Source organism: Jaculus jaculus, chromosome 2 (assembly GCF_020740685.1).
Source record: "Jaculus jaculus isolate mJacJac1 chromosome 2, mJacJac1.mat.Y.cur, whole genome shotgun sequence".
In the NCBI taxonomy this organism is placed as follows: domain Eukaryota; kingdom Metazoa; phylum Chordata; class Mammalia; order Rodentia; family Dipodidae; genus Jaculus; species Jaculus jaculus.
In genome coordinates this window covers 86277396-86349484 of record NC_059103.1, presented here as the reverse complement: position 1 = coordinate 86349484, position 72089 = coordinate 86277396, and positions in this window count along the sequence as shown.

Genomic DNA, 72089 nt, shown 5'->3' with positions numbered 1-72089 from the left:
TCCCCTTTGAAGTGACTTTGACTTTTTGTGTCAGTTGGTACATGCTATCAGTTGTAATTGGGAAGGATTATTTTTCTTTCATAGCTTCTTGAACATATCAGAGACCTTTTTCTCACTATTAGGATGGGAATTCCTTGCTAAATTGGGAATTTTCATCCTTATTATCACTGGATGCACAATATGTCTATCTATATTGAAAGTAAATATTTCCCCTGATATTTGGACCATTGAAGGGAAAATTAGTCAAGCTAAGACAGCCAAACCTGTACAGATTCATTTCAAAAACTCTCCTGTTTACCACATCAGACAATACCCACTAAGAACAGAGATCTGCAAAGGCCTACTCCCAATAATAGACAATCTTAAAGTCCCTTAGGTGGTATACAATAGCCCATGTAGAACTCCCATACAGTGAATCCAAAAACCCAATAGAGTACAGACTTTCATACAAGGCCTCCATATTATTAATAAGCCTGTGATCCCCATTTGCCCCCAAAAGGTCAACGCATGTATGTTGTCAGCCCAGATACCAGAAGCTGCTGGTACACAGTTCTTGATATAAAAGATGCCTTCTAAGGTTTTTTTTTTTTTTTTTTTTTTTTTTTGGAAGCAAAATCATAGTATCTATTTGCTTTGAAGAAAGCCCCCTAAGATCAATCTACCAAGTTGATCTAAACTTCAGTACCATAAGAGTTCAGGAACAGCCCCCATTTATTTGTCAAGGTCTATCACAGGACTTTGCTCAATTTGTCTAAGAGTCCAAGGTTTTGCACTATATCCCTCCCTGTGACCCAACTGTACAGTGCTCAGAGAATGAACTGAGGTCTTTCTTAACATCCTTGCTGATAGGGAATGTGAAGTTTCAAGCTCTAAACTCAACACTCCAAGCTCCTCTGTCAAGTATTTAGGTCTAGTCTTTGCTGAGGGAACTAGGAAGCCAGCAGAGAAAATAGTAGAACTTATTCTGCCCTCCCCTTTAATAAAAACCTCAGACATCTCAGAGGGTTCTTGCTGACTATGGATAGCTGTTTATGGAGAAATTTACAGACCCTTATGCCACCTCTTAAAGGAAACCCAATACTGAAGTAGGTTCATCACTGACCAGCCCACACCAGCATGGGTGATGATTTAGAAAACTATAACCTGGTGGCTCCCTGCACAATTTTTAGGCAATTCTGCCACTCTGAGTGTCTTCTCTTTCCAGAAATTTCATACTGCTTATATAAACTTCGAGAAGGGCCTTGTGACTCTTAGGACTTTCTGAGCTTCCTGGATCTTGAAAATTTCATGTGTTTCTTCTTTTTTTCCAAGAGGAAATATTTCCCTTTGGTGGAAATAGCTATACAACATAGGTAAAATTTCACCTACTCAAAACTTCCCCTCCTGAATATTTTGTGAAAAAACCATCAGAGGTCTGATGAGAGGTTCAATGGTTAAATGTGCTTGTTTAAGCTGGCCTGAGGCTACAGTCTTCAGTACCCATCTAAAGTCAGACATAGAAAGCGATGCATGCGGGCTGGAGAGATGGCTTAGCGGTTAAGCGCTTGCCTGTGAAGCCTAAGGACCCCAGTTTGAGGCTCGGTTCCCCAGGTCCCATGTTAGCCAGATGCACAAGGGGGCGCACGCGTCTGGAGTTCGTTTGCAGAGGCTGGAAGCCCTGGCGCGCCCATACTCTCTCTCCCTCTATCTGTCTTTCTCTCTGTGTCTATCACTCTCAAATAAATAAATAAATAAAAAAATTAAAAAAAAAAGAAAGTGATGCGTTTCTTTCTTTCTTTCTTTCTTTCTTTCTTTCTTTCTTTCTTTCTTTCTTTCTTTCTTTCTTTCTTTCTTTCTTTCTTTCTTTCTTGTATTCCTCTCTAGAATAAATTAAAAAGAATTTTAAAAACCACTTATCAAGATATACAGCACAACTAATTTCTTTAAAAAAATTTTTTTTTGTTGTTTATTTATTTGAGAGCAACAGAGAGAGAAAGAGTGAGAGAGAGAAAGAGAGAGAATGGGCGCGCCAGGGCTTCCAGCCACTGCAAACGAACTCCAGACGCGTGCGCCCCCTTGTGCATCTGGCTAACGTGGGTCCTGGGGAACTGAGCCTCGAACCGGGGTTCTTAGGCTTCACAGGCAAGCGCTTAACTGCTAAGCCATCTCTCCAGCCCAAAACTAAATTTCTTAATAAGAATCTATTACCAGATAGCTATGTGTTTCATGTTGTAAATAATGTGTATTTAACACCATTATTAAATCCTTTGAATATTGTCATCCTTCAATTTTCTTCAATGGTTATCATACCCCTAAAATAAATCTAAATGGAGTATCAGCCACATGTGAACTGGCCATCAAAGAGCAGGAAATAATCACCAGTTCCCACATGCTAAATGCTGAGCTTCCAACCCATGATCTTCAGAATTTTTCCTAACATATTTGTCAAGTGTATCTTCTCTTAACCTACCTTGAGAATATTGCAAATTCATGAACAATAATAGTACTCAATTTTCCTCTCCTCATTTACAATTAAATAAATTATGTAGTTCATGTAATATTTTTGATGCTAATATAATGGTTAATATTCATTGTCAGCTAAAAGACAAACCTCTAGCAAGTCTGTGAGGAAATATCTAGATTAGGTCAATATGTAGAAAAACCCACACCAACTGTGGACAGCACCATTCCATGGGCTTTAGTCCTGGACAGAGTAAAAAGGAGAAAATTATCTGAGCCCCAGTACTCACACATCTCTCCCTCTCTCTCTCTATCTCACTGTTTTCTGAATGCAAATATAATACTACCAGCTACTTCAATCTCTTATTGTCATCCTATCCTAGCCATGGATGACTCAACACAAAGTTTAAACCAAAATGAACCTTTCCTTAAAGTTGTCTTTGACAGGTGTTTTTTTACATTAAGGAGAAAATAATTCAGTTATTAGTATATATAAAATAAAATGATATATGTCTAGATATACATATATAAATTTATGTCAAATTCAAAGAAACATTATCATATACATAATAATTAACAATTCTTGCCACATTTTCTTTCTCAGTTTTCTATAACTGTCTTAAAGTAGATTTTCTACATTTTTACAAGAAGTCTTTAATAGGATAAATTTTCCAGGAATACTAAAGTACTTAAACTCAAAGGATATTATAATATTAAAATAGCACCATATATTTACCTCATATTAGCATTTATATTTGAGGGAATCTATTAACTACAATGTCAGAATATTGATCTTTAAACCCTCCAAAGCTCCATAAGAAATTTTGTTATATAGAGAAACTTTTTCTTGGTAATATTTTTTTTTCTATAACCTAGCAGCTTCTAAGAAGAATATAGAATCTCAGAACAGTGATTCTGTTTACATATCAGGAAGGATAACTGAATAACTGGTGTTTTAACATGTGACATAGAAATGTGTCTTTTACCCATAAATTCTTCATTTTGACATTGGAAACTGAAAAGAATAATAAAACAGATAGCTTTTAATAGTCTAAGAAATATTTAAAATTCAGAAAAAACTCCTACATACTTAAGTCTCATGTGGTTTATTTCCTTAAAACATCCATGGGCTGATGTTTACAATTATGCAAATATATTAATACTATTCTGGAGAAATGATTTTTGACATGTTTACTGGCAATCTTTGTTTTCTAGACTCTGCTTGTTTAACAGAACTTGTATATTCCTCACCAGCCTTTGCTCTTTTGTAAAGTGCCTTTTGGCATTGCCTGTTTTGATGATAAGAGAAGACAAAGACTTTTTCTACACACGGCATGGTAAAAAGCATAATTTTCATGTGTACTTTAGTTACCTTCACCTTTCATTCTCTGAAAAGTGGTACAAAGCAAGCCTTGCTAAATGTGGCACACACCATTGTTTTAAAACACAGCTTAAGAAATGAAAGCCCCAATAACTGTAACCATTTCACTTAAAAGAGATTTTATTTTTGTGCTAGGACAAAACATAGGTTTATAGCTTTCTAGCTGTTTATCACACCAAAAGATGTGAAAAGATGGTATGTAACAAAATCTGGTATTAGACTTACAGAGATATGAGAATGACATTAAAAGATACATTCCTCCACTCTTATGAGGTGACATAGCTAGTGATTTGAATGGCATCATAGGTAAAAAGTCAGTAAATGCAAAAACCTATGTTCAAATCTTGGTGACTTAGGTAAACAGAAACAGATTGTAGGCAGAAAAAATTTTCAGACTTTACATACCATACGGAAGTGAATCTTATTAAGATTTTGGTTATATATGGTATTTAATTTTTTTTTGCTCATTTTTATTCATTTATTTATTTGAGAGCTACAGACCGAAAGTGGAAGAGAGAGAGAGAGAATGGGCGCGCCAGGGCGTCCAGCCACTGCAAACAAACTCCAGACGCATGCACCCCCTTGTGCATCTGGCTAATGTGGGTCCTGGGGAACCGAGCCTCGAACAGGGGTCCTTAGGCTACACAGGCAAGTGCTTAACTGCTAAGCCATCTCTCCAGTCCCGTATATGGTATTTTAAATTCTGCGTTTCTAGCATGCTCCCAGATGATGTCTACCAATGATGTACACCTAAGTGGTAATAATGTAGAGCCATTTGTAATGTCTACTTAATAAATAGTTACATAGCATGCATCATTGTTGCAGGAGAGAGTTCTGTAGAATTAGAAGTCCTACAACAACAGCTCTCAAGTTTTGGGTACTTATCCATGTTGGGAAAGAATTAAGAATGCAGACTTAGAGGAGAGGTAATTATGAAATTAATCTGAGGAAGAGTTAAAATAGGAGGAGAGCAAAGCAGGAAGTGCTTAAGTCAAAATAATTCTCCCTGTTCCCAGCCTAGGCAGGAAAAGGAAGCAAACATCCAAATGATCCCCCTCACAGGGAAAGAGAGAAGAGGCTAAGGGGGTTAAGGACAAAGAAGGCTAAGAGGTTCACTAACATGGCTCAGGTCAAATAATATGCATTAGACATCCAATTAGAAAAAGTGTCATCACCAGACTCACTTGTGTAAACCTGAGTGGTTGATAGGCCCAGGAGGATAAGTTCGGAAGGGCCAGTGCATAGGTGTGAAGCCCAGAGAAAGTTGAGAAAGAAACAGGAAGCTAATGCTGAGGCTGTCATTTACAGCTATCTTGGATGACACTGAATCAGACACAGTTCTACTCTTTCCAGGCAAGGTGACCCTGTATTTCCATGGACCAGTCCCTGTTCCATAGTAGTAAGAAAGCTAACTTGCTCCTAATCCATATCAGCACTGTAGCAATAACAGCACTGAAAATTATGCTGCTGTAATTTAGCATATATGCTAGCAATTAGTTGGTTTCCAGATACCTTTCATCACTGGGAAAAACATCTGACCAGAAGCATCTTATGGGTGGAAAAGGCTTATTTGAAGTGTACAGAATCTGGGGAAACACCATCAATGATGGAGGAGGCTGGTTCTCTTCCACAGATAATTAACACAGAGACACCACAAAAATCAGCCTGAAAACAGTGCTGAAACTGGTCATGAATACATCTTTAGGGCTAGGCTACAAGATCTTTCCCTAGTAACACCTCCTCTAGCAGGCTTCTGGTGATTAAGTAGGTGGTTTAAACTTAGTCAAAATTCCTGAGTCACTGGGAGACATATATTCACATTCAAACCACTACATTCTGCCCTAGGCCACATAGACCAACGACGATCTCACAATGCAAATTTATTAAGTCCAACTTCAGAGGTCCCTAGCGTCTTTATCAACTTTAGCATTGTTCCAAACTGTCATCTCAGCTGCAAGACTGTCCCATAACTGTGAGCCCTGCAAGATAAAAATACACATTAAAAAATCCCAACACATAAATCACAGAGTCAACATTTTCTTTGCAAAAAGGCATGAGAAATAAAATTTAGGCCAACACAAAATCAATAACTAATAGGCAAATATCAAACTTCTGCAATTCAAGTCCAACATCACAGTAAACAGTGACAAAAATCTCTGTATTCTAATTCGGCTCTGCTAGGTAGTCTGAACAGTCTGGGAAAAATTTCCTCCTCAGCAAGCATCTCTCCATGGCAGCTGTTCAACAGTCCTGGTGCATCCTTTTGGGTCTGCAGTGCAAAATATGGTTCATCTTCACAGCTTCACACGACTGCCTTATTTGACTTCCACAAAGGGATTTCATCCCTGCTTCACACTGCACATCTCAGCAGATCCTAGAAAGAGTTCATTTTCATACATTGCAGTGCATTTCAGTGAGAAAGTTTTGTAAAATGAGCACTCCCATGATTCCAGACCCACTTTAATAATAGCATGAATTTGTACATATGATCGGGTGGAACTCTCATGATTTAATTATCTGGTAAAGTTCAAATTCTTTGTAGTGTCTGGTGGCAATTGCATTTCACCATTAGGGTTATAAGAGTATTCAAGACACTGGAGCATGTCAGCATACAAACTCTCCATCAAGTATAATGAGAGAATGAGATGCTCTACAATATAATGCAATACAACTGAGGAAGTCTTTAGCACAATAGAAGGCAATGGATACTAACAGGCCAAGACTTTCCATGAGGAGGTAAAATATGAATTATTTCAACAGGATGGAATGACTTCTATGATTTTAGTTAGATACCACATTAGAGTCTTGTAATTTTTCTTACCTTATTAGATTAAAGGCTATTTCTTTATTTGGAAGGAACAGAGGATTGTTAATGTTTGAGAAAACATGAAACAGTTACTTTGGAGAGTAAAAAAGGAAACATATGAAGGAAATGTGTAGTCAGTCCTACAGAGAAATGGTTATGGCCTGAAATTTCCTGTCAATTTAAGGTAAACCTGGTCTGCATGTCACCCGGACTTTTGTTTCTTTGTTTCTATAGACATTTTTGCTTTCTTAAATGCATGCACAAGAATAAGGACACTGAATCTTCGCCAGCTATATATCTGATAGAGGATTAATATCTAGGATATACAAAGAACTCAAAAAGTTAAATAATAAGGAATCAAACAAGCCAATCAAAAAATGGGCTTTGGAGCTAAATAGAACATTCTCAAAGGAAGAAATACGAATGGCATATAAACATCTAAAAAAATGTTCTATGTCACTAGTCATCAGGGAAATGCAGATTAAAACTACATTGAGATTCCATCTCACTCCTGTCAGATTGGCCACCATCATGAAAACAAATGATCATAAATGTTGGCAGGAAGGTGGAAAAAGAGGAACCCTTCTACACAGCTGGTGGGAATGCAATCTGGTCCAGCCATTGTGGAAATCAGTGTGGAGGTTCCTAAAACAGCTAAAGATTGATCTACCATATGACCCAGCTATAGCACTCCTAGGCATATACCCGAAGAACTCATCTCATTTCCTTAGAAGTACATGCTCAACCATGTTTATTGCTGCTCAATTTATAATAGCTGGGAAATGGAACCAGCCTAGTTGTCCCTCAACTGATGAATGGATCATGAAGATGTGGCACATTTATACAATGGAGTTCTACTCAGCGGTAAAGAAAGGTGAAGTTATGAAATTTGCAGAAAAATGGATGGGTCTGGAAAGGAATATACTAAGTGAGGTAACCCAGACCCAGAAAACCAAGTACCACATGTTCTCCCTCATATGTGGATCCTAGCTACAGATGATTGAGCTTCTGCATGAGAAGGAAAATACTTACTAGCAGAGGCCAGTAAGTTAAAAAGGAGATATAAAGGGAAGAGAAAGGAAGGGAGGAGGGTACTTTATAGGTTGGTATTGTATATATGTAAGTACAATGATTGAGATGGGGAGGTAATATGATGGAGAATGAAATTTCAAAGGGGAAAGTGTGGGGGGAGGGTATTACCATGGGATATTTTGTTATAATCATGGAAAATGTTAATAAAAATTAAATTAAAAAAATAAAGAATAAGGACACTGCATGAGAGGAAAGCAGAGGAATGTACTAACTTACTCACAACATTCACTTTTTAAAATGAATCACCAGCCACACTCCATAAAGACCAAAAATTAGAACTTCATGGATTTGGAGTGTTAAAATAAAATGAGTTTGCTTAGTCAGGAATATTTTTACTTTTTTTTTTGGATGGTTGGGGGGGGGATTTCAGCTTTTAAATTTAAACACTGGATTTATCCTAGGAAGATTTGCTGCTACTTTTTTCATGACTTCTGCTAAGATTTACGACAAGCAAAAAAGTCTATTTTCTCTTTCATGATTTAGTTTCCTTCATGGAGTTTCAATGAAGAATCATCACAGTATGCAAAGAATCTAGGAAGACTATGAATTGTTTCCATTAGTATTTGGTGAATTTCCACTCAAGCATGAGAGATCCAACGTTTTAAGGGTAAATTCAATAAGCACAATCTGTAAAATATACCTATAGAAGAACAGTCAAGTGCTTCCTATGTTGTCTTTCACGTTCCACTTGGCAGGACACCCATTGCAAAATCTATATGTCCACTTTAATGACATCACCTTTCTCACTCAAAGAAAACAGTGCTTTATATGGGACAGGAGTCCTATAACCTCAAAGTAAAAGGCAACCACATCTGACTCTCATGAAGTTTGTTTATTGGATTCGTGTCAATGTTAGATATTGATTGGGAAGGTCTGTAAGTTTTGAGTGATGGATGTGCTTAGATAAGAGGAAAGACAAATTAATTAACTTGTCAAAGCTCTCTTCTCTGACAGCAAGAATGCAATAGACTCTTGCATAATTAGTTATTGATTCCCAGTAGTTCTAAACATCTGTTTCTTTGCTTATCTTGATGTTCCCATTCGTGATGATTTCAGAGGAACTTGTGAATTAGAAATGGTTTTCACAACAGAAGTAAAAGGAGGCTGAAGTTCATTCATAACATTAAACAATTCATCTTACTCTTGAAAGTGCAATGGTGCCATAAGGAAGACATGCATGAATCACATCACCATTCTTCATGTTGTCAACTAGATGTCTTTGAAGATTAAAATTGGAAGTAGTTATATTTTATTATTGTAATGACATTTAGCAAACTGTATAAACCAAAAATTCTATATGATATGGTAGCATTTTCATTATACCAAATCTTTCCTTTATGATATATTTTAATAATTTTAAAGGCAATACCAAGTAAATGTATACATAAAACAATGAAAATTTATATATATATGTATATATATATGTATGTATATATTTATAAAGTTTGAAAATTTTAAATATTTAACATATTCTATTTCTATAACACTTTCATTGAAAATACTGCAAATCGGGCTGGGGAGATGGCTTAGTGGTTAAACGCTTGCCTGTGAAGCCTAAGGACCCCGGTTCGAGGCTCAATTCCCCAGCACCCATGTTAGCCAGATGCACAAGGGGGCACACGCATCTGGAGTTCATTTGCAGTGGCTGGAAAAAAGCCCTGGAGCACCCATTCTCTCTCTCTCTCTCTCTCTCTCTCTCTCTCTCTCTCTCTCTCTCTCTCCCTCTCTCTCTACCTCTTTCTCTGTCTGTCACTCTCAAATAAATAAATAATAAACCAAAAATTTAAAAACAAACTTTTTAAAAAAAAATACTGCAAATGACAGAATTCACTCTATAAAATCTAGTTTGAAGAAACAGAAAATGTAAGTGAAGAAATGAGATTATCTTTAAAAAGTAAGATATTACAATTTTATGAAAATTGATCATTAATGCCATGAAAATATTCATGCATTAACATGTAGGTGTTTCTTTTAGAACCAGCAAATGACAGGAGTCAAACTTACTTCCATTTTTGAGAGGGTTGGTGAGGTCAAGACTCTTTCAGAAGTGTTCTTGAGTCCTCTGGCCCTAAAGCTATTTACAGAATTAACTCACATTCCAGTGTGGAGTTTGTAAAAAACCTCAAAGACTATGTTGCATTCAATAAAACCCCCAAAATAACATAACACACTCTTTACTAAAGTCAGCAGCTGTTACAAATTGTGTAAATATTTATATTCTAGGATGAAGATTACTTTGGGGAAAAAAGAATGGAAGGTAAATATAACCAGAAGAATAGAGTGCAAGGTTGTAGTAAGGAACCCTGAAATAATAGGCATAAGCAAAGGCATGTCAAGAATCCTAATATTGGCATCCACAATTTAAGTTTTTTTTTTTAATTTAATTTATTAGTTTTCTTTTCAGCAAATACAGGCAGTTTGGTACAATTGTTTAGGTTCATCTATCATCTACCCCCTCCCATTGGACCCTCCTTGTTGATGTAAATGGGTCATGCATTGTGGAGTTAGCCCCCAGTTATTGGTATGATAAATGTCTCTGCAAATCATGATCCAACATGTGACTCTGACATTCTTTCCGCCCCCTCTTCCGCAAAATTTCCCTGAGCCATGTTGGGTTCATTTTTGGTCTGCTTCAGTGCTGAGGTGTTGGGGGCCTCTGAGGTTCTGGCTCTCTGATTTGGTAGGAGTTGATTTTTCTCTGTGTTGTTCTCCTTCCCCTTTGTGCTGGTATCTGGTTCACAGGAAAACATCACCCTTGCTTGTTTTGCCAATTGTCCTTAGTTTCAGTTGGGCCCCTTTTGTGGTATGATGGGGCAGCTCTCTCCTTAGGATCTACATCTATCTGAAAAAGAGAAGCAGATTCTCCAACGGAGAGTAAGTTAGCACCCGGAAAATTGAGATAACACTTACTTTTTTGATAGAGAGTTTAATAGGTGTAGGCCCTCTTCTACCCTATGAAATTAAGAAGTAAAAAGTGGAGAAACATCCCTTGTTCCTGGATTGGAAGAATCAATATCGTGAAAATGGCAATCTTACCTAAAGCAATCTACACATTTAATGCAATCCCTATCAAAATTCAAAAGGCTTTCTTCATGGAAATAGAAAAAACAATCCAAAAATTCATTTGGAATCATTAAAAACCTCGAATATAATACTGAGCAACAAAAAAGAGGCTGGTGGTATCACCATACCTGATTTTAACCTATACTACAGAGCCATAGTAACAAAAACAGCATGGTACTGGCACAAAAACAGACATGTAGATCAGTGGAACAGAATAGAGGACCCAGATGTAAGCCCAAGTAGCTATAGCCACCTGATATTCGATAAAAATGCCAAAAATACTCATTGGAGAAGAGACAGCCTCTTCAGCAAATGGTGTTTTGAAAACTGGATATATATCTGCAGAAGGATGAAAATAGATTCTTCTCTCTCGCCATGCACAAGAATTAAGTCCAAATGGATTAAAGACCTTAACATCAGACCGGAAACTTTGAAACTGCTAGAGGAAAAAGTAGGGGAAACCCTTCAACATATTGGTCTTGGCAAAGACTTTCTGAATACAACCCCAATTGCTCAGGCAATAAAACCACAGATTAACCACTGGGACCTAATGAAATTACAAAGATTTTGCGCTGCAAAGGACACAGTGAAAAAGCAAAGAGGCAACCTACAGAATGGGAAAAAATTTTCGCCAGCTATATATCTGATAGAGGATTAATATCTAGGATATACAAAGAACTCAAAAAGTTAAATACTAAGGAATCAAACAAGCCAATCAAAAAATGGGCTATGGAGCTAAATAGAGAGTTCTCAAAGGAAGAAATACGAATGGCATATAAGTATCTAAAAACTGTTCTACGTCACTAGTCATCAGGGAAATGCAGATTAAAACTACATTGAGATTCCATCTCACTCCTGTCAGATTGGCCACCATCATGAAAACAAATGATCATAAATGTTGGCGGGGATGTGGAAAAAAAGGAACCCTTCTGCACTGCTGGTGGGAATGCAATCTGGTCCAGCCATTGTGGAAAACAGTGTGGAGGTTCCTAAAACAGCTAAAGATTGATCTACCATATGACCCAGCTATAGCACTCCTAGGCATATATCCAAAGGACTCATCTCATTTCCTTAGAAGTACATGCTCAACCATGTTTATTGCTGCTCAATTTATAATAGCTGGGAAATGGAACCAGTCTAGATGTCCCTCAACAGATGAGTGGATAATGAAGATGTGGCACATTTATACAATGGAGTTCTACTCAGCGGTAAAGAAAAATGAAGTTATGAAATTTGCAGAAAAATGGATGGACCTGGAAAGTATTATACTAAGTGAGGTAACCCAGGCCCAGAAAGCCAAGCGCCACATGTTCTCTCTCATATGTGGATCCTAGCTACAGATGACTGGGCTTCTGCATGAGAATGAAAATACTTAGTTGCAGAGGCCAGTAAGTTGAAAAGGAGACATAAAGGGTGGAGAAAGGAAGGGAGGAGGATACTTAATAGGTTGATATTGTATATATGTAATTACAATGATTGTAATGGGGAGGTAATATGATGGAGAATGGAATTTCAAATGGGAAAGTGTGGGGGTGGGGAGGGAGGGAGTTACCATGGGATATATTTTATAATCATGGAAAATGTTAATAAAAATTAAAAAAAAATAAACTAAAAAATTTTTTAAAAAAATTAAAAAAAATAGAGGTGAGAGAAAGGGTAAATCTACTACCTGTAAAAAATTGAATTTGAGTGTTGGGGAGATGGCTTAGTTGTTAAAGCTCTTGCCTTCAAAGTCTGGGGTCCCATGTTCAATTCTACATATCCCACATAAGCCAGACTCACAAAGTGATGCAAGCATAAAAAGTCATACATGTGCACAAGGTGGCACACATGTCTGCAATTTTGATTGCAGTGGTTGGAGGTCTTTGCACACCAATTCTCTCTCTTGCTCTCACAGTTTTCTTACTCCCTCTAAAAATAATAAATAAGTAAAGCCAGTCTGTTGGCCTTGCCTAAAAAGATGAATTTGAGAAATTAAGTAATTTTTTGGGGTGTTGCTGTGTGTGGCAGGATCTCACATTTTTCACTATTGTTTCCAACAGGCTAGCTCATCTGCAGTAAGCATTTTGAGATTTTACACACACACACTCACACACACACACCCCTAGTTTCTTACATGGTTTCTGGAGAATCTGATTTCAGGCATTCAATATTTGCATATCAAGTATATTATCAATTTTATCCCCATCCCACTATCTAATATGTTTCTGAGGTTCTTATGTTGACAAATCTTCTGATTTAACCCAGTGAGCTTAGCTTGAGAAAAGGAGAGGAAAATGAACAAACAAACTTTAGAAGCACCATCCTTACAAGTATTCAGAGGACATATTAGAATTAGAACAAGTCTGAATAAAGAAAAAACTTTAACTATGCAAACTGCAAAAGAGATGAGTAACTCCACAATGGCCAAGCAATTTATATTGGTCTAGTTTGTACTATGATCTTTAGAAATGGCCAAATTTATGTTGGTTGATTTGTGTACATGGTTGAAGGCATGAAAAATCATGACAAATTGTGAATAGATGTGTCTATAAAAATGTATAATTCATTAAATCTAATTTAAAACCTAAGAGCAAACAATCACTGATGGAAAACGATGATCAACTCTTCAAGTTTTGTCCAATGCCACAGGCTCCTTCAGCACACTTATGAGTGTGACTGTTGGTTTCACAAGCAAAACAAAGACGAAAGATTCATTTCATAGTTATTGCATATGAATAAAATAATTTACAAAATCGAAAACACATAAGAACCAAGATAAAAAAACAATAAAATATTGTCATAATAATTGAAATACTTAAATAGAAATGCCATTTTCATTATGGGATACAACATGCATGTTTATAAAAATGAATATGTGGTATGTCTATACTTCATTTTCTTTTCTTATAGTATTATTAAGGATAAATCAAAGTTAGAGTAAATGTAGATAAGCTCCTTTTCAAAAATACATAGCAAGCAGGAGCATGGCTATTGTGCAGTTATTCACTTTGAATTGAAGCATTCTTTGTTAGAGGGAAGAAAGAGGATGATAAATCTTGGAAAGTAAACAAAACTTACCAGTTTCTAGAAACAAAAGAAACCTTGAGGTTCAAAAATCTTAAATTTATTAAGTTCATAGCACCTGCACCAAGACTATAGAAACAATAACCATCTCAGGGAGAATTGACTATGGTTAGCCAAATGGTTTGTAAGAGGTGCAGGATGCTCCTTCATCCTTTCAGGTTTCCTGAGTCACCACCCATGCTAGCATGGGCTGCTTGGTTGTGCATCTGTCTTTCAGTAACCAAATGTTGGTGCCTATACTCTTGGAAGTAACTCCTGTAAACTCACTGGTTCTGTTAGCTACACTTGGATGGACTCAACTCTTTGCTCTATTGTTGATGCCTTATCTAGGTTGAATAGAAGATTGCTCAGGTCATTCCAAGAAAAGTCACATAATAACAGCCAAGAAAGGACAAGTCTTCAGGTTCCATCCTTGGCTGACGCAGGAAGAAGCAAGAGAAGAACATTCAAATTAGACAGCCAACAAGGCTCAGGGAACATTGTAGAAGAGGGAACAGAAAGATTGCAAGATCAAGGGTCATTGCCTCCCCCTCAATGACTGACTGTAGCTTTCATTAGTCATAAACCACAACCTCAGGGTGAATACCAGTAGTCCCCCTGAGGAGGGTCCTCAGTGGAATGGGGGCAGGGAGGAGGGGACTGGGACAAACACATGATTTGTCCATACAACAAAGTTTCTAATAAATAAATAAATAAATTTATTTTTAAGTGGACACTTATTGGGCTAAAATAAAGTGTGGTTATATAACCAAGGCCCATACTGAAGAAAACAAGTGGTAAAAACATATATTAAGAAATTTTAAAGCCGGGCGAGGTGGCGCACGCCTTTAATCCCAGCACTCGGGAGGCAGAGGTAGGAGGATCGCCGTGAGTTCGAGGCCACCCTGAGACTACATAGTGAATTCCAGGTCAGCCTGAGCCAGAGTGAGACCCTGCCTTGAAAAACCAAAAAAAAAAAGAAATTTTAGCCAGGTGTGGTGTGCATGCCTTTAATCCCAGCACTTGAGAGGCAGAGGTAGGAGGATCACTGTGAGTTCAAGGCCACCCAATGAGTCCGTAATGAATTCTAGGTCAGCCTGTGCTAGAATGAAACCCTACCTTGAAAAACCGAAAGAAAAAAAAAATTAGCCTGTCCAACTCTTGTACTAACAGGTGTTTTTATCCTATTTGTTAAGCATAGCAAACATTGTTAATTCATATTCTGGCATTTTAGCAAGCCTTTTTAGGATAACTAACTTCATGTTTGTTTGTTTTGAGATATGGTCTTGCTCTATCCCAGGCTGACCTGGAGTTCACTTATGGTGATAATTTTACTTCTGCCTCCCAAGTGCTTGGATTAAAGGCATGTGTCACTATGCCCAGCTAGGTTAATTAACTTCTAACAGTTTTAACTTTGATGGTTATCATACATGAATTAAAGTATCTATGAATGTATATGAATATTGTGTATATCCACACTCACATATCTAGTATATAGTTCACCCAAACATGACAACATGTTTCTTCCTTGAATTTGACTCTATATAACTTTATTTATTTCAACTACCTATTGACTTTTTGAATGAAAAGCTACTGTAGGAATTATTTTTAAGAAAGTTACTTTGTTTTATCTTAAAGCTATTTCTCTTTGACTGATTAAATAAATGACCTAGAGAACAATTTATTATTGGTTTATGGTAAAGATCACCTTTTTTTTTTTTTTTTTTTTTTGGTGTTTTGAAGGAGGGTCTTATACTAGTCCAGACTGACCTGGAACTCACTGTACAGTTTCAGGGTGGCCTCAAACTCATGGAGATCCATCTACCTCTGCCTCCCAAGTGCTAGGAGACCACATTTTTAAAAATTTTTATTCATTGTACTTTCATTGCAAATGACAACTACTTGTATTAAAATTTCTGAACATGTCAACTTTAATTGTTAGGATTTCTAAACTCATTTATTAAATGAATCAACAAATATTATCAATATTTATTTATTGACAATATTTAAATATCAAAAAACATAGAAGTGGGCTGGAAAGATTGCTTAGTGGTTAAGACACTTGTCTGCAAAGCTGAAATACCCAGGGCTGATTCCTCAGGACCCACATAAACCAGATGCACAAGATGGTGCATGTGTCTGGAATTCATTTGCGGTGGCTGAAGGCCCTGATGCACCCATTCAGTCTCTCTCTCTCTATCATTCATCTCTTCCTCTGTCTCTGTCCCTCTCTCTCTCTCAAATAAATATTTTTTTTTAATTTAAAAAAGATAGCAGTAAATATGGTATCCTTAGATGCCTAGTATCTTGCATCTTTTATTGTAAAGTAATATACAAGGAGAAGAGTGGAAAGAAAATGTATTAATTATCAGGTTGTTGCAATGCTGTCATGGAAGGAAGCATAGTATGAAATGATATAAGAAAAGGTAAATCAGGCTGGAGTGATGTTTCGGTGTTTATGTACACTTTCTGCACAAGCATGGGGGCCTGAGGAGGATGGAAACTGCCAGAGTTTGGAATACAGAATCAACACCAACAGCTGGATATGGCCACACAAGCCTGTTATCTTCCTTCCACACAGGGGTGCAAAGACTAGGACTAGCCTGTGCCCACGAAGAGAAAGCATCAGCAGTCCCTGGACTCAGCATGAATCTCTGATTCACATGAGAATGGGGAGAAGAGCAATGGAGCAGGACAGCTGATGTTCTATTCAGGTGAGAGCCTCCTGACATAGGTTAGCACATGGGGCACAGCAAGGGTACACATATGTCCATATACCCAATTCCACACACCTTCCCACACACATACTGGAAACACACACACTACATTAGGTACACACAAGCAAGAAAAGGAAAGTCAGTAGACTTAATACAGAGTAGAAGTAAAGTTGAAATAAATTATGCAAGGTGTGGGGTTAGCAGCAGAGAGTAGAGTGCTGGTCCTGCCATGGTTCCTTTGCATGGACCAACAGCAACTGCACGATTCAACCCTTAAAGACAATTTTGTGTGAGCTTGCTGGAGCGGGCTTCCAGAAGAGTTGAGAGCATCTAATACTCAAGGAAAGCAATAGAAGAATGCACAGATATTACTAAACTCTTCTAATTGCTTTTAGGCCTCAAAGGTATAGTACCCAAGCCTACAACAAAGGATGGCATGTGAACCACCACTTATTCTTGTGGCAGTAAACCTGTATAATAAGTGAAAGAAACATTTCAATTTACAGTACATGGTAAGGATTTCTCAGTGTTTGTCTGATGATTACATATGAGAATCTTCTGTCAAGTAAAAAAAAAAAAAAGATATAAGAATTAAGTATATCATCAGAGTTTATTTTTTTCTTCTATTCAACCAATCCCATCCAGCATCCATGTTCCTAGAAGAATTTATTTAAAAAAAATGTCAGCAGTACAGAGCACAGAGAAGTTTAATATAATTAAGTCAGATAGCGATAGCAGCTGTGGTTAGAAATAATTGATATTATGTCCTTTACATTAAATATGGGGAAATGCTTTTTAAACAAACACACAATTAACTGAAATAGCAATGTTAGTTTTTTTTTTTTCCCCTTTTCAATGTATAATTTCTCACCTATGTTAAAATAAGAATGATGGGAAAATTTGAAGCTGTATCTGTAAAGCCTATTACCTGATGTTGCTTTAAGCAAATGTTACTATTTCCTTGAAAGTGCTTCTCAGCACCTGACAACAATCAGCTCCCAAGTGGCACTGTACCTCTAGAGACGGCCTCCATGCTCTTTTGTCACTAATTGTATTGGCAGTTGGTAATTCATGCTTCAAGACAATTCACCACACTCCTGAATATTTATTGAATCACTTCTTGTAGTGTTGACCTTACACCTTGTGGAAACAAGAATGATAATGAAATCCCATGGGTCCTGACAAGTGCCTTGAGTATTTGGCTTTGCTGTCAACATTATACTTAAGCATGTATTTAAAAAGGAACACCAGCCTCTGAAGTATAAATTGTATGTTATTTGACTTAAGAGGCAAGGTGATTCAGATACAAAAAATGCATTAAATTTTGGATTTAAGCAGGAATACATTTTCACATGAAAAGTAACTTTTTAAGTCAAAACATCAAAATGTGTTGCTAATATTAGCTACCTTGTTGAAATGCATGTAATTCAAAGGATATATACAATTCTAAGGTCAATTTTAATAAATATATTTTACAGAGAATCTTAATCTGTCATAAATAATACGTGAATGTGCATATACTTAAAAATATTTATTTATTCATTTTCAGAGAGAGGGAGAGAAAAAAACGAATGGGCATACCAGGGCCTCTAGCCACTGTAAACAAACTCCAGGTGCATGCACCACTTTGTTCAATGGCACTGGGTAATCTAACACGGGCAATTAGACTTTGCAGGGATACACCTTAACAGCTGAGACATCTCTCCATCCTGTTTATACATTTTTTTAAGTCATGGTGTCACTCTAGCCAAGATGTCCTGGTCCAGGCTGGCTATAAACTCATAGAGACCCTCTTCATCAGTCTTCTAAATGCTGAGATTGTGTGAGCCACTGTAGCCAGTTCTGATGTTTCTACATTTTCAAAATGTTTTGAAGGTGCTATTTCAACATTTAACAAAATATATTTTAGGGCTGGAGAGATGGATTAGTGGTTAAGGCACTTGCCTGCAAAACCAAAACACCCAGGTCCGATTCCCTATTACCCACATAAAGCCAGATGCACAAGGTAGCCCATGCAGTTGGAGTTCATTTGCAGTGGCTACAGGCCCTTACGTTCTTCTCTATAGGCCTCTCTCTCTCTCTCTCTCATAAATAAATAATAAAAATTTAAAAATATGTATATATGTATATTTTTAATGTTTACAGTACAGATTATACATATGCAAAGGGGAAATTCAATTCTAAATGTTAATGGAGGACAGATTTGTAAGCTACAGGAATGCACATATTGATGTGGTCATTTTTTTGAAATGAAAGTGTCATACAATAATGTATTTTTGGTTTAACAGTCCATTCTGTCCATTTTCACTTCAACTACTTTTTGGTCATTATATACAATAGTTATAATTTCCTTAAGCTTACAATATGTAACCTTCCTTTTTGTTTGAGTTTGAAATTCACAGTGTACTCCTGTTAGCCATAGCCACTGTATGTTACAATAGCTCACTGGACTTCTTAGCCTTGTCTGACTGTAACTTAGTACCTCTTGATCAAACACTCCGCTTTGCCACTTGATCCTGGTCTCCCTCTCTCTGATAAGCACAATACTACACAGAACTTTCAGAAGGAAGATACGAATGGGAGTGTAAGTTCCCCTCCTTTGATTTTCTATTTCAATTTTTCTGGGGCAACAACACAGCAAATTTATAGAGCCTCTTTTTTAATTAATTAATTTCTTTATTTATTTATTTGAAAGAGAGAGATGAAGAGGCCGAGAGAAAGAGAAAATGGGTGTGCCAGGGCCTCTGGCTACTGCAAAAGAACTCCAGACATATGTGCCCCTATGCATCTGACTTATGTGGGAAATCAAAGCAGGATCCTTAGGCTTCACAGGCAAATGCCTTAACCGCTAAGCCATAGCCTCTTTTTTTTTTTGTTTTTTTGTTTTTTGTTTTTTGGTTAAATACAGGTCCATTTCTCCAGATATTATCACATTATAACTTTTCCACATCATTTCTTACATGCTCACTTTCTCAGGCATTTTAAAGAGAACACAGTCTCCACTTCTGAGGCTTACATTGTGCTTGTCTCTTCCTAAATATTTTGGGTTATTTTGAGATTGAGTCTTGTGGTGGACAGCTTCAGGTTGCTGAGATGAACTTTCAGCCCAGACACAGTAATGGAGGAAGGGAATTTACTGAAGATCGAGGAGAAGTTTCATAATGGCAGAAGAAGCTGGCCTGCTTCCACAGATCCAATTAGAGAGAAGAAGCCACAAGCCAAAGATCAAGCACACTTCAGGAACTCCAGGCAGAAATCAGGCACTTTGCATATCTTTAGTCTGAAATTCCAAATTCACCACCATATCTTAGCATCCTAAGATCTCTTCTCAGTCCCTGCTACTCCAGGGACCCTCCCTCATGGTGTTATGGTATCCATTGTGGGCCATTAAGGCCTTAGGTATTCCCTGTGGAGTAAAAGGGGGGCTGTGTCTCAGGGTATTGAGGTCCACTCTGTGGCTTTTGCAATCTTTCCACACCCTCTTCCACAATTTGCCATACCCCATTTCCATGCACCATAGTAGGTCTATTGGGAGTCTGGCTTACTGTGAGTTCTCTGTAGCCTCTGGATTTTGGCTGTAACGAGTTGTCTGTCACCATCAGCATCACTGGAACTTGTTTTCAGGCTAGCATTAAGAGCAGTATCCATGTCACAGCTTCATCTGTAAGTTTTCCTGGGTCTTGGCAGATGTGCTAGAGATGGAACATCTCATGGTGGCTAGTCAGCTCTGTCTTATTATCTTATCGATCGATCTTAGCTTTCCTCCATTTTCTCTGCCTTCTGTTATAAACAAAACAAAACAAAACAACAGCAACAACAAAACAAAAACAGCAGATTTTCCAACCAAGAGTAAGAGAAGTTTAGCTTAAAGCTGGGTATGCAAAGTTATTTGAGAGATTTTCTTTTGGCATGCAAACCCTACTACAGAGTCAAGCCCCTACTACAGTGAGACATTGGGGTTTCTTTCTGAGGTCCGAGTCTCTAACCATGGATTATGACCTGGGTTCCAACTCCAAGATCTCTCCCACTGAGCAACATTCATGTCCAATCACAGAATGTTTAATTACCCACAGAGGCTGTTACCCAGTATTCTACAAATGGACACTTCTTCCCTGGCTGGTTGATTTTACAGTCTGCAGGGTACCCTGCTTGTTCATGCTGCTGGTGTTTGTCATCTTCCAGCAGCTCCCTTAGGACTTTCCAGCACCTCTGCATGTTAGCCAGGGAGAAGCTAGTTTCCCTTTCTGTTACAACATGGTATTCTGATATCCTGTGACTGCAGCCTGTGGTGTCTTCAGCAATTGGATCGTATATTTTAGCTCTGGCAGGTAATCAAGTGTTTTGGCATTTTTTTTTTTTCTCCATCCTACTAAAGCTTTCCTATTCAAAGTTGGCAGGATTGACTGCTGTTGTAACAGCCTACTGATGGTTATCTCCTGGTACACTCTTAAAAATCCATACTGTTTCTATATACAAAACAAATCTGAACATCATTCATTTCACTTTGTCATTGGCCTATGAAGCCAGAACCAGCTTTCACTCAACCATTGATTGATTGGCCTTTTCTGTTCTCTTTAAACTTATTTTTCAGTGGCTTCTAGACCAGGTGTCATGATCTGGTTGCCTGCATAGTGAATCCAAATTTTAGACTTATTTCTTGCATAAAATGTATTTAGTTAGTTAGTTATTTGCACATGTGGGTGAGGGGGTTCAACATGGCCCTTGCCACTACTAATGAATGCTCATTAGCCTTTAGGTGGGTAACTGGGTAATTGAACTCAGGCCAGCAGACTTTGCAAGCAAATGCCTTATCAACTGATCTAACTCCCAAGTATCCCCTTTTGACTCTTTTGACGGGATGCCGACTGAGGTAGGGTTTCTTTCTAGCCCATGATGACCTAGAATTCACTATGCAGTTTCAGGGTAGCCTTGAGCTCATGGCAATCTTTCTACCTCTGCCTCCCAAGTGGAGTACTGGGATTTAAGGCATGAGCCATGAAGTTTGGCTTGCCTTTTAAAAAAATATTTTATTCATCTATGTATGTAGTTAGGTAGTTTGTTAGTTCAGACAAAGAGGGGAAGGAAGATTGAGAGAGAGAGAGAGAGAGAGAGAGAGAGAGAGAGAGAGAGAGAGAGAGAGAGAGAGGGAGAGAGGGAGCATGCGCTGGGTGTACAAGGTGGTGAAAGCATCTGGAGTTCCTTTACAGTGGCTATAGGCTGCATTGTGCCTATTCTGTCTCTTTATTTCTCTCTCACACTGTTTTTTTTTATCTCTTTCAAATAAATAACATAATAGCTAGATGTGGTGATGCACAGCTTTAATCTTAGTACTCGGGAGGCAGAGGAAAGAGGATCGTTGTGAGTTCAGGGCCAGCATGGGACTACATAGTAAATTCTAGGTCAGTCTGGGTTACCTCAAAAAAAAAAAAACAAAAAAAAAAAACTTAAAACTGTTACATATACATTTTGCAGCTGGATTTTTGTCTTTGATCAGACTAATTTCATTGAGCTTTTAATTTAGGGGTACTTAGAACCTGAGTGGGATGTTTTTCCACTGCTTGAGTTTCTGTAGAATGCCATATGTGTTCACTGAGATCTTCCCAGGGCAAGATGGAGTTAGAAAGATGCTACAGATGCACAAACTCCTGGAAATTTGCTACTTTATATGCCTTTTTGTTGGCTGCCTATCTTCTTTTTTTAAAAAATTCTATACTTCAGTGACTATACTTAGTAACATACACTCACTGAAATCTAGCAAGATTTCTTGAGTTTTTTTTCTCTCTTAACTCCCTCCTCTGAAGTTTATTCCCAGGGCATTTTATGTGTCATATCCCACAAACTCCTCTCTCTCATTGTTTTAATTCCACAAAACTATTGTGCTGTGCCTCAGCTCCAATCTGTGCATTATGTTTGGGAAGTCAAAGTGATCATAAGGTGATCTTAGATATTTCTGTTCTTGTAGGAATTATATTATTCCTCTACCTTTTGTCCTTTTCTGTAAAAGGTTGTTCAGTATATTTTGTCAATTTCTATGTACTCACTGTGGGAGTGTAAGCCTGTTCTAGCCATTCATGCCTTACTGCATAGAAGTCTTCCCTTGAAACATAGTAGTTATCTCTTCCACAGGGGAAGAACTAGAAGCATTGTGAAAATATTTATCTTCAAATGTTCTTTGTGAAATTAAATCACAATATACTGAAAATGCTGTCAAAATATATTATTATTACTTGTTAAATAAGGATGTATTGAATAAGAAGGTTAACCATCTGTTATAGTATCAGTTATAGTGATAGGTAAAAAGTGGTGATAGTATCAGTTATAGTGATAGGTAAAAAGTGGTGATTAGATCGCTTCTCGGCCTTTAAGAAAAAAGTGGTGATCAGAACTACAGTAGTAGTAGCAGGCACCTTTTTTTTTTTTTTTTACATCCATCACCACAATCCTGAAATTTCCAAGGAAAATGGAGACACATGGTATTTTTAAAAATATTTTATTTCTTTCTTTGTTTATTTGAGAGAGGGAAAGAGGGAGAGAAAGAATGGGCGTGCCAGGGCTTCCAGCCACTGCACACAATCTCCAGATGCATGCGCCATCTTGTGCATCTGGCTTACATGGATCCTGGAGAACTGAACTGAGGTCCTCTGGTTTTTCAGGCAAGTGCCTTAACCGCTAAGCCATCTCTCCAGCCTCACATGGTATTTTTTGATGTAATCTTACTTGCCTTTTCCTGGCTAACAGGTATTATTTCTATGAGCCCTCACATTTTTTCATTCAATTTTCATAACCAGCCAGAGCATTTTGCAAATCCTCTCTGTCATATCCTTTTTTTCTCTGGAGGAAGATCTGTTTTGCCCCAGTGGCTAGATGTTTTCTCACTTCCAACCACCATACCCACTTGTGCTCCAGCCTCTGGAGCTGCTTTTGCAGCTGAGACCCATCACAGCTGCTCTAGGAATCTTGAACTGTTTCTTTTCCAGGTACCCACACATGCTTCTTTAAAGGGTGTTCTGGGTCCAGGAAAGTTCCTGAACACCAAGCCCTACGTTCATTTCTAATTTAAAGAAAATAATTGAATAAAAAAGACAGCGAAGGATAATTATTAAATTATTTTAACATATTTTCAGTTAGAAAGTCTGTCCAGACAGGGTAACTATTCTAAAGGACCCTGAATGTGTATTGTTAGAGTGCAGGAAGATAGTCCTGGAAGGAAATGTTGAGGAGAAAGAATAAAAGGAAGAAATTAATGAGAATTGGGCACACAGCAAACTGATGGCCTTTGGGATTTTGTGTGTGTGTGTGTGTGTGTGTGTGTGTGTGTGTGTGTGTGTACTTCCAGACCTTGGCGAGCATTTGAGGGAACCTAGGCAGATGGAGCTGGATTGTCTCCGAACCATTTGAGCATGAGCTGGCTGAGATTCTCTCCCAGAAGTGTTCACTGAATGGTGTAGCAGTATGTGATGATCTGGTCTGAATCTGTTACTGTATGGCTTCTAAAACAGATGAGATATTAGCAGAATTATCAGGAATATATATACAACATTTAACCTTGAAAATAGTGAATATACAATATTTTGTATAATAAATCATTTAGAGTGTACCTTTTAAAATTTTTCCTGGGGGTAGCCAGGGCCAAAGGTTGGTACAGTAAAACCATTGAGTGAATGATATATTTTTTTAACATTTTTTTAATTATTCATTTGAGAATGACAGATAGAGAGAAAGAGGGGGGGGGGAGAGAGAGAGAGAGAGAGAGAGAGAGAGAGGGAATGGGCGCACCAGGGATTCCAGCCACTGTTAATGAACTCCAGACGCATGTGCCCCCTTGTGCATCTGGCTAACATGGGTCCTGGGGAATCAAGCCTTGAACCGGGGTCCTTAGGCTTGATAGGCAAGCGCTTAACCGCTAAGCCATCTCTCCAGCTGAGTTTGGCTTCAAGTTAGAAGGGACTTACCATTGTTTCCAGTACAAGGAAGTTTTATGATTATTATTATTAAGTGACCTTTGATCAGAGACATCCATTTATGGTTTAGATTTGAAAATAACCATTTTGAAATCTATTGTTGTTTTTCCTTATTGTAGAATTAGAACTTTAGAAAGTGGGACAACATGCCTTAAAGCCTTTTTTTTTTTTTTTTTTCTTTTTTGGAATGCTCTTGCTGTGTTGCTTTATAGCCAATTCATATAATATTTGAGGTATCTCTTTATCTTTGGTTAGAAATTACTCTCTGAGTGCTGAAGATCAAGGAGGTTCTCTGAATGGTTAAGACCAAGGAGGTAGCCAAAATTTAATCAAGGATTGATTATGTAGGTCACTAATGGCTCTCCAAAGGAGACTCGTGGGACCCAGAAGGGCCCCTGTAGCTTTCTGACATTAGTGTTATTGCTTAGGATGACTTAGGGCAGTATTGGCCAATTAGTTTTTTCTTCTTTGGGAAACCAGGAGGACTGGTTTCTCCTTAGTTGTGACTCTAATGTTTTAGACTGTACACTTAATTTTTGTGTTTGGGTCTCCATATCTGCCATGATCAGGAACACATGTCACTTACCAGAGGGGCCAGTGTAGAAATATCCCATCATCTCAAGTGGCCTCATAACCTGGAAGCAGGGGCCATAATACTGGCCTTTTTGGCTCTTGTGATTCTAATTGGCTTTGGTTTTAATAGGGGTTATTAGAATAACTAGAAAGGAAGTTACATCAACCTTGAAGTGTGTAAAACATATCCACTTAAAGAATGACACAAATGTTTTAATTTGCCTAACTTCTTAGTTGTCTTGTGATGGCATAGACTATATATGAAGCATAGAAAGTAGGCATGTCTTATCCTTTAAATACCCAATATCTATAAATACAAGCACAATCTGTTACCAGTCTTGAAAGCAATACAAATCTAAGACAATTAATATAACCTAGAAATTTTCAGCAAAAATACAAGTAAGACAGCATAAAGACTTGGCATCTGTGTTTAAAAACATCATTGACTAATTTAGATACCAGTGTAGGTACCAAATACAAAGGGAACATTGGAAACAGAACCACAGAGATTGAAATTATTTCTCTCAGATGAGAACCATTGTTTGAGCATGAGGCTGTACTCTCAAGTAGGGTATATTTCTTAAGAGTTAATTTTTCAAAAAATTTATTTTTATTTATTAATTTATATATTTATTGGAGACAGAGAGAGAGAGACAGAGAGACACAGAGTGAGAGAGTGAGAATGCACATGACAGGGCCTCTAGCCACTGAAAATGAACTCCAGATGCATGTGCCACCTTGTGCATCCGGCTCATGTGTGGAACCAGGAGAATCAAACCTGGCTCCTTAGGTTTCAAAGGAATGCGCCTTAACGACTAGGCCATCTCACCAGTCCAAGAGTTGTTGTTTTTTTATAAGCAATGGACTTGGGATGTCAAAAAATGAGACAGTCATGAAACAAACTATTGAGTTAAATTATTTGATTATACATAATAGAGTAGAACCTGATTACTGCTGAACCAAAACAGCTAAGCTATAATATAACCTTGCAAATCTGTCTTGAAAGACAAACACTATTTGACAATCAATGTTTTTAGCTTAATCTTGGATAGCAATTAATCTGATGTACATTAAAATTTGTATTAGCATAAAATAGTTTTATGCCTTACCCATGGCTTCAAATTGATAAATCTTAGACAAACTATCCAAACATATTTTACCTAAAAAGAGGATAAAAGTTAAAGTTACTGAAATTAAGTCACTGAAACCTAAGTGATTAAACCTAGTGGTGACCACTTGATAGAATAAATAAAACAGGAGCTACTTTTAAAGTCATAATGTCTTTAGGTATGAGAACCTTACCTTTGGAAATTAAACTTATTGTGAACCTCTATCTTAAGACTCAGTTTTACTAATAATTATGGTAAATATAGGAACATTTAACTTTATTGGGAGCCTCAAAGTCAGTTTTTATATACTATAAACTATAACAAATTATCATCTGTTAGCAGTTAATGAATGAAACCTTAATAATGAGACTCACATTTTTCAATAGTTAAAATCTTGATAAATAGAGGTACTTAAATTATTTTATGGAGAGCCTCAGAGCCAGATTTTATATCCCTTAAGTGAGTAACAAATTGGCACTGTGAACTGTTGGACTCAATTTTTCTACTAGTTAAAAACAAACAAACAAAAAACAGCATCAAGTAAACATATTTTAGATTTTATCTCATTAAATATTTCAATGGAGGATCCCTTCTCTGAGCAACCTTCATTATGATCTCCATTATGATCTCCAGTGACCTCTAACTTATTTTGTTGTTGTTTTTTTTTCCATCAGTTTGCTGGTCATAATAAACATAAACAGAAGTTGTAGCCTGGAGCAACTATTTTAAGCTTTTACCAACTGTTGTAATTCCTTATGAGTATCAGGTGTTGACTGAGTTTAAAACTTACCTTTAAGAAAAATTTTCTCCTCCATGGTATCTGGAGTTACAGTAGTACTTTATTTATTTATTTTTTAATTATCTCCTTAAGTCTCTGGAGAAAAGACAAGTTCTATTCTCCCTGTATTATCTAAATGAGCCCAGTTTTTAAGGTGAAGGGCTCACACAGAGTTTTAGGTATCCTGGAAGCTGATTCTCATCAGAAACAAAGTGGAGAAAAGTGAAAGAAGAACATAAAATCAGTATAAGTCCCATCCTGTCAATTCTTGTTGGAGGGGAGCATTCCTCCAGGCAGATTTGGAGAAGGAATTAGGGATTTTCATTCTCATTTCTACAGGTGTCCTAACCCAAACTTCCCTGAATTCTTCTTAATCAAAAGGGGCACATAGTGCATTCTATATGCCTCCTGGAGGAAGGAAGGTCCAAGGTAGGGTATCTGTGCTTCTCCTACAAGGTCAGACCCCAAGCTACAGTTCCTCCAGAACCTTTGCTCAGCCCTTTGAATGTGCCTTACATCATGGCATACAAGGACAGCCACTATCATTCTAAGTCCAAATGTGAAGCTGTTTGCCCTTAGTCCTGTCTTCCTAGCTTAGATGTTTTATGGATTCTTGTGATCACCTTTCCTTTCTCCCCTATGTGGGAACCTGTTACATGGGTTCCCCTCTCCCTGGTCTATGAATGTTTCAGAATAGACGAGAGACTGAAATATATTATTTAAAAGGTAATCTCTTATTTTATTGCCTTAAATATAGAGATCCTAAATTTTGTGGATAATTGAAAGAAAGAGATAGATGAGGGAGATGACTTACTTGATGCCTTTTCATCATATGTTTTTACCCTGATTTATACCTTAGCTAAGTCTAATGCTTGTTTAATGTAAGGAGTTTGTAACATGATCAAATACCTTGACTCAGTTTACCCATTTGACCTTTTTTGTCTAGTGAGAAATTTCATTTGACAGAGGTGACTGTGGAGTTCAGAAGAGAGGAACTCTAAAGAGAACCAAAGTTACATGCTGTTTATTGCTCCCTTTTTCTTGATGGAGACAATTGGCTCTTTTGTCTCTGAAGAGGGTCTGGAGGACACATGGCTTAAACCTGCATGGAGTCTGAGATAAAGGGGATGCCACCCTGTTTCTAAAGTCTACCTTGTCATGACTTTAAATAGCATATAACAATAAGCATGAACAAAAGGACATGTCAGAGCAGAGTTAAGCATCCTGGTATTTCCTGTCTTATTTTGAAATTGTTTGTTTTTACCTAGCAAACTTGTTTTATCCTTTTGTCATACATAAGGTGATAAGGTCTTTTCTGTGTCCAATCTGGTTAGACCTCCAAAGAATGTGAATTACATCTGTGCTTATGACTTTTTAACCCAACCAAGATAACACTACCTGTGTCTAACATAAGCTGAATTTAGATTGTTTGTGCCCCTATATAAAAATTTTAAACCATCCTTAAGAGTCTATAAACAGCTGAAAAAACTTTTAATTTATGCATGATGTTCATTTATCCTCAGCTTGAATATTAGTTTTTTTTGTTACTTATAAAAATAGATTAGTTTTAGGCAAAATTTGGTCTTTTTAGATATCTCATATCCTTTTTACATATACAAACCTTTACCCACATATCTTCACATTTTGTCCTAAGTTCCACTAAAGAAATATTCTGTGTTCATCATTGAAAAATTCCTTCTTGGTTCCTTCAATCATTTCATTTCAAGCCATAATTAACTCTCTTCCTTATAAGACTATAAACAAACACATAAAATTGATTTATCTCATTATTTGTTGACAAAGAAGCAAGTACTCTAACTTCAAATAGTTAATTAATCATCTTATTATTAGAAATCTGTAGAAAAACATCCTTATCAGAAAAACATAGAATTTTCTTATTGTCATAACACAAAAATCTCTACATTTTAAATGAAATTTAAGAAAAATGGCAGATTTGTCTTATAATATCAGTATACATAACTATAAACTTTATGTAATTCATTGATTTGAGACATCTCCTATTAATAAACTCCATAAGCTCTTAAAATACCTGGCATATTATGAGCTACCACCTCAAGGAAAATTTTGTTGTTTTCAATAATCCTTTATACAGGTTGAGGTTGGCCAAGAACATAAACTCAGTAATTATATTTATGTTATCATGTAACAAATTATGGCTTGTTTATATAAAATTCAGCTCACTTTAGGTTTTAGTTCAATCTGGTAATTAAAGACAAAGCAATCAAAAAAAAACATCCCACAAAACTTTGAAATAAATATAAATCAAATGCCAACAAAAAAACTTCAGAAGAGATCTGTTGGGCTGTTTGGATTAGGAAAGCCATACTGTAATTTATCACACATAATAAAGAAACAAAAGAGGTCTATCTATAAATAACAACTTATTTGTTTAAAGATTAAACAAATGAGAAAATATCAGGTACAGTTACTAACTAGTTGCTTTTAATCATTAAGTAATTTGGAAAACATCAACTAAAATTATATACTTATTTTTCCCAAGCAATTTAAAAGTCATGTGGCTTTTAAATGTGGGGTCAGTTCATTACATTGAAGCCTTGAATTGGTGAGCTTCCTGTTTCAGCTTGTTCCCAAGTAGCTAAGGAAATAGGTCTGTGCCAACAAACCTAGTTCATTTTATTTTATTTTTTATAATACCTGTATGAGTAAATGAGTTACAGTTCTGTAAAGATATATTTGTCATGGAGCACTTTGGCAAAAAAATCATAGCAGTTAGCAAGCACCATCAGGCATGTCTTTCCCCATTGTGGTTCTGTATTTCTTAGGGTCAGCATGGCTGTGTGGCCCGGATATAGCACGCTTTTCAGCATGGCTCTTGATCCCAGACTTATGGAGTGGGACCTGGGGGTGGTGGCTGTGGTGGAGAGTCCCTAATGGACACAAATCCAGCACACAACCCCTCAGCTCAAACAGAGATAGTGTTCTTAAACTTCGGCAAGAGATGCTGAAGGGGAGAGAAGCAGAGAAATACCACAATGGTGCCCACAGCTAGAAAATGTGCCTCCCATTTTCCCCATAATGTAATAATCATAATTTTCCTTCACAAGAAAGTTTCCTTTAGAGGTCATCAGTATATAATGGGGTATTGGGGATCCTGGAAATCCTAGGTTTGATTCTAATTTTAATCAACGATTGAATAAAAAGGACTGAGAAGGATAATCATTTAATTATTACATTTATTGAGGGAAATACAGAGGCAACAATAGGCACCCACATGGCTATGGATCCCAATGGAGGGCCTGGAAAAACCATGGATAAAAAGAGAGAGAAAAAAGAAGGTTCAAAGAACTTCTGCCCTGTGGGGAACTAAAGAGGATAATGAGCCCATGTGAAGAGTAAGGAGGGGGCTCTCACCTCTGGGCTCAGCAGAGGAAAACCTCACTCTTGAACCTGCTTAGGCCTCTCATGGGGTACTCATTTCTGCTTCATCTCTTGATTCCTGCTCCTACAAGATTCTTGGCTGTCATTCTGTAGTCTGCAAAGGTTCAGGAATTTAACACTCATCCTAAGAATTCTCACAGTAGCACTGTTATTCACAGCTTGAACTAAAAATGAATCAAATGCCCACTAACAGCAAAAAATATAAATGTGCCATGTCATTCAGTGTCATAACTAGCACAGTGAAAATCAAATAACCAAACCTACATTGAATGCAAGGGTGGTGATAAAATAAAAATATACTATGGTGTGGGAAAAATAACCTAAAGAGCATATAATATGTCACTCAAATTATGTAGCTGTAAGTAGCAGTGTGTCTATAAAGAAAGACCAAGAGCACAGTTACTGGATAATAAAACCCAGTGAGTAGCTTTGGCATCAAGGAGAGGAGTTGATCAAGACTGCATAGAAGTCTTGATCCTATCCTCTCCAGAGTCTTGTGTTCAGGTGTTTCCTGTAAGGGCCTGGTGAAGGTTCAGCCATTTGGTCTGCCTTTTAGGAAGTAGAATTTTATGGCACAATTGCTGTCTGGGTCTAAATTAGTGTTTCCCACCCCTTCAGTGCCCTCTCCTCTCTCCCCATCCATCCTAGTGTCTAGTCCATGAGATGCTTGCTGGGTATGTAAGGTATCTTGGGTAGATTCAAGTTAGGTGCTGTAGATGAGTGAGACTATGTGGCATTTTTTTTTTTTTCTGTGATTGGGTAGGTTCCCTGAGAATGATCTGTTCCAGGTTCAACCATTTTTCCTCAAATTTCTTTGTGTCATTTTTTCTTAGTGATGTATAGAATGCCATTGTGTAGCAAGTGTAACCTAAATCTTCTACATCTTTCCTCCCTCCTTCTCCCTCTCCCTCACTCTCTCATCTCTCTAACTCTTGTATATTAGTTATCTTTTTCCTCATTTTCTTACTGGGCACTGACCTGTAACTCCCAGTACCAGCATGGGGCTATCATGCACAATGAGCTTTTGATCAGATAAACCTACAAGGTTTCCTAAAAGAATGACAGATTTCTGTCAGAGTACTTGATGACCCACCAAAGGTTAGTGGTAAGACCCTATTGCTGAAGACACCATATGCAGCTGATATGTAAAATGGAATGGCGTGGCTGGAAGCCAGGAGAGAGTCAGTCCCCAGACAGTCAGAGTGTCTAGTGCCAGAAGGTGCTACATGGGTGACTGGGGAAAATGACCAATATCTATCCAAGCAACTCATGGTCTAACCTACTTAGCAGCAAATAACCTGTTATGATGCCCACACAAGTGAAATAGTAGCACACAGCCATGGTGGGGAACCAACTGCTCTTGATTTGGCTAACTGATCCCCTCAGTGGTATGGGACCCATAGCTGGAGCTGGGAAATACGTCAGAACCATATCCAAACATAAGCCCATTCTCCATTATCAAGTGTCCATCAATCAAGGGCTACAAGAGAGCCTACACCTACTAAATGTTCTATAAAAAAGTAAGGGTTATCTCATTTGTCCTGGTGCTAACTTACTCTCTGTTGGAGAATCTGCTTCTCTTTTTCAGATAGATGCAGATCCTAAGAGGAGAGACACTCCATCATACCTCAATAGGGCCCCGGGTTAAACTAAGGAAAATAGGTGAAACAAGCAAGGGTGCTGTTTTCCTGATGAACTGGATACCAGCACAAGGGTGAGGGAGACCAACACAGAGAAAAATCAACTCCTACGAAATCAGAGATTCAGAGGCCGCCAACACCTCATCACTGAAGCAGACCAAAAATGAACCCAATATGGCTCAGGGAAATTTTGGGGAACAGGGGGTGAAAAGAATGTCAGAGCCACATGTTGGGTCATGATATGTAGAGACATTTATCCTACCCATAACTGAGGGCTAACACCACAATGCATGACCCATATACCTCAACAAGGAGGGGCCAGTGGGGAGGGGTAGGTCATGGATGAACCTAATAATGGTACCAAACTGCCTGTATTTGCTGAATACAAAACTAATAAAAAAATAAATAAATAAAATAAATTTAAAAAATTTAAAAAAAAAAGATTGCATTGAAGGGGTAGTATTGGTACTAATTTCTCTCTGCTGTGTGTGTGCACTTTTCCATTATCTCTTGCCTAGTACCCTAGACCTGTTTCTTTCACAAACAGCCAGGACCCCTTCTGGGCAGGAATGCCCTTCATAGAATTTAAACCTTGTGTTTGGTCAAGTTCAGTCCCTGGAACTTGATGTCAAGGTTAGCCTCTTCCTGAGACAGCCCCTAGCCCTAATCAAACAGCTGACCCTCTGATTCACCTGAGCGGAAAGACAGCCCACCTTTGTAAGGTTATATATACTTTGCAAGGGGAGGGCAGGTGCTTTGACCACTTGGGAACTTACAGGTGTGGGTGAGTTTTTCCCTTGGCTGGGCCAAGCCAGGTTGAGGTGAGGGGAGGGCCTCCCAGCTCTTACTTTCTCACCTGGGACTTTTTATCCTCTCTACTTCCCCACATGGCAGAAGCTCCTGAAACTTTTTCTTTTTTTCTCTTTTCTTTCCACAGTATTTCCAGGCCCACCATGTGGAATCTCTAACCATGTGGGTGTCTTTCCTCTCCTCTGTACTTCCTTCAATAAATATAATAGTTTAGTATCCATTCTTCTTAGTCTTTTTTTTTTTTATTTAATTCTTTAACATTAGAAAGGAATGCAGGGTTTGGGGTTTAAGAACTTTCCTGGACCCCCAAGCACTCCATTACAGAAGGGCAGGGGTCCAAAAAGCAGGAGCTTGTTTGAAAATCTATACACCAGAGTTTCTCCCTCCCAGGATAGTCACACACTTACTTCCTCTTAATTCAAAAATTATCTGAGATATGTTCTTAAGAGGAATTATATCTGGCAGGTTCCCTGGGACTTTGTGGACCCCTTTTTGATAGGAGTCTACAGCAGTTCTCTGCTTTTTATGGCCTTAGTTGTTGTCCTTTGAATGTGAATACCCCCACCCGCTCATGTATATGAACACTGGGTTCCAAGCTGGTGTAGCTGTTTTGGAAAGTTACGGAATTTTTAGGCTGTGAAGGCTCACTGGGAGAAGTATAGGAGTCCCGGAGAGTGGGTCACTGTGGGAAGGACTTGAAGTTTACAAGAGCCTTTCTGCTCTGTGTCTTAACTGTGGATACAATGTGAACACCTGTGCTCTTATAGACATGCCTTCCCTGTCAAGACAAAAGGCAACCCTTAAACCAAAATAATTCTCCCTTCTTTGAGTAGCTTCTTGATAGGTATTTTGTCACAGCAACAAGAAAAGTAACCAATCCATAGTACTTACATGACTAGTCCTACACACAGAAACACAGGCAGATGGGATAGATTTTTGACATGAGATAAATGGAAAGAGGGATAAGTATACCTATTTGATGATCAACTAGCTAGTTCATAAGAATTTGTTTTGATGCTTTGGAAGTAATACTATGAACTCTTTCTGTCACAACATGTTTAGTTAAAAATTTAAACCACATTCTCCATGCATTATTTATTTATTCTATGATTCCATTGGTCTTTCTATTTAAGGATCTCTTCTTTTCTAGAGTGGTATAACACTTTCTGACAACTATATTGTAAGATATAAATCAAACTTAATTTCAAAACCAAAAAAGTTGAAATGTATCACTCAAATGTACCACAAAAAATTCTGCTGCACTGAGACTTCACAAACATCCCTTGCACCCTGGTGCCCTCCCCACTGTCATTCCAGTGCTGGAGAGAGCTCAGAGCTGTCGCTATCCAGCTGTCATTCTCAAGTGAATAATATCTTTCTTGCTAGTTCACTGTTTTCTGTCTATCCATCTCATTCTTCTTGGTGGAGAGATAAGAACCTGAAAGAAAAATCAGCTTTTAAAGAGGAGATTACTACAGTGTCCTTGTAGATGCAAATAGCTATAGAAATTTGGAATTTTTACTTATTTTGTTGTTTTGATAAGATTAGTATAAGGATTAAATTTAAACTCCAAAGTTTAAATTATATCTAATGTAAGGTACAGATTCACTGAATATGATCAACAAAGAAAGATATATTATAAAATCCTATTTGAAGGAAAAGTAAAGTTTTTTTTTTGTTGTTGTTTTTTAAGAAAAAAAGGTCTAGAATTCATGTCTGTCCTCCCCAAACATCATAGCACAGAACTGTGCAAGCAAGTGCTTTAACCACTGAGCAATCTCTCCAGTCATGTGTTTTCAAATTTGATGGAAACTTTCTAAAGGGAAATAATTATCATGCTTGTAATATCTGAAACAATAAATGCTATCAAAATAGACGCCAAATGTTTAGTAATCACAGAAGCATGAAAAATAACTGTTCTGTGTGTCAGTGATAATAGTAACCTGGCATGATATTGCCTAGGAGGGCCATATGGTTTACTGAAGTGGGCGTTTGCTATCCTAGGAAAATGGTGTGCTCTGATAGGCTTCTTTATGAACATAGTAGCATTTGGAGTTTTGCCTGGAGTATTTTCAGGTACTTAGGGTTGGGTCTTAGGTCTTGTCATCCTCATTTATACTTTAATTTAAAATTCATCTGTGATTAATTAACCTCAGGTACATCTCATAATCCATCTGTCGGGGCCAAGAACTAAACAAGAGCCAATAATACAAAAACAAAGCATAAAGGAGAGTTCATCAGAGCTTTACAAGGACAAGATGACAAATATAGACTACTATCTATAGGAATGGGGGAAAATAGTTTTGTCTCTATAACAGAAATTATTTTCACTATCAAATCCCACATATAAATGTTTGAATGCTTTGGGAAATTCAGGCTGTGCTGACTGCTAAATACAACCTGTCATTCAAGGTTTTAGAGATAATTAGGCAAATTATACTGCATTGTTTTTCAGCTCCTAATATACAAAGACAGTGATAATAAGGAAATTTTATGTAAACTAAATCTTTAAAGTATGTACAACCTTACTATTCTGAAAGGAATTTCCCTCTAAACTATGAGTCTATACTAATTAGAATGATTTTATTAAATAATAAACAAATAAAGAAATTGTTCTGGTTTCAAAGAAAATTTTGAACTTAGACATTGAAATTTAATAGCAAAGCATTAGGGTTCCAAAAATTTGGTTTCTATTATTTTGAGTACAGAATGAGAAATGAAGTAGTATTCTGACCTGACAGACTGTCACATGTAATTTTCACTCTATGAGAAAAGGTGTTTATCAACCAATAGCCAATCTTGGAAGGAAAAACAGTACACTGCACAAAAGTACATTAGTGAGGATTTAATTCTTGAAAAGGAGAAATTACTTTCTAAAATATTGTTGCTCTCCTTGTTAAGCATTTCTAGCAATGATTGACTTCCAATAGAAACAAGAGGTCAATAGCTGAGAACACATATTCTGTCACCATTTATTAACTCTATGACCTGCAGCAAATCAGTTCTTCTGATTACAAAGGACTTCTGTTAAAATGATTCAAACTCATGATTTTCTAGAAAAATTAAGCTTTCTATTATATATTGCTTAGGAAGAAACACCATGTAAAGAGTGTTTGCTATTGAGTAATTACTACTATGATTATTGCTATTAATGTCTGTAGTGTTAATATTATTTCAACATGTATACCTGCTTCACCTTAGTTATTAGTACAACTTTAAAAGTATGTTTTTTCATAAGTGCTACTTATATGTTTTGATTTATTTAAGTATTTATAAAATGGAACACATGTAACATCTACTAAGAATTTTCCATACTTTTTAATATTTTATTTTTGTAACTTTCCTGAAAAGGCCATGATATATGTGATATGTTCATTTTGATCATGAAATAGTTACTCTTAGTTTAATTAAATTAAATAATATAGTTAAAACACTCAGCATTATGACCTCAGATCTGACCATGGATACAACTGGGTGAACATGAAGTGATCAAGGACACATTGGAATTTTTGATTTCTGCAGGAAACATACTGTATTAGTCTTTCTTAAAAGAGAAAAGTTGATATAAATCAAAAGAATGAAAGGAAGAAATTTTAAAAGTATATAACTCAATGCACTTGTTTTAATTTGAATTAGTTATTATTATTGAATTATGAGATAAGTTTGAAAAGCAATTTTTCAGACTTCATCAATGTAGATAGCACAATCTGTATTTGTCCTCATAAGGAAATGATGAAGGTAAATGGAGCTAGAATAGCAGGTTATAGCTAACATCTTATAAATTCAATACAAACTGAATTTGAAAAAGTTTGTCACATAATTCTACAAGAATTTCAATATTCAGAATTCTTGGGATTTAAAAATGGCACTTAAATACAGTTAACTTGATATTTAGATTTGATTTTCTAGTTACGAAAAAGGTGTTTGTTATATATTGACCATTTTGCTTTTTAAAACTATCTATCAGCCAGGTGTAGTGGTGCACAACTTTAATGCCAGTACTTGGGAGGCAGAGGTAGGTGGATTGCCAGATGTTCAAGGCCACCCTGAGACTACATAGTGAGTTCCAGGTCAGTCTGGACTAGAGTGAAACCCTACCTCAAAAACAACAACAACAAAGATGTGGTATATCTACACAATGGAATTCTATACAGCAGTAAGAAAAAACGACATAAAGAAATTTGAGGAAAAATGGTTGAACCTGGAACAGATCATTCTCAGCGAACTTACCCAATCACAGAAAAAAAATCGACACATAGTCTCACTCATCTGCAACACCTAACCTGAATTTGCCCAAGATGCCTTACATACCCAGCAAGCACCTCATGGACTAGACAATAAGATGGATGGGTGGGCGGGGAGGGAATCAAAGGGTGGAAAATAGTAATCCGGACCCAAACGGCAATGGTACCATAAAATTCTACTTCCTAAAAGACCAAATGACTGAACCTTCACTAGTCCCTTACAGGAAACACCTGAACCACAAGACACTGGAGAGGGTAGGATCAAGACTGACCTAAATCTCCTACATCTTCCTTCCCTCCCTCTCCCCCTCTCTCCTCTATCTCTCTCCTCTCTAACTCTGGTATATTAGTTATCTTTTTCCTCAATTTCTTAGTGGACACTGACCTGTAACCCCCACTTCCAGCTTGGGCCTACAATCCACAATGAGCTTTTGATCAGAGAAACCTACAAGGTTTCCCAAAACAATGACAGACTTCTGTCAGAGTAATTGATGACCCACCAAAGGCCAGTGGTAAGACCCTATTGCTGAAGACTCCATACGCAGCTGGCACGTAAAATGGAATGACATGGCTGGAAGCCAGGAGAGAGTCAGTCCCCAGACAGTCAGCATGTCTAGTGCCAGAAGGCGCTACATAGGCGACTGGGGGAAGTGACCAAGATCTGTCCAAGCAACACATTGTTTAACCTAAGTAGCAACAATTAACTGGATGTGATACCCACACAAGTGCAATAGTGGTACACAGCCATGGTGAGGAATCAATTGCTCTTGATTTGGCTAACTGATCCACTCAGTGGTACTAGACCCTTAGCTGGAGCTGGGAAACAAGTCAGAACCATACCCAAACACAAGCCCACTCTACAATATCAAGCTACCATCAATCACGGGGTATAAGAGGGCCTACACCTATCAAACTGTCTATCAAAAAAGTAAGTGTTATCTCAATTTTCTGGGTGCTAACTTACTCTCCGTTGGAGAATCTGCTTCTCTTTTCCAGATAGATGCAGATCCTAAGAAGAGAGCTGCCCCAACATACCTCAGAAGGGGCCCAACTGAAACTAAGGACAACTGGCGAAATAAGCAAGGGTGATGTTTTCCTGTGAACTGGATACCAGCACAAAGGGGAAGGAGATCAATGCAGAGAAAAATCAACTCCTACCAAATCAGAGAGCCAGAGCCTCAGAGGCCCCCAACACCTCAGCACTGAAGCAGACCAAAAATGAACCCAACATGGCTCAGGGAAATCTTGCGGAAGAGGGGGCGGAAAGAATGTCAGAGTTACATGTTGGGTCATGATTTTCAGAGACATTTATCATACTAATAACTGGGGGCTAACTCCACAATGCACGACCCATTTTCAATAATAAGGAGGGTCTAATGGGAGGGGGTAGATCACAGATGAGCCTAAATAATGGTACCAAACTGCCTGTATTTACTGAAAAGAAAACTAATAAATTAAATTAAAAAAAAAAACAACAACAACAACATCAATATATATATACCCATTTATTTATTTGTAAGGAGAGAGATATAGAAAGAGTGAAAGAGAAAGAGGGGGGAGGGTAGAGGAAGAATATGGGATTTCCAATCCCGCTAGCCACTGTAAATGAAGTTTAGGTGCATGTACCACTTTGTGCATCTAGTTATATGTGGGTTTTGAGGAATTGAACCTAGGTCATTAGGCTTTTAAGGCAAGCACCTTAATTACTGAGCCGTCTCTTCAGCATCATCATGTTTTGTGAGATCATTGCAGCCTATGTTTTGCCTCAGAAATAAAGCATATGACCATTATAGCTTAATCTTCCCAGTGCAAAAAGTGTTGTGTTGGGTTTCTTTTCCCTAGCCCTCACTAAAAGGCTAACTATGCCAAGTTTTGAGTGCTTTTAAAAATACCACCAAAAAAGAAAAGAGATACATACAGGCAAGTCACTTAGCTATGCACTATTATCCATATACCTATAGCTATCCATCTATCCTTGTCAGGTGATTGTATGTTAACATTAAGTGAGGGAAGTCAATAATGATAGTATAAAACTTAAATACATTAATTCCAAATCTGTATTTGGATACATATTTTTTCAAACATTATACATGCTAAAAAAATAAACTAATGTCATGAAAATGCCTGACAAAGCAACATATATATTTTAATTGAGTTTCTTGTGGGCCAAATCAGCTTCTCAAAAAGTTTTCAAATCAAATTATAAACAGTAAATTACATAAAAATTATAAACTTCATGGAATTAAAATGTCCTTACAAATAAAGATTTTATCCCATAAATATATTATCAGTGTTTCTTCTCTGAGTATTTATTAGTTTGCAATTATGACAGGAGAGTAAGCTGTATAAATATATTGTCACATTCCTTTTGGATTTGGAACAATCAATATCCATTCAGGTGCACCCCCATACTTCATTGCTTATTCAGTGGAAATTAAGTTTTTGCATATTTTGTTATGTCAGTTTTATCTTGTTTCTATAAGGGAGAAAATCAATAGGGTATCTTATGTTGACATTATCTGACATGTTCATAGACTTCACACTTATGGAATAAAAGAAAAGAAAGAGTGTTCCTACTTCTCCACATCCTCACCAGCATTTATTTTCATTTGATTTTTTGATGTTTGCTATCCTTAATGGAGTAAGGTGGAATCTCATTGTTGTTTTCAGTTGCATTTCCCTGGTGATTAATGATGATGGCCCCAGCTGAAACTAAGAACAATTGGTGAAACAAGCAAGGGTGCTCTTTTCTTGGCGAACCGGGTACCAGCACAAGGGTGAATGAGATCAACACAGAGAAAAATCAACTCCTACGAAATCAGAGATCCAGAGACCCAGAGGCCTCCAACACCTCATCACTCAAGCAGACCAAAACTGAACCCAACATGGCTCAGGGAAATTTTGGGGAACAGGGGGTGAAAAGAATGTCAGAGCCACATGTTGGGTCATGATATGCAGAGACATTTATCCTACCCATAACTGAGGGCTAATGCCACAATGCATGACCCATATACCTCAACAAAGAGGGGCCAAAGGGAGGGGTAGGTAATGGATGAGCCTAATAATGATACCAAATTGATTGACTGTATTTGCTGAGTACAAAGCTAATTAATAAAAACAAAAGAAAAGAAAGTCCTGTTCCTGAATGTTGCCCTGTGACAGTTTTTCAATGTTGAATGGTGCTTTCTTTTTTTTTTTATTTAAAAACACCTAATGAGGGATGGAGAGATTGGTTAGTGGTTAAGGCCTGTGAAGCATAAGGAACCATGATCAACTTTCCATATCCCACATAAGCCAGATACACAAAGATGAGGCAAATGCAAGGTTGCACATGCCCACTAAGTGGTGGAAGCATCTGGAGATCTATTGCAGTGGCTGAAGCTCTGGCATACCAATTCTCAATCTCTCTCTCTCTCTAAAAAAAAAAAAAAAAACTAATGAAAACAATTCCTTGATCATGTCAATCCTGCTTGTGGTTAGCACTACAACTAAAAGTAGTCAAAAATGGACTAAATTGTAAAAATTGGGGTAGATATCGATTTTTATCAGAACCATCAAAGAAGCGAAGAACAGACATAGGCTTTCAATGTTCCCTTGTGAAATATTTCCTATTCACACTGGAAAACAATGAATTGTAGGTGTATAGTAAAATAAACACAATTAAGTGTGATGCCACATAGAAGACATCAAATAAGCATTAGTCCTAAAGACCTGTTTAGGATCCAGAGTGGAAACATCTAGTATTCAATATACATTTCAAAACTTTTCCACACTAAAGAAAGTTTCAGTGTTCAGGAACTATGTTCTCCTCTCTGATATAGAAAGGTAGGTTCTTTCCTGTTAGCTCCATAAAGAAAAGTGAAAAGCTTATATTTGGAAGTATAATACAAGAAAACTATTTCCTTCCTGGTTTTAATGATTCTAAGTTTGTTTCAAGGTATAATTTTAAAGCTTCTGCAGGCCATTACTGAAAACATTGAAATAAGAATTTATCCCCAGTTTTGGGCCTGCATTTTTATACATAGACTGGAGGCAACAAGAGGCACAGATTTCTGAATATTAGTAAATTAAACAGAAAACAATGATGTTTGCATTTACCAGTTGACAATGCTACTTTAGTTCATTTATTAATTATATGATAATTAAAAACTGTATTTTAATACATAGTGTTTAAACATGTTTTCTCTGATTAACTGACTTCTGTTTTACCATATTTAGAACCATTTTCAAGAATTAAATGGTCAAGATATAAATAGCACCATAAAGGATTTAGGAAACTTACCAAAGCTTACCTAAGTCTGTGGAGAAGAGGTATGGCAAGGTATGGATGAACATGGAAACCAAACTTCCATTTCAACATGCCTTCCTATTGACATTCTTTGGTTATCTCTCTGAAGGAATGCTCTGCATGTTTCTCCTATGTGAGCTTCCTCTTTTTATCTTGTTCCATGCATCAATCTCAAAAAGAAAGTGTGTTCATAAAGCCCACAATTCAGAATGGAGAGTTACAGGACACTGACCATGTTTGTAGATCAATTGTATGCAATGTTTCTGGAGCAAAAATTAGCCTTTTTTCATTTATGTATTCAAATGCACACATAAATTTATAGATAGATTCATGTGTATATTACACTGTTTTATATTCTTTGTTACACTAGATTTCTTCTATATGTATTTCTTGCATAAACTGTTCTGGGTTTGATCACCCAGGAGCCCTTAACTGGTTTCTAAATACCTTTAACATTGTGCAGTTGCTTTTTGGTGTCCTTTTTCTTTTTTATTTTAATTCATATATATTTTATTCAATATATTTTTATTCATTTATTTTTGGTGGAAAAAGAGAGAGAGAGAACGAGAATGAATGACTGTGCCAGGGTCTCTTGCCACTGGAAACAAACTCCAGACACATGAGTCATGAGCATCTTGTTTTACATGGCACTGAGGAACCGAATGGGGGTTTACCCAGGCCAGCAGTCTTTGCAAGCAAGCACGTTTAACTTCTAAGCCATCTCCCTATCCATCTTTTATCATTTTTAAAGAAAATTTCAGAACGTTGCTGCCTTCTGGTACCACAACAAAATGGAGCTTAATCAAGATGCTATGATGTTCAAGTTATGTTTATTTTTGTTGCTTTGTTTTTACAAGGACCTTCATATATCCCAGAATGCCTTGACTCCTTAGTGAGGATGACCTTGAAATTCTGCTCCTCCTCTCTCCACCTCCCCAGTGCTGTGATTTCTGTCCTGTGTCATCACACTTAGTTTATGTAGTGCTGGTGAACAAATCCAGGTAGTCTTGCACACTAGGCAAGCTTTTTACCAACTGGGTTATAGCTACAAACATCTAGGTTCATTTTTCTATAACTCACTTATTGTGTGCATATTAATTCCTTCAAATTAATTATTGCTTTTCAAGAAACACATGTGCATCCTGCATAGCAACACCCAATCCATTACATAGCATAGGTAGATGTGTGCTCATCTTTGTGTACCATCGGAAGAGCTACCCACCATAGATTTGTTTTCATTATCTGTAGCTCTTTTTAACTCTCAAGCAAAGTGCTACAAAATATTTAGATTATTCCATATAATATCCCAGAATTATATTTATTGAAGTGCCAAGAATCTGATTCTGGGGTGAGTAATATAGTTACATCACCACCTAAATTTTAAAATAAATTTTAATTTTCTCATTTCTTTGTGTACTCACTGATATTCATATTTCCACCCCTTCTTTGTTGCAATAAATTCACATAATACAATTGATCTTAAGGCACCATCTTAATTAGACACTCATAAATCTTCAAATATCAATCCCTTGCCATTGTTTGGCACATTATCCTGCTGTTGCTTCCCACGTGCTGTGGCAAATAAAAAGGCAATGTCTAGCCTTTTCCCATGTAATTCTATGCCCTGTCTTCATGGAGCTTCCCTTCAAGACTGTAATCAACCTAAACAACTTTCCTTCCATCACCTGCTTTTGGAAAGGTGCTTTGTGCAAGCAATGAGAAGATACCTGTCATAGTGGTAGAACACCTGCCTAGCATGTGTGATGACCTGATTTAGGACCCCAAGACTGAAAAAAAAAAATCAGTAGAGGCTCAGAATTCATTTGGTCACTTTTAGAAGAAGAAATGTGAGACTCAACAAACAAATTATGCTCATTTCCTCAAATGTTTATTGGTACTAAGTATATTCTGTTCCTAGTGGTCAAAAATATGTAACCCATTGTCATATAAAAATTACTGGCGGGCTGGAGAGATGGCTTAGTGCTTAAGCGCTTGCCTGTGAAGCTTAAGGATCCCAGTTCGAGGCTTGATTCCACACAACCCACATTAGCCAGATGCACAAGGGGGCTCACGTGTCTGGAGTTCATTTACAGTGACTGGATGACCTGGCCCACCCATTCTCTCTCTTTATCTGTCTCTTTCTCTCTCTGTATGTTGCTCTCAAATAAATAAACAAAATTAAAAAAAATTACTGGCAATGCAATACTTAGCTAGCGAAGAGAGCTAGAGGAGTCATGAAACCAGGAAAAGACAAATTTGGTGGTAGGTGGTTGTAAACTCACCCTTCTCCAGGACCTCAATGGCAGAGTGAGGATCACTGGCTATGGTACAAGAACACATACTGATATCACTAAATCTGGCCTTGTTGCTTAGAAGAGAGGTATTAATGTGCTTGATTTGGTGTGATGTGAGGCCCACTTTAGTTTAGAAAGTGGTTCAGTGCTGAAGGCAGGAGAGTAGCCAGGGCTCATCAGTATCCAGAGGAGCCCAAAGTCAGTTGAAGGGTACTGGTGGCAATGTCACAGACCTGAGCAGGGGAGTAGGATAGTTTAAAGAGTCACTATGAGTGAGGGAAGATCAACTCAGACTGCAGATGTTTGATATCAGATACTAGAGAGGAAAAACACTGAAAATGCATATAACTAGTTTTTGAGTTGGAGGGCTTAGATTAATTTAATGAAATGTCTCTGTGATTATAATTTCTTAAACTGATGAGGTGCGGGTGATACAAAACCAATGACTAATGTACTGAACTGTATCCTACTGAAATCATTTTGAAAACACACAAAGCTACATGAAAATGACAAAACATTGTAAGTAAAGTTATTAATTTATTTTATAGTTCCTTTAAAATAATTTTTACGGGCTGGAGAGATGGCTTAGCAGTTAAGTGCTTGCCTGTGAAGCCTGAGGATCCTGGTTCGAGGCTTGATTCCACATGACCCACATTAGCCAGATGCACAAGGGTCACATTTGTCTGGAGTTCGTTTTCAGTGGCTGGAGGCCCTGGTGCACCCATTCTCTCTCTCTCTCTATCTCCCTATTTCTCTCTCTCTGTCTGTTGCTCAAATAAGTAAATAAATTTTTTTTAAATAACAATTTTTACTGGCAAAACATAAAAATGGAATGAATATTTCATAAATCAATATGAATTTTGTATAAAATATGGATAATATGTGAATTAATCATAACTGATGCACAGATATTTATCATATTACCCTAGTAACAGGTTTTAGGTCATGATTTAGATAATAATCAAACCTTTCAAGAAACCCCCTTCTGAACCATGTTTTGTCAGTTAAGGTTATTAGAGCAACACATTTCCCTTTAATCTTTGAAAGAAATAAGATTGTCTATGGGTCAAGAAAAGTGTTGAGTGGCAATTATTTGTGCCAGGGAAATCTATATTAATGCACCAACCCCTCTCCATGAAACTGCAGAAAACACAATGCCTGGAGCTGTCTTCTGCAAAGTAGCATTTCAAATGAGTTCTGCCTTTATCCACTAAAGAGTGTCTTGTGAAGTTCCCAAGGACAGGCTCTGTTTCCTGGAGAAATACCAGCTATTTCCACAGGTTTTCACATTTATTAAGGAAGAAAATAGCTTCTTTTCTAGGGCCTACAAGAAACACCAAAATATGCACCACCCTTGCAGAATCTTACTCATATTTCTTGTATTTATGTTAGCATTAGGTCCTCAGTTATGCCAACAATGAAGAGAGGAGCACAGTTGGCACACACTTTAAATTGTTTGATATAACACAGTGACTTCAGTTTTAAGCTGAGTCTACCTTTAATTGCTCAAAATTCAATGTATTAGAATAATGGGGAAGAGAAGTTACCTCCTAACTGTATATATTTCTGTTTGGAGTCAGGAATTTATAATATTGGACATATCCTAACATCAGCCTTGCTGTAATTGCACAAACTTTATTACTAAGTTTTTCTTTTAATAATCATTTTGTTAGTGAATGGAAGACTTAATCATTTATGCAAAATTATCACAGGAGCTATAAATCACTAAAAGTAGTAAAGTTCCATTTTTCAACATCAATTTCTGGCAAATATTCACTTCAAGACCTAAAATGATTAAAGACAATGAGAAAATAATATATACTACAGATTCAATATTAAGGCTTTTCTCAAGTATAAATATTTATAAGATAAATTACTGACAAATAATTGAGGAATAGCATACATTTCCACTAAATCTTTTATATACATATTACGTAAACTAATAGAGGAATGTAGTAGTAAATACAAGATGTTTATGTACATAAATATTTTGAAAAATTCATAAAATTTAAATGATAGTATTATGGAGGTAATAATTGTACTTTTGTTCATGTTTATTGTCTTCCTAAGTTACTCTAATGATAATAATTTCTCCAATATATCAGAAGTACATGGATATTCACAGAAATCCTGATCTCTCCTCCTCAATTCTTCATATGGCTGCAATTAAATAACTAAAGTGTGTGTGTGTGTATATATTATATACATATATACCAACATACATTTATGTAGTTATATCCTTAAGTAGTAGATGCTTAGAAAGTGAACTGAAGAAAAATGAGAAATTAGATATTTTAAATAATAGAGATTTCTAAGCAAACTCAAAAAAATAATGTCATGAAGTATGTATTTAAAAAAAATTATCATCATTGTATTTTGAAGAGCAGTTCTGTATTAGAAAAATATCACATGGAAGACTATATGGACAAAGTAAAGTAAAATAAAAGTACATTTTTCTTGCCAAAAATTGCAAATTGCATTTACTCATATGATTTTTTTTTTTCATAGAGAGAGAGAGAATTGTGCCAGGGCATCAGCCACTGAAATTACTGCTTGCACCACCTAGTGGGCATGTGCAAACTTGCTCTTGCATCACCTTTGTGCATCTGGCTTAAGTGGGATCTAGAAAGAGAGAACAAACATGGTTCTTTTGGCATTGCAGGAAAGTGCCTTAACAGATAAGCCATTTCTGCAGCCCATGTCAATTATTTTTTAACTCTAATTCACAAATAGGATAAATTAGATTTTGTGCAAATATCCATATCTATTAAATAATGTGATTTTTGAAGTTACACATTTTATATTTACTTAATCAGAATTGTGGATAGCTAAGTTCAACTAACAAAATCAAAAATAATAAATATATCATGTTTCATAGAAAATAAAAATTATTTGTACACAACCCTATACACAGATATTAAAATAAAGAAATTTGTGCTTTCTAATTAGTTCTATCTTTAATAGAAATAACCATCATGTTGCAGTTACCTTGCGGTTACTGGGACCCACACCCAACCAGAAGCAGCTTATGGTAAGTAAGGGTTTATTTCAGGCATACAGGGGAAGCGTCATCATGACAGAGCCAGCTTGTTCACTTCGTCATGCATCCACAGCAGAGAGAGTAAAGCAAGCAATAGCAAAAAAAGCATAAGCTGATTCTGAACACACAGTAGGACTAGGATCAACCCAAACTCTACCTCCAATGACATATTTCTAATAGAGCTCCACTAAGCAGAAAGCTAAATCATAAACACCTGAAGGTATGTGGATATTGCATTCAAACCAACACACATCCTTGGTACTTTCTTTTCATTCTTCGAGAAAGCCAATTGGATTTTCCTCTAATGAGAAAAGAGATGGATGTACTCCCTTAATCAAACTTCTTTACTTCTGTGGGCATTCACTGCTGTGAGCATACCAGGCACCTGCTCACACCATGGCCATTGCCCCATAAGTTTAATTTATTTATGTTTTTATTATTTTGGTAAAGATTTTATTTGTTTATTTGACAGAAAAAGGGAGAGAGGAGAATGGGCATGGTAGGGCCTCCAGTCACTGCAAACAAATTCCAGACACATGCTCCACCTTGTGCATGTGGCTAATGTGGGTCCTGGGGATTCAAACCTGGGTCCTTTGGCTTTCTAGGCAAATGCCTTAACCACGAAGCTATCCCACCAGCTCCCTCATAAATTTTCTGCTGGGTATCCCACTCCCTTACATGAACTTTGTCTTACCTCTTTATATTGGATTTCATGTATCACCTTGGCTTTGAGGCTTTCTCAATTACCTCAGTTTAAAATTTCTTCTCCACTTTTAGCCTTTAAAACACTCTATATATTTCATTTTTCTTTATAGTAGAAGATAATTTGTATGCAATACATAGTTTATCTACTTGTCAGTTGTACCTTGCTACTGTGTGATCCTCCTTATCATTTGAATGGCATTGATTATTCTGCTTCATTATGTTCTTCAAATTCATAAGAACATTTTATTGAATTAAAAAGTGCTACACACATATGTGTGTGCATATATACATATCTTCACATATGCATTTGTTGAAAAATGTCATGGTTTTTATTTCTGAGATTTAAATTGTAATATTACAAAATAGAATCAAAGAATAATTATAGTGATTTTAAATAATAGTTTAATATTGGTTTATGATAAGTTTTATCTGTATACTTGTAGTTCATAAATATCTGCTTTCTAGTTTTTGAGTTATATTATTAGAGCATATGGAACTGACATGAAGATGTGAGAACTTGTGCTAATTAGTGCTTGTTTCTCCAAGGGAAAATTAAGAACTAATATTATTCTTTCTGAGGTAATTAATATATTTTCTGAAATAAATATTGTAAAAAATTATTTTACTACAAAGCTTTCTGAGGTAAATACAGTCATTATTATGTTTCAGGGAGCATCCAGTTTGCAATGTGCTCATGGTGAACACAGCTACAGCAGCTGGGAACAGCTGCTGACACCACAGGATACCTTCGGAGCTGCTAAGGGATCAGTTTTTTTTCCAGAATATTTGAAAATCATGATGCTGAATGCTAAATTTCAGTCTCCTCCTAGATACAGAAAAGTGGATCCACAGATACATGACAAGTAGAGGTTAGGTAGATCAATGCATGGATGGATGACATGTAGATACATAGATAAACAGAACATATATATATATGTATATGTATGTATACATATATATGTGTGTGTATGTGTGTGTGTGTGTATATACACACATAAATACACATATATAAATAGTATAGATATGCATATACATACATACATATGTGTGTGTGTGTTCATATATAGATAGAAATAGAGGAGCTGGGTGTGGTGGTGCACACCTTTAATCCTAGCATTTGGGAGGCAGAGGTAGAAGGCTCGCCATGAGTTTGAGTCCACCCTGAGACAACATAGTGAATTCTAGGTCAGCCTGGGCCATATTGAGAACCTCCCTCGAACAAACAACAACAAAAGTAATAATAATAGAAATAGCCAACAGTTCTATAAATAAAAACAGACATATCTACTAGTAAAATTTTATCTAAGAGTCTACTCAAATAGAATAATTTCCAAACACAAAAACATAGCAATAAATATCGTTTCATAGAAAAGGGATTAAAATTTTCCGGGACAACAACAATACATGGATGAAGTGCATGTCATGGATGTTTTACTTTTCATGCCTAGATATGAATAGGACTTCAACTCATTGATTCATCTGTAGGGGAAATTTTCCTTAAAAAATGTTTATAATTCAATATCCTAGATGAATAGATTGTCTCATAGTGTCAATATTTTTATTGATCATTTTCTGATATGGAACAAATTCTTTGGCCTAAAGCCCTCACAGTGCAGCAGCTGTAGATTTAACAGTACACTGACAGCCACTATAGTCACTATGGAACATAGACTCTATTTTCAGTGCTAAGATGAAATGACATTTCATTTTAAAAGTATGTGAAGGTACAAACATTTCCTGCTACTATAAAATCACGCTGCTTTCCTTGAATGAGAAACCAGATATCCATAAGACAGCTTTTATAAGAAATATTTTGTAGATCTCACTCCATGAATCCTAAAAGTTAAATAATTCACTCTTATTAGTTTTCTATAATGGGCTTAGCTTATGAATTCATAAATAATGATGATTTGCCAAAGCATTTGCATTGATATAAATATGAAATCCTATTATTATAATTTCTCAATCGTTCTTATTTTCTCTTGAATAAAATTATGTGTAGATGTGCATATGCATGTGCACATGACAGAGTGTCAACATTGCTCTACATGAATCAAGCTAGGGTTGTGGCTCACTGCTAGAGTGCTCAGCTAGCATGTAAAACGCTTTGCATTTTATCCTCAGACTGAAAAAAAAAAATTAAGTGCAAGAAGCAGCCATTCCCTAATGTCCATGGAGAACTAGGTTAGGTCTGTACACACATACTACGATTTTTTGCTTATGTATTATATATAACCTGCACAAAACTTCCTGTATATTAACTAATACCTTTATTTAATATCATAAACTGCTATATAAAAGGTCTTACTGTATTATTTGGGTAATAATTGCAAGGAAAACCTCTGTACATGGTCAGTACACAAGCAATGTTTCTTTTGAATATTTTCTATCCTCTATTAAATGATTATAGGAAGTCAGAACACATGGAACCACAGGGCTAACTATATTATAATGTTGCTATATTATCTTTATTTTCAAGAATGAAGATTTTAATTTGTTCACTTAAGTTAGGATAAGTAGAAATGACATTTACTTACACTTTGCAGAACACTCATGTGACTCCTTTATATAACATAATTATTGACAAGAAACTCAATGGGAGGACATTTATGTAATTTAAAAGTAACAAATTGATTAAGATATTTTGATAATCTAATAGAACTATTCATTATAAAATTTTTACATTTAGTTAGAAATTTAACATATTTAATAAATTTTTGTTTATCTATTTCATAGAGACAAAAGAAAGAGGCAGACTGACAGAGAGAAAGAGAAAGTATGGGCACACTATGGCTTCCCACCACCACAAACGAATTCCAGACATATATGTCACTTTGTACATCTGCCTTTACATGGGAATTGGGGAATCAAACCCAGGCCATCAGGCTTTGCAAGCTAGCACCTTATTTGCTAAGCCATGTTTCCAGCCCCAGAAATTTAACATTTTAACCAACTTCAATTTCAAGCTAAAATTTAGAATCTATGTTAATCTCATCCTTATGAAAGAAGAAAAAGATCACAGTCACTTTTCCTAAGTTACAAAATTACATAATAATATTTTATTTTTTTTCTTTTCTTGCATTTCTTATGACAACTGAATGACTTTTTTCAACATAATTGCAGGATTTTGCTGCATTTGTGCTAAATCCTTTGGTATCTGTGCAGAGCTGTGTGAATTTCTTGAGAAAATGAGCAGCAGGCACTATCAACTAAGAGAAGAATTTGAAGTGATGCTCTTGGGCATCTGTTGTACTTGAGCACTGAATAAGCTCCATTCATGTTTTAGTCCTTCTCTCACATCTTTGTAGAGTGGTGCATGGTGCTCCCTGATCTTAGCTGCTCTTGGCTTCCAATAAGTGCTACTTGAGGTTCAGTTGTGTAGGCATTCATGTCTGACTCAGGGATGGGATAGCAGCTGTGATGCTAGCATAGTTTGGGGAGGAGTGGGTGGTCACTGCTTCCATAGGCCATGACCCTGGTGTGGCAGGAAGGTGGCCCGGGGGCTCTGTGCCATGACTCCTCTAATCTCAGAAGCTGGGTTACATGCTATATAGCAGAGAATGTACCAGCAGGAGATGTACATGGCACCTCACCTCACAGGTGGGAAACATGTGCTCATGGCAGGTATGGGAGTTTAAAAATCTCTGGATTCATGATGAAATACATGCGGTAGAGTGACAGAGCCTGGGAGTGAGCTCCAGGGTCTCATGGCCCCTGATCTCACGTGTGGAGTTAGAATGGTGTGACCATCCAGGGAGTGGATGTAGGGGTGACACAACCTCTGAATTGATGTCTGGAGTTCTATCAGTAGATGGTCTAGCCTAAGAGAAGGTTCATGGCACTCATAACCTCTGGACTTAAGTGTAGACTGTGACCAGTGAGGTAGGAAGAGCCTAGTATCAAGTGTAAGGTCCCACAGCTTAAGAACACTTATGCAGAATACAAACAGTGTGGTAGGAGGAACTTTATGGCATGCCTGGCTTCAAAGGCCCTCTACATTTGACTCTAATAAGTGTGGCAGAAGCCTGGGTATGGCATCACATGACATCATCTCAACACACCTTCAGTTCTAAGCAGTGCAACAGGAGGAGCCTGAGGGCTGCATGCCTCCAAACTTATGTGTAAACTCTTAATACATTATTTGAAATTAACTCATTAGTGTATGCTTTGGCTTTTTCATTGTGTGTCTCAGATGTTAAAAAAATACCCTATTATATTTCTTTCAGCATATCTAATTAATCACATGTGGAATGAATGATGGAATCATAAATAAATGTGTAGATAAATTGTATTTTCTCATGTGAGAAACGCATAAGCCAGGTTATGGAAGGCAGAATAAGCTTGGATAACAAAAGGATGGGATGGTTCAAGAAGATCTCTAGGCATAAGATAAATGAAATAGAAAGTAAATAAATAATAATAGATAAGTATAAATAACAAAGACCGAGTAATGGCCACTATTGTATGTTAGATGATATGCTTCCCCTTTACTGTTTTTCATCGCCTATGTTTTGCCTGTATTAAAATTCAAATAAAATTTGTTTTGTGCTTAGTTGTAGGGAAGAAATTTTCACTGGGGAAAATAACATACTAGGGTGGTACCAATTCCTTTTCTTTCACTATGGATTAAACTATAGCAATAGTTCATAAGGAAAATGCTGACTTTGTTGAAATGATGTTCACATAACTGCATGAAGTGAAAGACAAGAATGCTTTCTCAGGGAAGACGTGTCCATGAGATCTGAGGGACACCTGCTGGTGATTCAGTATGTTGAAAGGCTGTGGAGCAGCATTACAAGCAGCTCAAGAAGCCAATCTGGGAAAGTGCAACCTGAAGTAAGAGTAATCCCTGTGCATCTCCAACTGAGAACTATAGTTCATGCACTCACAAGTGTATGTGTGAACAGCTCCTCTGAGACACCATCACATAGTGCTTTCAAGGGGGAAGAGTGGGCACACTGTTTCATAAGTCAAGTCTATAAAGCCAAGAGTCATTCACAAAGGGAAGTAATGGACTAGAAAAGCCAATCTGAGGTTGAACCTAAAATAGGAATCTATAAAACTGCCTCACCTGACAGTTTAGCAGTTATCACCACCAACGCTCAGGACAAGGAAAGGCTTTCAACAGAATTCCTTACAGGGTTATATTTTAATGAAGGCAAAAGTGGGAGAGGAAAGAACTGTAAGTAAACCTAGCTTGAAATGGCAGTAATGTAGGTAGTAAAGTGAAGAGACAAAATATAACACAAAAAGTATATGTAGAATTTTTAAGTTAAAGAAAAAAAATATATTAGTGAAAACACAATTTGGTCATCAGATAGGAGAATTTCAATATGTCATTTAACATATAGTACATTTAAGAGATAATATATTGTGACTGAGACCCCAAGCACAACATGAAGTTGAAACTATTGTAATAGAAAAGATTATGAAAGTTTAAAGACATTAGTGTCAGGATAAGGCAATGGTGAGAAAGAAGAAAGTAATGAATTTAGTAATGTCTGCTTCTAAGAATGCAATTATATCTACAAATCTGAAGATGTGTCAAGTAATATGAATTACTACTGCATTAACTGTGTGTGGGACATCAAAGACATTAATGTCATCATGAAGCACCTGAAAGAATCATCTGTCATTATGTCTATCATGTTCCTTTTGAACTTGAATTGTCTGCTGGCTTAGCTAATCAAAACAAACTGCTTCTGGTTAGCCATGTGGACAGACATGAAGAGGAAAATGTATCTGTGGCCTCAGAAACTATATACCAGGTATCAGGAGATATACCCATAATCTTAAGCAAGGAAACCACAACTGATACAACAAATGGAACTTGAAGGCACTAGTTGATTAAGCTCATGATATCCATAGTTATTGCCCAAGAGCCATCCATATTATACACAAGCCAAATATGACATGGGATAGGAACTACCACCCCTGTGTTTTTCAAGTCTTTGTCTCTCACAAATGTGTAAGCAAGAGTATAAAATAAGCTTCTCTCATATAATTATTTAAACAGTTGAAACCATGGATCATCAGTGCTCTTGAACATATCAAAAAAAAATATTTAGAAGACATTTTTAAAATTTTAATCTTATTTATTTATTTGAGAGAGAATAAGGGAGAAGAGAGAGAGAACACACATGGACATACCAAGGCCTTTTACTTTTGTAAACAAACTCCAAACACTTGTACTACTTGCAGTTGGTAGAAATGACAATGAAGCATAAGGAAGTTTTCATTTCTTTAGAAACAGTTGTCTATCTCAATCTGAAGATAGATTCCTCTTCAAGGTATGACTTCACATAATATCATAATACAACTTCAAAATGAACAAGATATTACCAATTATTGATCAAAGAGTTTGTAATAACTCTGTGAATAAAACATAAGTCATGACTTGAAAAACATAAGGGCCTTTTTCAGCACATCCATACTGGTCATGAGATGTTAGATATACCATTGTTTGAATAAATTGATACTTTCAATGAATATTTTACTTGTTTTTGAATAATCAAAGTATGGTAATGCATTTGTAATATATGCATACATTTTCTCACATCATTATTATGATTCATCATCACATTTGACTCAAGAGTAAAATTATCTTCCATAGTTAGAGCTTGGTGGTTCAACAACAGGATTCTGCAAGCCAACTCAAGCTTTTAACATATAGGCCTTGGGGGCACGTTCAAATATAGCACCAGGGCTTGAGGGATTGCTTAGTGATTAAGGTGTTTGCCTGCAAAGCCAAAGGACCCAGATTTCATTAACCAGGACCCATGTTAGCCAGATGCACAAGGAGGCACATGCACCTGGAGATCTTTTGCAGTGGCCGGAGGCCCTGGCTCACCCTTTCTCTCTCTCTCTTTATTTCTCTCTCTTCCTCTTTCTCTGTCAAATAAGTAAATAAATAAAAATAAACTATTTAAAAAATAGCACCAAATTTCTTTAGTCCATGACCACCTCAGATGTTTCAATCTACTGTTGAAGGCCTAGAGCTTCCCTTGTGAATAAATAGCATTCAATCAAGAGATCAAACCTGGAATGGTATTAATGTCTTGTGTAGGCCAAGCAGTCATGAGATATTTCATCTTATGGAGTAATTGGTTCACCAAATTGAAGGTAGAGAGTATGCTTTCTTTAATCTGTGAATTACATCTCTTTTGGGATGAATTATGAATAGAAATAATCTCTCCAGGAAATGTCACTCAGTAAGTAATAAACTTGCAAAACAATAATTTCATATATATATATGGTATATGTGTGTGATTTATAACAGCTTGAAGTTTATGAGAATTGCAGACACATCAATTACTTCATAGAAATTTTCCTTCTGGGTTTTCCCAAATTTTATGTCCCACTTCAAAATGTGAGTATTTTATCCTCAATTACAAAGCTCTAAATTCAGTTTTCAGATCATGCATATTTTTCTCCTCCTTTAACATATTTTCACCCCCAAATAATTTAAAAGTTCATTCAGGGCTGGAGAGATGGCACAGCGGTTAAGCACTTGCCTGTGACGCCTAAGGACTCCGGTTCGAGGCTGGATTCCCCAGGACCCACGTTAGCCAGATGCACAAGGGGGCGCACGCTTCTGGAGTTCGTTTGTAGTGGCTGGAAGCCCTGGCGCGCCCATTCTCTCTCTCACTCTCTATCTGCCTCTTTCTCTCTCTCTGTCACTCTCAAATAAATAAATAAAAATCTTTAAAAAATATTTTTAAAAAAGTTCATTCAATTCATTAAAATTTTCTTGTTACCTAAGAAACTCAGTTTTCCAATGTTACACTGAGTATAATTAAAGGGATACTTTATTAATATTTTATATGTAAATGATGACAAATATTTCATGCATTTCAGTTTTTCCAAGCTGTTAGCACATTTATTATTACAATAGATGGGTGGTTTTAGAAAAAAATTATTTCTCAAAGTTATGAAGTCTGGTCTTCCAGAGTGAAAAGTGATAGGGTTGTGGTGAGTCTTCAGTCTACTGAATTACCATTGGATCCTCTCTTGGCAGAGGCACAAATGGGTACAAGCTCTCTGAATAGTCTTACAAGGTACTTATGCCTTTCATGAGGATCTCCCTTTATGACCTCACCTCATCCTAGCTATTGCCCAACAAATCCCATCACTCTTCTACCCTACATTGGGAGATCAGATTTTAGCTTAAGAACTTTGTAGGGAAATAAACATTTAAACCATACTGTTGTGACAATGTGGAGCTCACCATATGCATGCTAGGTAAAAAGGTTCATCTTTGATTCTCAAAGAAAACAATGTGTTTGCTAACACCAAGACAGTAACTAGTAAGCTGTTCTAATAGTGAAAATTTTCCATTAACTAAGATTATAATATATGAAATATATAATAATTGCAAATATAATGCTACCAAAATTTTATCCCATTCTGTGGATAATCCATTGGCTCTGTTTATTATATGATTGTTTGCAAAAACGTTTTCAGCTTCATGAGATCCCAATGGTTGAGTGCTTGTTTAATTTCTTGGGCTACTAGAGTTTTGTTTTCTTCAGAAAGTCTTTTCCCACTCCTATATCATTGAATGTTCCTCCTATTTTTTCTTCCAGTAGTAGCAGAGTTTCTGGTCTTATATTGACGTCTTTGATCCATTTGGACTTTATTTTGTGCATGGTGAGATGTATGGATCTAGTTTTATTTCTCTGCATATGGTTATCCAGTTTGTCCAGCACCATTTGTTGAAGATGCTGTCCTTTTGCTAGTCTACATTGTTAGGGCCTTTGTCAAATATCAAGTAGTGATAGTTACTTGGCAACAAATCTGGGTCCTCTATTATGTCCTGGACTCTTGTTTGGGAGAAGAAATTTTATTGCATTTTTCAATCACGATGACTGTCTCTCTCTCTTTTTTTTTTCCCTTGATAAAATTGGCCAGGGGTTTGTCATCTTGTTTATTTTTTCAAAGAAGCAGCTCTTTGTTTCATCTAATTTCTTCATTGATTTCTTAGTTTCCTATTCATTAATTTCTGCTCTGATCTTAATTATTTCTTTCTGTCTGGAGCTTTTTGGGTTGGATTCTTCTTGCTTTTCCAGAGCCTTTATGTAGATGGTTAGATTATTTATTTGGAATTTCTCTGTCTTTCTTATAAAGGCATTTAGTGCTATGACTTTTTCCCCTGAGGGCTGCCTTCATTGTGTCCAATAAGTTTTGGTACAATGTGTTCTCATTGTCATTTGTTTCTAGAAGTTTCTTAATTTCATTTTTCATTTTATCCACTACCTCTTTATTGTTTAAAATTATGCTGTTCAGTTTCCCGGAGCTGATGGGATTCTTGGTGGTGGTTTGTTGCTAGTTTCTAGCAATATAGCAATGTGATCTGATATCATACAGGGTATTATGTCAGTCATCCTAAACATATGGAAGAAGGTTTTGTGACTCAGTATATGGTCTATTTTATAGAAGTTTCTGTGGGCTGTTGAGAAGAATGTGTAGTCCGTGAATTTGGGTGGAATGTTCTGTAGATGTTTGTTAGATCTAAGTGATCTATGGCTTTGTTGAGCTCTCTCCCTTCTCTGTTGAATTTCTGTTTGGATGATTTTTCTATTACTCATAATGGTGTTTGAAGTCCTCAACTATGATGGTTTTCTGTTAGCTTCTTGTATCTTGATGGGCCTTTCTTTTGAGAGAGTGGGAGAGTTTTCTTCAACTATTTTGTTAAATAAGTTCTTCATGCCTTTGCTCTGAGTTTCTTCACCTTCTGGTATTCCCATGATCAGAATATTATGATGTTTAAGGGTATCCTACATTTCCCTCAGGTTCTGTTCACAGAAATTTTTGAACGTATTGAAACATTTGCAATGTTGAACTGTTTCTTCTGTTTTGTCTTCCAGATCTGAGTTTCTATCCTCCACATGACTGACTCAATTCTTGATAGCTTCTAAGGAGTTTTGGGCTTGTTCAATTAGGTTTGCATTTTCTACTACTTTTCTGTGTATGGTTTCCATCCCTCTGTCAAGTTCCCTTTTCACATCATTTTCTTATTTTCTTTATGTTTCTTTGAATTACTCCTGGCATTTCTTCATGTCTTCATTTGGCCTAGGCAGGTGGTTTTTTATGTCCTTTTTTTTTTTTTTTTTTCTTTCCTTTATATTCTTTAACTGTTTCTTTACCCCTTCAATTTTCTTATATATTAAGCCCAGTTTAGTGAAGGTAGTATCCACATAATTATCAGTCCTTTGTTGCTTTCCTGCCAGTTCTACCAGTAGCTTGGTCAGGGTTGCATTGCTCATAACTTCACTTTGGGGTTCTGATCCTATTGTCTCTTGTATGTTTTGATTAGAGACATCCATTGTAGAGCTATGAGATCTTATTGGAAATACTTGATTTTGATTTTCTGTTATTCCTTTTGCATTATGGTCTGCCTGCCACAGTGTGGGAAGAGGGAAAATGGACTGTGGTCATGATGGGTGGAGGAAATGGTGCCACTTCCGGGGGGCGGGCGGAAATGGGCATGGGTGTGGGGCCAGAAAGAATCTGAAATCAAATAGAGATAGATTGTGAGGGGTCTGGGCAGAGCAGAGAGGGTTAGCATTGGCCTGAGCGCATGCCCAGTTGGAGCAGAGCAGGTCTGAAGTCACACTGGTTGAGGTCAGGGACGAGTAGAGTGGATCTAAGGTGGAGCAGAGCAGGTCTGTAGTTGCATGGGGTGTGAATGGATCATGACAGAGCATGTCCAAAGTTGCATAGGGGTGGGGCACAGTGGAGCAGGGCAGAAGTTTGCTTGGGAGCAGACTGAACAGAGCAAGTAGGAAGTTGTGTAGGGGTAGGGAGGAGGGCTGAAGTTGCCTGGTGGTGGAGCAGGGTGGAATAGAGCAGGTCTGAATTTGGGCAGTGTGGGGAGAGAGCAGAGCAGACCAGGTCAGAAGCAGTGCGGGGGGCAGGGCTGAGCAGAGCAGGGCTGACATCACTTGGGGGTGGTGCTGGGTGGAGCAGAGCAGGGCGGTACCCTTGGAAGTCGCATGGGGGCAGAGCAGAGCAGAGCACTTTTGAAGTCAAGTGGTGGTCGGGACAAGCTGCACTTTGCACGCAGGTTCCAAGTCAGGGGGTGGGGGCCAATGGGGAGGGATAAAGTTGTGCCAATGGGGAGGGATAAAGTTGTGGGGGGCAAGACCAAGTGCAGCATGTCCTCAGTTGCGGGGGTGGGGGAGGGGTGCAGAGCCAGGCAGGTCGAAGTTGAGGGGGAGTGGAGCAAGTGGAGCAGTTTTAAGTTGCAGCGGGTGGGGCCGGATCAGAGAGGGAATGAAGTGGGGGTGTAGAGGTTCCCAGGACAAACAGAAGGGGGAAGGGGCTGGGTAGGTATGTGAGAACACGTGGATGTGGGCAGATGGATCTGGGCTATCACCTGTGCCTGGCAGCACAGCTGGATCTCCTCTTCTGAGGTTAGTGCAAGAGTAGCCTGAGGCTGGGACTCTGGCTAGGACAGGTGCTTGGGGGTGGGGGGGGGGATAAGGAGACTGGTGGGTTACCTGAGGGTGTGGGACTTAGCCAATTCCCTTTATAGCCCCTCCGCACCCTCCCACTGGCAATCTATTAGAGATTTCTCTCCCCTAAAATATCCCATGACCCCTAAATTCCTTGCCTCTCCTTCCCAGGAGTTGCAGAGTGGTTAGGTGGACACCATCTTGCTTGGTCACTTTGTGTGTACTAAGTACATTCATTTTTCAACTGATACTGCCTACTAGGAAAATTTTATTTTAATTATACATAAAATTAATATTATTTAAATATTTATGCATCTCACAAAATAGAATGAATGTCTACGAACATTAATGCATTCCCATTACAGTTTGTTTATGCAGCAAACTAATGAAACATTCTCTAGATGCATGGAGATATCTACTGCAAAGTGTTGAAAAGGCTCATAAATTCTCTGGACAATGGTTTTTGGAAGGGCTCCAGACAAAACACTATCTAATATGCAATCTCCATGCTTTTCTAGAAGAAAAACTTCACGAAGAATCACAGTGGCCTAGCTAGAGGGGATCCTGATGAATCTTTTGTAAACCCAATTGCTATGCTGGTTTTGGAGGAAAGTTTTACTTGGGTTGATATCTTAGTATGTACTTATTTTTTTTTCTCACTTTCAGCTGTTATTCATATGCATTGTATTTTAACCTGTATGTCCAGCTCTCTGTCTGTTAAAGTTTGACTTCCAGTCTCATAAAAATGCACATAACTTGTTTACATTAACTACAAACAGAGAAAATTAATGGAAGATTGGGATGCCTCAATCCTGCTTTATTTACTTCATTTTTCAATTATTCACATGCACACACATGCATATTTGTCTAATATGTAACGGTAGTTACTTAAAACAAATTAATTACTTTTTATGCATTTTTATAAATCACAGTTGATTATGTAAATCTTTATGTTATAGAAGACTTAATACTAGGCATGACAATAATTGCTCAATACCAAAGCAAAAAGCAACTATCATCTTTTGTCAATCACTAACTTCAAAATTGTAAATTAATGTTGGCTGTCAAACTGTGATTTCTTTGAATAATATGTTTTGCTGTAAAAGAATGAAAAAGAGAGAAATTTATTAAGTACTTTTGAGTTACCTTCTCATTGCTGGGAGAAAGCCCTCAACTAAAAGTAGCTGATGAAAGAAAAAGATTTATTTTATTTTGACTTACTCAAGGAGAAGCTTCATAATAGTAGGAGAAAACAGCATGAGCAGAGACTGGACATCACTTTGGCCACAGCAGGTACAAATAACAGCAGTAGGACACTGAGTTGAGTTCTATTAATAGGCAGGTGGCTACAACATGCTTAAGCTTACCACAAACACACCTCCTCCAGCAAGCATCCACTTCTCACATGGCATCAGCTTGGAAACCAAGCATCAAGAACACATGAGTTCTGGGGGACATCTGATGCAAATGACCACAAGTACCTATGTGCTTCTAGTTGCGCTATATTTATTGTGCAGAAATGAAAACCAAGCATCAGCAGTAATGTAAACTGTCAGCATCCACCAAATACCACACAGTGAAATGCAGATGAAATAGTATGCTTAAATTATTTTTGAAAATCAAATCTACTAGGCAGTTGAAAATCCACCTGAAAAGGGGAAAGTGCTCTAAGTGCCTGGTGCAGTTTTCGACTAGAATCACTACTGTAGCATATACTCCGTTATGAAGGTTCTGTAGTCGAGCTGTTGTCCCAGGAAGTCTTTTATTTGTTATTGTCAGCCCTCTGGAAGTTTTTACCCAGGTCATCATGTTTGACTCTATTCAAATCACTCACACTTATCCCAGTATGTCTCTTTACCTTTCTCTAGTAGGTCACCTTTCCCTCTGACAATTCAAACTGTCATAATAACTGAAACAAGTCCATATTAAACGTAGTGCTTTTGTCTGATCGCTATACTTGTAGACATGTTGTGAGAGGTGTTTTTTTGAAGTCCTCCTTTAATATAGCTGATTTGTACGACTAGGGTGTAGCCTAATGGTAACTTTATAGAATTCGCTACATAGTGTTTTCTCTGCTGCTATTTTAGGAAACAGATTGCACAGAACTGGCACTATTTCTGCAATAAATATCTCATAGTGATCTCCAGTGAAATCATCTGCACCTGCTCTCAAAATTTTTAAACTATTGACTCAATTTTTATGGGCCTATTTAGGTTATCTATTTCTCCTTGGGTGGGTTTTGGCAATTCATGTCTTTTGACAAATGGGTTCATGTCATTTTAGATACTAGTTTTTTGAACAAGCATCTTTAGCTCACATTCTTTTCTTAAACACTTAACATCAATAAGATTAGTGGTGATAATTGTACTTTCATTTCTGTCATTGTTAATTTGTACCTTTATTTATCTTCATTAGTCTCAGTAAAACCTTATGTTTTAGGCATACTTATAAGGTATCACCTTTTGGGGTTTATGTTGCTTTATAATTGTTCTACCATAATATTACAAAATTCTGTTCTAATGGTCATGTCTACTTTTTACCCTCATTACTTTAACAGTAAATCGTGCTTTTTTTTTTCTAGTTTACAAATTAGAACCTAAAGTATTTGATACTAGATAATTCTTTATTTATAATATATGGATTTATACATTTATTTTGTTCTAACAAATTATTTTTGTATTTTTAATTAATTTTACAAAAATTATTGATTTTAAGTCATCTTTCATATATTTAGTAAATGTGAAATAATATCATATACTTTTTGTGAATTATTTCTAGTTAAATCTAAGTGATTAACATAGAACATACCTGGTGTGGTTTCAGTTCATTTAAAATTACTTATTTATATTTTACACTTTTCAATGTGAGTGATTTTGATGCATACTCCAAATCCTTTGGAAAGCATGCATAGCATGCTACTGTCATGTCTTTATTTTGGTATCCTGATGCTGATCTTCACATGTGTTTCTCAAAATCCGTTTGTGTGAAATAGAAAGCAATAAGATATACAGGATGCATACCACATAATTCTTTGATAAATAGTTTTCTCATAAGAACTCAGTTTTCATTTTCAAAGTGACTTCTTTTCTCCTCCTGTTACAGATTCCTGATTTTCACTCAAATTATCAAACTAACATTTTCCTGTAGTCAACTAATTAAAGATACCATCCATATTTACACAATACCTTCCTCATATCACCAAGCTTACTATCTAATTGAGCAGCTGTATATTATGACCCAGTCTAGTAATCATTAAAAGTAACTATCTCGAGGACATTAACACTTTTCAATATTCTTTGTTAATAGATTAGAACAATTCAAGCTATTTTTGTAATTTCTCTCTGATTGCTTATATATTTAATATTATTCCAGTCAATAACTTAGGAGAACTTTTGTAGAAACTGGTAAAAAAAAATAAAGAGGACATATTTTATTAAAGGATTTAGCATAAAGTGAACTTAAGATCTTTTAAAAAAAAAATCCTTGTCAGCTGGAGAGATGGCTTAATGGTTAAGGCACTTTTCTGCAAAGCCTAAGGACCCAGGATCAATTCCCCAGTTCCCATGTAAAGCCAGATGCACAACATGGTACATGCATCTGAAGTCCATTTGCAATAACTGGAGGCCATGGCATGCCCTTCTCTCCCCCTTCTCTCTCAAATAAGTAAGTAAATAAAACAACTTTTTTTCAAAAATTCTTGTGAGTAATGTCAGCATATTGACTAGAAATGTTGATAAGGATGTAGGACTATTTGGATAAGAAGGGCATTTAAACAATATATATTCTTTCAATCCATGGATAAGATAAATGGGTTCTCTCTCCTTTTTGAATAATTTTGAATTTTGAATAAGTTGTTAGCATGTAGAAATATTACTATTCTTGTATATGAGTGGTAAAGGAATTTTGGGGTCCTTCTGCCAGTGTACCAAAATACTCCAATGCAGTAATAATTTAGGGATATCACAGATCCTTGTATTATGAATTTAAAGAATGAAATCCATGACCAGAGATAAGTTTCAGAAAGATTTTATTGCAGCTGAAATCTTTAGGGAGTTAAAGCTTTAAGAGAGCAGGGCTTAAGGGAGGGAAGGAAGACATAGCTCTTGCCCAAGGATGCAAAATAGGATTTGGGAAGCTATAAATTTAAAGGAAGGAAACAAGGCAGAGCTCTTTCCCAGGAGGCAAGAAGAGGTTTGAGAAACCCACTTTGAGACAATGGGGGTGGTGGTTATGAGCCTCATAGATGGCCTAGATTAGCCAGAATGGTCCTGGTGTCATTTGTCTGGAATCAAGATCTCTGGAAAAGGGCAAACTTTCCAGGAATCTGAATTCTTTAGGAAAGGAGTAGACATACCTCCTAAGGGGGAGAAATAAGGAAAGGCAAGATCCTTCTCATGTATCTGACCTGTAGTACAGTGTAAAGACCTAGATTTTCCTCTACAGGCCCAAGGACAATTCCTGCATTTAGCCAAAAGAATGTTATTCACTTTTAGGTTCTTCTTACCCCTAAGCTGCCTCCTATATTAGTATTGCAATCTTCAACATTACTGAACTGTTTTTCAGTTTTAGTTATTGGGAAGAATTGCTATTACATGCAATCTTTTGTTACCATCAGGAATATCAGGGATTTTTTTTTTTTTTTACAAGATGGCTTTTGTTTCTTCTAATTACTTAATCGCTCTAAAATTTTTCCATGCTATGTCAAGTAGAAGTTTGTATTGTTCTGGACCTTAGAGGAAAAATGTTTCTAATTTTCACCAGTAAATGTTATAATAGGGTGTTGGTTTGAAGACAGCTTTGGACATCACACCCTGTTAAAACATACCATAAAGCTATTGTAACCTTTATTGTGGCTAGTGTGGTAACTTCATGAAAATAGACACGTAAGCAAAAGAAACAACATAGAAACCCCCCAAAAAAGTAATCAGAAGTGGTTTTGGTCCATTAATTTTGTCAAATTTTATTTATTTATGAAAATAGAGACATAGAAAGAGAGAGGGAGTGGGACATGGGAATGTTAGGGCCACTTGCCACTGCAAATAAATTCTAGCTGCATGCACTACTTTTTGCGTCTTACTTTATGTGGGTAATAAGAAATTGAACCTGGATCACTAGGCTTTGTAAGCAAATATCTGTAACTGCTAAGTTATCTTTCCAGGCCTGGTCCATTCACTTTCAACCAAGGATCTAGGAATATACTGTGAAGAAAGGGCAGTGAACATAAAATAGATGGGTTCAGAATTTTATCAAATCATTGGCTCACAGCTATAAAAATCCCAAGGTTATTCTCCTAGATGAGATGTATTCCTGTCTACCATGTATTTGGCTGCCTATGCCTATGCACTTTACAGATGACACAAGCCTCTTGACATCTGCATGTTTTATCTTGTCATTGTGCAGCTCTTCTGCTTTCCACAGTTGCCTCCTTGGGTCTTCCCTTACACAGGGCTGTGACAAGTCCAATTATGGTCCTGTGGTTGTTTCATGTTCTTAGGCCTCAGAGTAGCTTAGCTTTGACAATATATCTCCTGTCAAGGCGGCCACTCTCTGCTGTCCCCCCCCCCCCCCACCCAACTTCTTTTACCCATCCACCAGAGGAATCACTGTCTTCACAAACCCACAACCGGGTCAGAGGCTTGGGAGTATTGTGGGCTTATCCTGAGAGTGACTCTCTCCTCCCCAACCTGGACCTGGGCAGCTGAGGCTTGTTCTCTGTATTGCCTGTCTTCTCTGCTTTCACCCAATATCCTTTCACCTCTTGTGTGGATACATGAAGATATTCCTCAATTTCTGTTTGGAATAGAGTCCATTTTTTTCTTATTCTCATTCTCTCCTTGTTCAGCTCACATGGAGGTATTGTATAGTGTGCCCTGTGATCTAGAAGTAGATGCAAATCTGCTAGTATTTCAATGATAATTCCTCCCATTTCTGGCAGGAGTATAAATTTAAAAATACTGGTATGAAGAAGGGAAGGTTAAATTGTGATGAATAAAATGATGTTTATGGTATTGATAGATATTATTTTGATTATTATGGGGCAAACATTACAAAAAAAGTCCCTCCACAATAATAATTGTCCTGTTGCCTTATGTCTTAGTAGTTAGTCATGAATTCCCTTTCATACTCACCTTCTGCATTGACCCTGGCTATATTATGGTACTCTGCATATTCACTGTTGGGAAATTAGTGAACAGATATAGTCAGAAGCATCAAAACAATGGTTCCTTGGGGTGCTGGAAACCCCTGCTGTACCATAAGAAGAAGGCTGCATGAGCTTGTAGACCTCAAATGAGATCAGCTAGTACAGTAAGAACATGACCAAAGCAAAACTTGTTGAGGGTATTTGCTGTTGGTTTTCTCTTTTTAGGTATCTCAGTAGCATATCCAGTGAGTATGACAGGATATGTACTTCAGAATCTGAATAATTTGTTAGCAACTGAGCTGATATTTTGAAAGCCAAGTTTAGAAACTATGAGATAAATAATTCCATGTCTTTCTAGAAAATCTAATCAAGTTCATGTCCGTACTTCACAGAGGCAGGATACAAATTCTTTGAACACATTCCTTTCTACCATATGAAGTTGGCATTAAGACATTAGTGATACATTGTTATTTTTGATGTAGCCAAGCATTAATGGAAGATAAGAAAAGAAAGTATACAGGTGAGATTCTAAAATAACATCAAGGACCTTGTTATTAACCCACTATCATATTTTGTCAATGTCAGCAAATACCAATACACATTCAAAACCAGTTTTTCTGTTTTCTTATTTACCATTCTAGAAATACACATAGGTATTTTGCATTTACTAGTATCATTTTAAAATTTCATTCAAATTTATTTATTGATTTATTTGAGTAAGGCAAAGTATACATATTGAATACAAACAAAAAAGTGAAAAAGTTCCAAAGTGTCAGTGTGTATGTGATTAGGATTTCTGCCAGCAACCAAAGAAGAGAAAGAAAGAGAAAAAAAGAAAAAAAATGCCTTTTGAGTTAGAACTCATAAAATTGAGTGGGTTCTCCAGTGAGAGTTTATGAGAAACTACTCATGTATCACTTTAAAAGTCAATGTTTCTGTAAAAATCAAGTAAAGTATCAGAATCCTAAATTATGTTAGAGTTTTATACCCATATTCTTTGTCTGAATTTAAAAAACAGACTTGTGAGTGGATTTGGTACCTTTGAGGATTACAGTGATGGGTGGTAAGATAAGCATTCTATTGCAAGCAGGATGAAACCTACAATAACAGGAGGAAGAGACAACATGCTGAAATCAGTTTTCATTGCTTTCAAAGTAAATGGGTTTCAGATGGAGGTCAGGAAAGATGATGAAATGAGTCAAAACTTTGATGGTATCACCAAGTATGTTTTTATTCACTGCAAGAAAGTTTGTTTCGTAAATTTCCATTGCATTTTTATAATAAAAATATTTCTTTGGAAAACTTTCCCATTGCAAAGGCAGCAAGTAAGTCAAAGGAGGAAGCTTGTTTTGGTATGATACAGTTGCATTTGGGTGTACTTTAAATTTATTATTATCATTAATATTTATCTTAGCAGCTTTTATATAATTTTCAGGAGGGCAGTGTGTGATGTTAAAGAATGTGGAGCTGACTCTTGGTTTTATAATGTCCCAGGGAGCTTCCAGAACAGTGGCTCACCGAGAAGTCCTTCAGTATTTCAGATTTTTAATCACTTGTGACTTGTTGCAGTCAGTTCTTTGTTGGTGAGATAACCAAGCAACCGGGTGCAACTTACCAGAGTAAAGGGTTTATTTCAAGCTTGAAGAAGCCAGAGGAACACCATCAATAGCAGTAAAAGCTGTCTCATTCTTGTAGATCCAAGCAGAGAGACACCACCAACAGCCAGAAAACAACAAAAAAATGAGTGGCCAGAAATCCAAAACTTTATCTTTATATTACAGGGCTGGATTCCAAGATCCACCAGCCCCCAGTGACGTATTTCCTTTCCTGGTAGGGATCCAGCCGCTGGAGACTCTATTCAAGCCAGAGTTCACTGGACTGTACACTGACACCACTACATCCCTACTGTCATCCTTGAATAATCATGATACATAAACCAATCATTTGGCATCAGAATTAGGCTGTGTGGATGATGCTAGAACTTTCCCTAGCTTTATGATGGGTACTACAATGAGGGTTCAGAAATTGACTTCTTTTTCTTTTAGTGCTCTGCATGCATCTACACTGGCTGATTTTCAAAATATTCCTTTCACAAGTGGCCCCTGTTCCTTAATGAAGGCAGGCATGTCCTGTGAAGACGAAAGGCAAGGACATTCCACGACATTTCATATCCACAGCAGAGAACATCACTCTGTCCCTTCTGAAAAACAAGAAGAAGAGTGTGCACAGTTATTGTGCTATTGGGAGGGCGACTCAATGATTTTGGATTGCACTTCTTGCTGCTACATAAATGCTTCCAAACAATCCTTTCTGCAGTTATATGCTGAAACATTGGGACACATTTTTGAGTCAGATTTCTCATTTAGTGAATTGATGACTTTACATTGACTTTGTCACTTTGATCCATTTATGGTATTACCCTGTCTAAATTTACTTCTCTTTCTCGCAGGCATTCCTTCCCCTAGTATGGCAATTTTTATATCATACTAATTTATCATATGTTTATTCCTTTTGAAGACATTTTTACAGTCACTCATATCCAGAAAGCCTTTTCTGATAATGTTCCTTTCCACAGTTGGTCATTCCTTTCTGCTGGGTCTTCATACTCTCAGAATACCATGTAGAGAGAGTACACTGGAGAAAGGTAACAAAAATGAATGCTAATTTGTTATTCCACTGATGTGCTGTGGGTACAGGACACACCTTTACTCATGCTTCATTTGCAAAGTTGGGAAGATGATAATCATTGTTACTCCCTAAGTTAGCTGTAAAATGTGCAAGTTTTAGGTTCATATGTATTATGTACCTGACAAAATTAACTTGTTTATGTACAGCGTACAATTCACCATATTGAGATTAGAGCTTAGAAGGATACTGGAAGTTCAGTATAGAGTGTTAGGATTGATGGATTAATATATGTCAGATGAAAATATTATACATACATTCTTGCAAAGTAAACCAAATATGGAAATGGTTTTGAATTAAATTTGAGTCATCTAAAATGTAATGAAATTGAAGGAGACCCAAAATCATTACGAAGTTCTGAGCAGCAGCAAAAAGGAGAATGTTAGCACTGCACTCATCATGTGGGTCTTTGCTGAAATCAGTGGAATAAAAAAAAAAAAAAGACTACATTTCCTGCTGTACTTGAATTATAGGACTCTGCAATATGTTAGTGTGATTTCTATCCTATAGAGTAATATTTTAGAGATTCCTAGCCTGAGGGATGAGTAATCTAACGATTTCTCCAGTGGTGATGGAAGTGAATGAATACAAATGACTCTCCAGAGCTTTTCTGCCTGGGATAGCTACAAAAAGCCCTAATTAACTTACCAGAATTGGGGTGGAGATGGTCATTCTCATATACACCCAGGAGAGAGATGTTCCAAAGAGCTGTAGTGTCTTTGGTTTTTGTGGGACCAAGAACAGGTTATCCTAGCAGTTGTTTGGGCCCTACCAAAAGGACCATTTTATCAAAGGCCATCCTCTAACAGTCTCCTCCTCTGTATTGAAGGAATAAATGGCACAATAACATGTACTAGTTTAATTCATTCGTCTTTGGTCACACCATTTTATTTCATAGTATGCTTGTTGTAATGCAAACATTTGAGAGAACCTGACATGCTTTCAATGTAAAATTTCTAAAATTAGCTTATTGCTTTATTCATCTTCCCCAAGTCTGGACAGTGGTGGTCTAAAGTATAGACTTGGTTAGACCTAGGCTCAGTTCTTCAATGTAAATATTTCTTCCCCAGTGCTATTTACATAAATATAAACACACACACACACACACGCACACACACAAATATGTATGTATATATTTGCACACAAGACACAAGTTTCCTGAGCTTAAGTACAAGCTGAGGTATTTAACAGTCATATCACTTTTAGAAAGCCATTCATTTCATATTCAAATGAAGCAGAGTTCTATAACCATAAACTTTCATAGTAAGTCTCTTTACACTGTGAGAGTTCCTGTGTTTGGCTTCCTGATTGGACACCATGGTCATCAGTATCTGCCCTTCATGCCATCTCTTTTTCCTGACCCTGTTTCTGAACAAGTCTCTATTTCCTTCTACTGAAGGTTGAGTTCAAAGTTGAGTTAAAATTTCCCATGAACTGGCTTTCCATGTTTTAAAAATAGGGCATCTTAGACAAATGCTAGAGATAGTTGATTTCACCAAACAACCTTAGTTGTCTGTTCACTTGGCTTTTCTGGCATTTCCATGTACATAAATTAGAGAAATAGTCTTGCTTACAGATAAGCACCTGGCTATGCTATTTAATGTGAGAGTTATTCAAAACTTACTGAGGTTCATGTTGTTCAGGTTTATAGGAAAGATGCAGCCTACACCTAGCTGGACTGTTACAGGATTGGCCAATCTTTATGGTGATACATGTATTCCTCACACTGTTGATTTACCCTAGGACAGACATTACTACCCTCCCCCAAATCCAGACCTCATCCCATTTCTGCATTTAATTTAGCAGCTACCTGTATGTATACAGTCTTGGTATCCAATCCCCATTTAAGATGAGAAGGAGAAAGCAAATGCATCCTTAATTCTAGCAATATGTTACTGTGCATCCACATGTGGAAGTACTTGCTAAGTTACCTAGAGTTAAATATGGTGACCTGTGTAAAACCTAGTTACTTTAATTCTAACCAATTTATTATTATTATTTTTAATACTGGACATGTACATTTTGTTACTCAGTTTCAGTAGTAGTCAAGAATATCTGTTTTCCTTGATGGAAAGCTCTATGCAGCTACTCTAGTATGAAGAACCGAGAAAAATACATGCATTCAGTCTGCTATATTCTCCACAATATTTTCATTTTAGTCCAATATTAAGTATGTATATGGTATAATTTTTTATTGGCTCTGTGAACAAAGAAACCATATGATCATGTCATCAACTATGTGGGATAAACAATTCTAGAGAGAGCTGAGTTACCAGTTTCCTGATGCTTGAATTGAAATATGAATAAGGAAAGTGTGGGGGTGGGGAGGGAGGGAATTACCATGGGATGTATTTTATAATCATGGAAAATGTTAATAAAAATTAAAAAAAAAGACATATGAATAAAACAAAACAGACTTCTAGGTAAGATGATGGCATAAGAGCCACACCAACCTAGCCTAGGGAGGGACTGAAGCAAAACCCCAGCAAAATCCACTCTTATACTGGAAAGTGAAGGAGTATAGGTTATTCTTTCACACAGCAGAGAAGCTTGGGAGACCAAGATTCACCAGAAAGGAAGAGAATGCCTATCCGTACACTTGTGTGGCACCACCCCACCAGGCATGCCAAGCAGCAGCAGAGATAAAATAGGGGCATTTTTCAATTTCAACAGCCTCCTTGGAAAGCCAGGAAAACAGAAATAAAGACAGATGAGATCAACCAAAAATCTATGGAAAGGGATATAGGTGGAACTGTGTGAGCAACTGCAGAAGTCTAAACTCTCCTGTCCCCCACAATCAGAACCAGGCAATTTCAGCATTCAGTGCCCAGTGGCAGTGCAACCAGAAGAGCTAATAGGTGGTCCAGCCCCACAGCATGACACAGGGGGGATTGAGATGGGCACTCAGCATTGGTGACATTAGCAGCCACCCCAAAAGGAAAGACCCTGTTGCTGAAGACTTTACATGTCTGAGCAGTAAAGTCACTGAGAAATCAAGCTGGTGCTGAGCAGAAAATCTTCTCCCTGTACTCAGCCAACTGAAAGATGGAAACAGCTGCACTGTATGCAGCCTCATGGGAGACAGAAGTCATCAGTGGTGGAAACAGTGGACACTGGAAACCTCAATTTTGGCCAGACAAGCAAAATGACTGAACAAGTGCAATAGTGGCATGTCTGCTCTGGGGGAAAACAACTGCTCTCTGATTGGACTGAAGGCCCACTCTATAGGAGGGAATACATGCCTTGTGCTGTAAACCTAATCAAATCCTTTGGCAAGGGATATCATGATCCTTAGGGGTATAAAGCCTGCTCTTGTATGGATAAATGCATATATTACTTTCACCAAATTGCCCGGAAACCACTATACTTAATGTTCATATTCATATATTAATGCTTCTCTTTTCAAATGGCAATGACTACTGGGATGATCCAAAAGGCAACATAGTGCTGAGAAGAATGGATGGAGAAATGTCCAGCACTGAAACAACTCACAGCCCCCAAGGCTCAGGGTCCATTGTGGAAGAGGTAGCCAAAAGAATGTAAGAGCCAAAGAAGGGTACCACTCCATATAGACAACTGTCGGGACAGAAATTGTCCTTGATTACCAAGACCTTGCAGTGCCTAGCAATACCTACACATGACCCTCATAATAGAAAAAAAAGAAAAAAAGATGGTGCCATCAAATTAAAAGACAGACTAATGGAAAGAGGGAGGGGACATGACAGAAAGAGTCATGAAGGGGGAAGTGGGGGAGGAGAGGGAAATACCATGGTTTGTTGTCTGTAAGAATAGAAGTTGTCAGTAAAATATACATATTAAAAAAAAATGAAGGAATGATGAAAACAGAAAAGAAAAAAAAAACAAGCATAAAATGAAGTTGACTGTTTATAGAGTAATGATCATAACAAAATATTTCCTGAATTAATAACCACATTTTTGACAGAGAAGAATTCAGTGATATTTTGTAGTAATGTCTGGAATAAACTTGCAAGAAGTAAGATTCAGAAGCCCCCAAACATGAGTGTGTAGTTCCATTCTCATCTAGACCTTTTACTGAAGAAGGCATGGATATCAAGCTGGCTGTTAAGATAGAATCCTTAGGGCAATTTATTCTAGGCCCAGAATAGGTTTCATTCAATACTATTACTTTTTTGTTTTGTTTTGTTTTGAGATATTTCATCCCAAGTTTGTATCAGTGAAGTAATTTGTTCAATTCCTGCTGTGACCCAGATAATGTAGAATTCTCTTACAGGGAAAACGTAGTACCCAGGTGTTCAAAATTCATGCTATAATTAGATATAAATATGGGTCCCCACATTGTAATGTGTATGAACTTCTTCACAGGCACAGAAAAGAGAGAATATACCTACACAATGGAATTAAAAAGATATTCCTAGAAGA